General features: G+C 39.0%; 2 protein-coding genes across 8 annotated transcripts; both read left to right on the top strand.

The window, feature by feature from the left end:
* Positions 1–19054: 19054 nt before the first annotated feature.
* Positions 19055–45057, top strand: SPRR2G (small proline rich protein 2G). Of its 7 annotated transcripts, XM_063628091.1 has the most exons (5): positions 19055–19154; positions 20081–20226; positions 28300–28399; positions 31089–31128; positions 44513–45057. In XM_063628091.1, the coding sequence occupies exon 5, from the start codon at positions 44534–44536 to the stop codon at positions 44753–44755; it is 222 nt and encodes a 73-aa protein (XP_063484161.1). In that variant the 5' UTR covers positions 19055–19154; positions 20081–20226; positions 28300–28399; positions 31089–31128; positions 44513–44533; the 3' UTR covers positions 44756–45057. The 7 variants fall into 7 exon arrangements, with proteins under 7 accessions (XP_063484161.1, XP_063484166.1, XP_063484167.1 ...); XM_063628093.1 differs by lacking the exons at positions 19055–19154; positions 20081–20226 and adding an exon at positions 23371–23488; XM_063628096.1 differs by lacking the exons at positions 28300–28399; positions 31089–31128.
* A 9222-nt stretch (positions 45058–54279) lies between these two features.
* Positions 54280–54498, top strand: LOC134734720 (small proline-rich protein 2B-like). Its single transcript, XM_063628099.1, has one exon. The coding sequence runs from the start codon at positions 54280–54282 to the stop codon at positions 54496–54498; it is 219 nt and encodes a 72-aa protein (XP_063484169.1).
* Positions 54499–71735: the final 17237 nt, after the last annotated feature.

Below are 71735 nucleotides of genomic sequence, written 5' to 3'. Positions count from 1 at the left end.
ATTTCCAGCTGAGGTACCTGGTTCATCTCATTGGGACTGGTTGGACATTGGTTGCAGCCCATGGAGGGTAAGCAGAAGCAGGGTGGGGTGTCGCCTCACCCAGGCAGTGCAAAGGGGCGGGGAAATACCACCCCTAGCCAAAGGAAACCATGAGGGATTGTGCTACCTGGCCCAGATACTACACTTTCCCCACGGTTTTGGCAACCCACAGACCAGGGGATTTCCTCGTGTGCCTACACCATGAGGGTCCTGGGTTTCAAGCACAAAACTAGGTGGCTGTTCGGGCAGACCCCGAGCTAGCTGCAGGAGTTTTTTTCATACCCCAGTGGCGCCTGGAACCCCATTGAGACAGAGCTGTTCACTCTCCCGGAAAAGGGGTTGAAGCCAGGGAGCCAAGTGGTCTTGATCAGTGGGTCCCATGGAGCCCAGCAAGCTAAGAACCACTGGCTTGAAATTCTTGCTGCCAGCACAGCAGTCTGAAGTTGGCCTGGGATGATTGAGCTTGGTGCAGGGAGGGGTGTCTGGCATTACTGAGGCTTGAGTAGGCCGTTTTCCCCTCACAGTGTTAAGGAAACCAAACTCACCACAGCGTGGCAAAGTGGCTGTGGCCAGACTGCCTCTCTAAATTCCTCCTCACTGGGCGGGGCATCTCTGAAAGAAAGGCAGCAGCCCCAGTCAGGGGCTTATAGATACAACTCCCATCTCCCTGGGACAGAGCACCTGGGGGAAGGGGCAGCTGTGGGTGCAGCTTCAGTAGACTTAAATGTTCCTTCCTGCCAGCTCTGAAGACAGCAGCAGATCTCCCAGCACAGTGCTCAAGCTCTATTAAGGGACAGACTGCCTCCTCAAGTGGGTCCCTGACCCCTGTGACTCCTGATTGGGAGACACATCCCAGGAGGGGCCGACAGATACCTCACACAGGAGAGCTCTGGCCGGCATCAGGCAGGTACCCCTTTGGGATGAAACTTCCAGAGGAAGAAGTAGGCAGCAATCTTTGCTGTTCTGTAGCTTCCACTGGTAATACCCAGGCAAACAGGGTCTGGGGTGGACCTCCAGCAAACTCCAGCAGACCTGCAGAAAAGGGGCCTGACTGTTAGAAGGAAAACTAACAAACAGAGAGCAATAACATTAACATCAACAAAAAGGGCACCTGCTCAAAAACCCCATCCAAAGGGCATCAGCATTAAAGATCAAAGGTGGATAAATCCATGAAGATGAGGAAAAACAAGCCCAAAAATGCTGAAAGTTCCAAAACCAAGCATGCCTCTTCTCCTCCAAATGATCACAACTCCTCTCCAACAAGGGCATAAAACTGGATGGAGAATGAGTTTGACGAATTGACAGAAGTAGGCTTCAGAAGGTTGGTAATAACAAACTCCTCTGAGCTAAAGGAGCATGTTCTAACCCAATGCAAGGAAGCTAAGAACCTTGATAAAAGGTTACAGGAATTGCTAACTAGAATAACCAATTTGGAGAAGAAGATAAATGACCTGATGGGGCTGAAAAACACAGCACGAGAACTTCATGAAGTATACACAAGTATCAATAGCCGAATTGATCAAGCAGAAGAAAGGATATCAGAGATTGAAGATCAACTTAATGAAATAAAGCATGAAGACAAGATTAGAGAAAAAAGAATGAAAAGGAACAAACAAAGCCTCCAGGAAATATGGGACTATGTGAAGGGACCAAACATACGATTGATTGGTGTATGTGAAAGTGACAGGGAGAATGGAACCAAGTTGGAAAACACACTTCAGGATGTTATCCAGGAGAAATTTCCCAACCTAGCAAGGCAGGCCAACATTCAAATTCAGGAAATACAGAGAACACCTCTAAGATTCTCCTCGAGAAGAGCAACCCCAAGACACATAATTGTCAGATTCTCCAAGGTTGAAATGAAAAAAAAATGTTAAGGGCAGCCAGAGAGAAAGGTCAGGTTACCTACAAAGTGAAGCCCATCAGACTAATAGTGTATCTCTGCAGAAACCCTACATGCCAGAAGAGAGTGGGGGCCAATATTCAACATTTTTAAAGAAAAGAATTTTCAACCCAGAATTTCATATCCAGCCAAACTAGGTTTCATAAGTGAAGGAGAAATAAAATCCTTCACAGACAAGCAAATGCTGAGTCATTTTGTTACCCCCAGGCCAACCTTACAAGAGCTCCTGAAGGAAGCACTAAATATGGGAAGGAAAAAATGGTACCAGCCCCTGCAAAAACATACCAAAATATAAAGATCAATGACACTGTGAAGAATCTGCATTAACTAATGTGCAAAATAACCAGCTAGCATCATGATGACAGGATCAAATTCACACATAACAATACTAACCTTAAATGTAAATAGGCTAAATGCCCCAATTACAAGACACAGACTGGCAAATTGGATAAAGAGTCAAGACCCATTGGTGTGTTGTATTCTGGAGACCCATCTCACTTGCAAAGACACACATAGGCTCAAAATAAAGGGATGTAGCAAATGGAAAAAAAAAGAGCAGGGATTGCAATTCTAGTCTCTGATATTGATTCTTCCAACCCATGAGCATGGAATGTTCTTCCATTTGTTTGTATCCTCTTTTATTTCATTGAGCAGTGGTTTGTAGTTCTCCTTGAAGAGGTCCTTCATGTCCCTTGTAAGTTGGATTCCTAGGTATTTTATTCTCTTTGAAGCAATTGTAAATGGGAGTTCACTCATGATTTGGCTCTCTGTTTGTCTGTGATTGGTGTACAAGAATGCTTGTGATTTTTGTACATTGATTTTGTATCCTGAGACTTTGCTGAAGTTGCTTATCAGCTTGAGGAGATTTTGGGCTGAGACAATGGGGTTTTCTAGATATACAATCATGTCATCTGCAAACAGGGACAATTTGACTTCCTCTTTTCCTAATTGAATACCCTTTATTTCCTTCTCCTGCCTGATTGCCCTGGCCAGAACTTCCAACACTATGTTGAATAGGAGTGGTGAGAGAGGGCATCCCTGTCTTGTGCCAGTTTTCAAAGGGAATGCTTCCAGTTTTTGCCCATTCAGTATGATATTGGCTATGGGTTTGTCATAGATAGCTCTTATGATTTTGAGATACGTCCCATCAATACCTAATTTATTGAGAGTTTTTAGCATGAAGCGTTGTTGAATTTTGTCAAAGGCCTTTTCTGCATCTATTGAGATAATCATGTGGTTTTTGTCTTTGGTTCTGTCGATATGATGGATTACATTTACTGATTTGCATATGTTGAACCAGCCTTGCTTCCCAGGGATGAAGCCCACTTGATCATGGTGTATAAGCTTTTTGATGTGCTGCTGGATTCGGTTTCTGAGTATTTTATTGAGGATTTTTGCATCAATGTTCATCTAGGATATTGGTCTGAAATTCTCTTTTTTGGTTGTCTCTGCCGGGCTTTGGTATCAGGACGATGCTGGTCTCATAAAATGTGTTAGGGAGGATTCTCTCTTTTTCTATCAATTGGAATAGTTTCAGAAGGAATGGTACCATTTCCTCCTTGTACCTCTGGTAGAATTCGGCTGTGAATCCATCAGGTCCTGGACTCTTTTTGGTCGGTAAGCTATTGATTATTGCCACAATTTCAGAGCCTGTTATTGGTCTATTCAGAGATTCAACTTCTTCCTGGTTTAGTCTTGGGAGGGTGTATTTGTCGAGGAATTTATCCATTTCTTCTAGATTTTCTAGTTTATTTGCGTAGAGGTGTTTGTAGTATTCTCTGATGGTAGATTGTATTTCTGTGGGATCGGTGGTGATATCCCCTTTATCATTTTTTATTGCATCTATTTGATTCTTCTCTCTTTTCTTCTTTATTAGTCTTGCTCGTGGTCTATCAATTTTGTTGATCTTTTCAAAAAACCAGCTCCTGGATTCATTAATTTTTTGAAGGGTTTTTTGTGTCTCTATTTCCTTCAGTTCTGCTCTGATTTTAGTTATTTCTTGCCTTCTGCTAGCTTTTGAATGTGTTTGCTCTTGCTTTTCTAGTTCTTTTAATTGTGATGTTAGGGTGTCAATTTTGGATCTTTCCTGCTTTCTCTTGTGGTCATTTAGTGCTATAAATTTCCCTCTACAGACTGCTTTGAACGTGTCTCAGAGATTCTGGTATGTTGTGTCTTTGTTCTCGTTGGTTTCAAAGAACATCTTTATTTCTGCCTTCATTTTGTTATGTACCCAGTAGTCATTCAGGAGCAGGTTGTTCAGTTTCCACATAGTTGAGCGGTTTTGAGTGAGTTTCTTAATCCTGAGTTCTAGTTTGATTGCACTGTGGTCTGAGAGACAGTTTGTTATAATTTCTGTTCTTTTACATTTGCTGAGGAGAGCTTTACTTCCAACTATGTGGTCAATTTTGGAATAGGTGTGGTGTGGTGCTGAAAAAAATGTATATTCTGTTGATTTGGGGTGGAGAGTTCTGTACATGTCTATTAGGTCTGCTTGGTGCAGAGGTGAGTTCAATTCGTTGGTACCCTTGTTAACTTTCTGTCTCACTGATCTGTCTAATGTTGACAGTGTGGTGTTAAAATCTCCCATTATTATTGTGTGGGAGTTTAAGTCTCTTTGTAGGTCACTCAGGACTTGCTTTATGAATCTGGGTGCTCCTGTGTTGGGTGCATATATATTTAGGATAGTTAGCTCTTCTTGTTGAATTGATCCCTTTACCATTATATAATGGCCTTCTTTGTCTCTTTTGATCTTTGTTGGTTTAAAGTCTATTTTATCAGAGACTAGCATTGCAACCCCTGCCTTTTTTTGTTTTCCATTTGCTTGGTAGATCTTCCTCCATCCCTTTATTTTGAGTCTATGTGTGTCTCTGCATGTGAGATGGTTTCCTGAATACAGCACACTTATGGGTCTTGACTCCTTATCCAATTTGCCAGTCTGTGTCTTTTAATTGGAGGATTTAGCCCATTTACATTTAAAGTTAATATTGTTATGTGTGAATTTGATCCTGTCATTATGATGTTAGTTGGTTATTTTGCTCGTTAGTTGATGCAGTTTCTTCCTAGCTTCAATGGTCTTTACAATTTGGCATGTTTTTGCAGTGGCTGGTACCGGTTGTTCCTTTCCATGTTTAGTGCTTCCTTCAGGAGCTCTTTTAGGGCAGGCCTGGTGGTGACAAAATCACTCAGCATTTGCTTGTCTGTAAAGTATTTTATTTCTGCTTCACTTATGAAGCTTGGTTTGGCTGGATATGAGATTCTGGGTTGAAAATTCTTTTCTTTAAGAATGTTGAATATTGGCCCCCACTCTCTTCTGGCTTGTAGAGTTTCTGCCGAGAGATCAGCTGTTAGTCTGATAGGCTTCCCTTTGTGGGTAACCCGACCTTTCCCTCTGGCTGCCCTTAACATTTTTTCCTTCATTTCAACTTTGGTGAATCTGACAATTATGTGTCTTGGAGTTGCTCTTCTCGGGGAGTATCTTTGTCGCATTCTCTGTATTTCCTGAATCTGAATGTTGGCCTGCCTTGCTAGATTGGGGAAGTTCTCCTGGATAATATCTTGCAGAATGTTTTCCAACTTGGTTCCATTCTCCCCGTCATTTTCAGTTACACCAATCAGACGTAGGTTTGGTCTTTTCACATAGTCCCATATTTCTTGGAGGCTTTGTTCATTTCTTTTTATTCTTTTTTCTCTAAACTTCTCTTCTCACTTCATTTCATTCATTTCATCTTCCATCACCGATACCTTTTCTTCCAGTTGATCGCATCGGCTACCAAGGCTTCTGTAATCTTCATGTAGTTCTCGAAACTTGGCTTTCAGCTCCATCAGCTCCCTTAAGCCCTTCTCTGCATTGGTTAACTTAGTTATATATTCATCTATTTTTTTTCAAAGTTTTTGACTTCTTTGCCATTGGTTTTAATTTCCTCCTGTAGCTCGGAGTAGCTTGATCATCTGAAGCCTTCTTCTCTCATCTCGTCAAAGTCATTCTCCTTCCAGCTTTGTTCCGTTGCTGGTGAGGAACTGTGTTCCTTTCGAGGAGGAGAGGTGTTCTGCTTTTTAGAATTTCCAGTTTTTCTGCTCTGTTTTTTCCCCATCTTTGTGGTTTTATCTACCTTTGGTCTTTGATGATGGTGATGTACAGATGGGTTTTTGGTGTGGGTGTCCTTTCTGTTTGTTAGTTTTCCTTCTACCAGACAGGACCCTCAGCTGCAGGTCTGTTCGAGTTTGCTAGAGGTCCACTCCACACCCTGTTTTGCTGGGTGTCAGCAGCGGTGGCTGCAGAACAGCGGATTTTTGTGGACCGCAAGTTCAGCTGTCTGATGGTTCCTCTGGAAGTTTTGTCTCAGAGGAGTGCCTGGCTGAGTGAGGTGTCAGTCTGTCCCTACTGGGGGGTGCCTCCCAGTTAGGCTGCTCGGGGGTCAGGACCCACTTTAGGAAGCAGTCTGCCCATTCTCATATCTCCAGCTGCGTGCTGGGAGAACCACTACTCTCTTCAAAGGTGTCAGACAGGGACATTTAAGACTGCAGAGGTTCCTGCTGACTTTTTGTTTGTCTGTGCCCTGCCCCCAGAGGTGGAGCCTACAGAGGCAGGCAGGCCTCCTTGAGCTGTGGTGGGCTCTACCGAGTTCGAGCTTCGTGGCTGCTTTGTTTACCTAAGCAAGCCTGGGCAATGGCGGGCACCCGTCCCCCAGGCTCGCTGCTGCCTTGCAGTTTGATCTCAGACTGCTGTGCTAGCAATCAGCAAGACTCCGTGGGTGTAGGACCCTCCGAGCCAGGTGCGGGACACAATCTCCTGGTGTGCAGTTTTCCAAGCCCGTTGGAAAAGCACAGTATTAGGGTGGGAGTGACCCGATTTTCCAGGTGCTGTCTGTTACCCCTTTCTTTGACTAGGAAAGGGAACTCCCTGACCCCTTGCGCTTCCTGAGTGAGGCAATGCCTCGCCCTGCTTCAGCTCATGCATGGTGCGCTGCACTGACGGTCCTGCACCCACTGTTTGGCACTCCCTAGTGAGATGAACCCAGTACCTCAGATGGAAATGCAGGAATCACCCGTCTTCTGCATCACTCATGCTGGGAGCTGTAGACTGGAGCTGTTCCTATTTGGCCATCTTGGCTCCACCCCTCAATAAACTTTATTCTTAATGGTAAAATCTTGAATGCTTACCCCAGAGATTGGAATGAGACAAGGATATTCATTATATTCATTTCCATTTAGAATTCTGTAGGAGATTCTAGCTGGAGTCATAACCCATGAAAAAAATAAAATGTCTGAAGATTGAAAGAGAAGAATACAATTGTCTTTACTTGAAGATTACATAATTATGTAAGTCAAAAATGAGAAAAAAAACTGTAAACTATGAAACCTAAAAAGTCATTTATCATTGGAAATAAAATCAATATATAAAAGTTAACTGCATTTCTTTGTATCAACATTAAAGACAATTTAAAAAGTTATAAAGTTTATAATACCATAAACTATCCAAATATATGAATATATTCAGTAAAGATGTGCAAAATCTTTAAAGTCTGTAGAACATTATTGAGAGAAATTAAAGAAGATTTAAATGAAATAAAAATATCACATGTTCTCAGTTTGAAGACTCAATAGTAAAATATACCCAAATCGCCCTATAGATTCAATGTGTATGAATTATAGTACTGTTATTTTTGGTAGAATTTGTTGAGCTTATTTAAAAATTCAATTTTAAAATTAGGTTGTATTTTTTGTGTATTTATTCTGACATAATTTTGTTGTTAGCACTTGACAAGCTTATTTTAAAATTTATTTGGAGAGACAAATAACTAACCAAGAGGTTCTTAGAAAATAACAAAGTTACAGAATTTCAACTACTGGATGTAAATGCTACAGTAATTAAAACAGCATGTTGCTGGTCTAAGGATAGACCAATGAAATAGAATAGAGACTCCAGGAACAGACTCACACACATATAATTGCTTGATATATGAGGATGACTGTATGGCAGTAAAGCCTTTTTGATAAATGGTGCCTGGGCCAATTGAATATTCCTATATTCCTATGGAATAAAAAAATACAACTTCCCCCTACCTTACATCATAAACAAAAATTAGTTCCAGGTGGATTACAGATCTAAATTTGAACAGTAAAACAATGGAACTTTAAAAAATAATCCATGGGCCAATAATGAGTAACAAGATTGAATCCATAATAAAAAGTCTCTCAGCAAAGACAAGACAAGGACATTATGGCTTCACTGCTGAATTCTATCAAACTTATGAAGAACTAAAACCAATTCCCTTCAAATTATTTCAAAAACTAGAAGAGGAGGGAATTCTACCCAACTCATTCTATGAAGCCAGCATTATCTGGATACCAAAACCAGACAAGGACACAACAACAAAAAAGAAAACTATAGGTCAATATTCCTGATGTACATAGATGCAAAAATTTTCAACAAAATACTAAATACTAGGAAACAAATCCCAACAGCACTTCACAAAGATAACAGATCATAATCAAGTGAGATTTATCCCAGAATGCCAGGATGGGTCAACATTTGGAAGTCAATAAATGTGATATACCACATAAACAGAATGAGGGAAAAATAACGTCATCCTCTCAGTAGATGCAGAAAAGGCAGTTGACAAAATTCAACTTTTTTTGAGTTGAGAGTTTATGATAAAACTCGCAACAAATTACGTATAGAAGAAAGATACCTCAACAAAATAAAGGCCATACACGAGCCCATAGCTAACATAACATTGAATGGGGAAAAGTTTAAAGTCTTCCTCTAAGAATTAGAATTAGGCACGGAAGGCCACTTTCACTATGCATATTTAATGTAGTACTAGAAGTTCCAGCCAGAACAATCAGGCCAGAGAAAGAAACAAAAAGCATCTAAATTGGTAAAGAGTAAGTCAAATTGTCCCTCTTCACAGATGACCTGATCTTCTACCTAGCAAAACCCAAAGATTCCATCAAAAACCTCTTACATCTAATAAACAAGTTCAGTAAAGTGGCAGGACAAAAAATCCACATACAAAAATCAGTAGCAGTTCTAGACACCAATTACATACTATCTGGAAAAGAAATCAAGAAAGCAATCTCATTTACAATAGGTACAAAAATAGTTAGAAATAAATTTAACCAAAGAGGGGAAAGACCTTTACAAGGAAAACTATAAAACACTGATGAAAGAAATTGAAAAGAACACAAACAAATGGAAAGAGATTCAATGCTTATGCATTGGAAAAATTAATATTGTTAAAATGACCATACTACCCAAAGCAATCTATACATTCAATGTGATCTCTATCAAAATATCCATGTCATCTTTTTACAGAAATAGAAAAAACAACCCTGCAATTTGTATAGAACAAAAAATGAGCCTGAATAGACAAAGCAATGCTGAGCAAAAAAGACAAAGCTAGAGGCATCACTGTAGGCTGTTTGTGTTGCTATAAAGGAATACCTGAGACTGGGTAATTTCTAAAGAAAAGAGGTTTGTTTTGGCTCACAGTTCTGCAGGCTGTACACAAAACATAGTGTTGGCATTTGCTTCTGGCGAGGGCATCAGGAAGCTTACCATCAATCATGGTGAAAGGAGATGGGGAGCCAGTTAGTCACATGGTGAGAGAGGTAGCAAGAGAGAAAGAGGGGATGAGGTGTCACACTTTTTTACAACCAGATTTTGCATGAACTCACAGAATGAGAACTCACTTATTACCATGGAGAGAGCACCAAGCCATTCATGAGGGATCTGTCTCCATGATCAAAACACCTCCCATCAGGCCCACCTCCAACACTGGAGGGTCACATTTCAACATGAGATGTGGAGGGGACAAAACATTCAAACCATATTAATCACACTACCTGACTTCAAAACATATTACAAAGCTATAGTAACCAAAACAGCATGATATAGGATTAAAACAGACACATAAACCAATGGAATAAAATAAAGAACCCCCAAATAAACTCACATATTTAGGGCTAATTGACTTTTGATGAAGATGCCAAGAACATACACTGAGGAAAGAACACCCTCTTCAATAAATAATCCAGGGAAAACAGGATATTCATATGCAGAAGAATGAAACTAGGCCCCTATCTCTCAGCGTATACAAAAGTCAACTCAAAATGGATTAAAGACATTAAATGCAAGACCCAAAACTATATAACTGCTAGAAGAAAACAGGAAATACTCCAGAACATTGGTCTAGGTGAGGATTTTATGGTTAAGGACTCAAAAGCACAGGAAAATAGGCAAATAGCATTACATTAAACTGAAAAGCTTCTGCACAGCAAAGGAAGTTATCAACAAAGTTAGGAGATAATTTGTTGAATGGGAGAAAATATTTGCAAAACATTTATCCAGCAAGAGACTAATATCCAGGGTATACAGGAACTCAAACAACAGCAAAAAACCAAACAATCCTGTTAAAAAGTGGGCAAAGGATCTAAACAGACATTTCTAAAAAGAAGATATACAAATGGCCAACAAATATATGAAAAATTGCTCAATGTCACTAATCCTCAGGGCAATGCAAACTAAAACCACAGTTAGATATCATCTCACTCCAGCAAGAATGGCTATGATCAAAAAGATGAAAAATAACAGATGCTTGAGAGGATGCAGAGAATTTCATACACCATTGGTGGGTATTCAAGTTAATACAGCCATTATGGGTAACAGTATGGAGATTTCTCAAATAACTAAAAATAGAACTACCATGTGATCTGGCAATCCCATTACTAAGTATTTATTTGAAGGAAAGAAAATCAGTATATCAAAAGGATATACACATCCTAATGTTTACTGCAGCACTATCACAATAGCAAAGATATGGAATCAATCTAAGAGTCCATCAACAGATGAATGCACAAAGAAAATATTATATATATATAAATATATATATATATATATATATATATATATATATATATATATATAATGGAATACTACTCAGCCATAAAAATAAGGAAATCATATTATTTGCAGCAAAATGGATGAAACTGGATGGAGGTCATTATGTTAAATAGAATATGCCAGACACAGAAAGACAATGATCACATGTTCCATCATATGTGGGAGCTAAAAATGGTGATTTCATGAAGGTAGAGAATAGAATGATAGTTACCAGAGGCTGGGAAAGGCATGTATGTGCACGGGGTTGTGGGGGATAAAGAGAGGTTGGTTAATGGGTACAAAGATATAGTTAAATAGAATAAATAAGTTCTAATGATTGATAGTAGAGTGAGCTGACTATAGTTAATGAGAATGTGTTGTATCTTTCAAAATACCTGAAAGTGAGGAACTGAAATGTCTTCAGGACAGATAAACGATAAATGCTCACAGTGATGGATATTCTAAATACTGTGACTTGATCATTATACATTCTGTGTGTGTAACAAAATGTCACATGTACCCCACAAATATGTATATTATGTACCTATAGAAAATAAGAACATATTACACAACCAAAAACAAACAAACAAAATTTTAAACTCTGGGAGAATGTCTTCAGGAAGGCATTCTTGTCAGTAGGAAAGATTCCTTAATCAGGTAATAAAAAGCATACCAATAAGGTGGAAAAATGACAAATTGGTTTTCATTAAAATTAAAAATTTCTGATTGGCAAAAACACCACCAAGATTGCAAAATGTCAAGCCACAGAGATGGAGAAGCTGTATGTAATACCTATATTTAACAAAGGGCTTGTTCCCAGAACATATATACACATGTATTCCTACTCATAGATCAACATAAAAACAAGAAATGAGCAAATGGAAAAATGTCCAAACAACTTGAACAGGCAGTTCATGAAAGGGCATTTCCATATTTCCAAACATATGATAAAGAGTTTAATCTCATTATTCATAAGAGAAATGCAAATTCAAATCACAATGTGTTATCTCCACATAGCCACACGAAAAAAGATAGACAATACCAAGTTTGGTCAGAGTGTGGAGCAACTGAAACTTTCATACACTGCTGATAGGAATAACAGATGGTAGAAAGAATTTGGAAATGGTAGCAGTATTCACTAGAGCTGAGCATATCCCTATCCTCTGACCCAGTCATGATTTTCCTAGGTATGTACCTAACAGAAGTGTGTACATATAGTCACAAAAGGACAAGTACGTGAATATTCACATTAGCACTATTTTTAAAAATTCAAAATTGGAAACTACTAAAATGCCTTTTAGCAATAAAATGGATTCATAAATGGTGGTATATTCTCATAGAGAAATACTATACAGCAATGAGAATGAACAACCTATAACTACAAACCAGAAAATGAATCAATATCACAAACACAATTTTGAGGAAAAAAAATCCAGGCACCAAAGAGTTCATATTGTATGATTCCCTTTATGTACAGTTCAGAAGATGAAGAACAAATGTATGGTGTTAGATGCCAGGAAAAATGTAATGTTTGGGGGCTGGTAGTGACTGAGACTACTTCTGAGGACCTGCTTCCCAGGTGGACTGCTTCTGAGATGCTGGTAACATGTTATTTCTTCATCTGTGCGTTGGTTGCATGGTTGTTTAGCTTATGAAGCTTTATTGAGATGTATACCTGTAGTTGGTGAGCTTTTATGAATTTATACTTCAATTTTAGTCAGTTAAAAGGTTACTTTAAAGGCAAGGAAGCCACCAGAATGCCAATATTCCTTCAACTTAGTGAACAAGGAAAGGAAGGTATGATGAAGTCAGCATAAGAGTCAGTGCCACAGCATGAAGTGCTTTGTAGGACAGTAAGGACTTCAGATTTTTCTCTAGCTACAATGGCAAGATATTTGTTCATTTCAATTAGGGAGGACATAATCTTCTCTATATTTTATATGGTTGCTGTGGTTGTTCTGATACGGGAATGCTGTGGCACAAAATAGGAATAAGGAGACAAGATAGAAATCAGGACACAAGGTAGGAAACTTCTGCAGTGGTTCAGGTGAGGATGATGGTGGCTCTAATTAGAGTAAGAACATTGAAGATAATGAGAAGATGAGAAGTGATAACAAGCTTAAGGCAGAACTTGGGATCTAGGAAGTAGTATGTGGGAGGTGAGGAAAAGACGAATAAGAGATGAATCCTAGGTCTTAAAAATTATTATTATGACTACTATCATTACTTTAAAAATTATTATCCTTATTTAGTTTGTGGCTTGAGTACCTTCACACACACGATGATATTGTATATTTAAAAATTAATAGCAACCATTTCACAAATGATAGGTGTGACATTTTTATATTTAAAATGAGTGGATATTATAAACAACTTCATATTGAATTCTACAACTTAGATGAAAAGCATAAATTCCTTGAAAATAAAAAGAAATATATAAAAAGAAAATATAAAGAAATAAAAATTTGACAGCCCTGTGAGGGTCTTTTGATGTGTGAGCTTGGCTGCATGACAATCCCTAGTTACTCAATCAAATACTAATCTAGGTGTTGCTGTGAAGGTAGATGTGATTAAAGTCCATTATGAATTGACTTTAAGTAAGGGAGAAAATCCTAGTTTATATAAGCTGGTCTGATTCAATCAGTTGAAAGGCTTTAAAAGCTGAGCTAAAGCTTCCCTGAAGAAATTCTACGTGTGGATTACAGCTTCAGCCCATGACAGAGTTCCACCTTACCCTCTTGACGTCTTGACCTCTGGATTTTAGACTTGCCTAGCTGCCTTTGCAATCACATAAATTGAGTCCTTGTGGTAAATCTCTGAAGTACATTTCCAACTGGTTCTGTTCCTCTCATTGTACCCTGACTGAGACAATCTCTAAAATTATCACAGAAATAAAACCCATAGTTTAAAACCTTCCCATATAGAATGCCCCAGGTCCAAAAGGATTAACTGGTGAATTATACCACACACTTAAGAAATAAAAAATTCAATCATACATAATTTCTTTCAGAAAACAGACAAAGAGGGAATATTCACGAAGTCTTTTTGAGGTTAACGTAGCCCTCATATTGAAACTTAACAAGGACATTACATGAAAAGAAAGTTACAGATCAGTATTCCTCAGGAGAATAGAAGCAAAAATCCTTAAGAAAATATCACTAAATTGAGTCTAGCAATATATTAAGAGGATTTGTCACAGAATGCAAGGTTTACTTAATATTATCAATGTAGTTCATCAAATTAACTGAATAAAGGAAAAATTATATCGTCTCAATAGATGTAGAGAAAGCACTTGACAAAATTCAACATCCATTGAGGATAAAACTCTGCAAACTAGGAATAGAAAGGAATGTTCTCTATGTGAGGAAGGTCATCTATGAAAAGCCTATGGCTAACATTATATTAATTGTGAAATATTTTTCCCCTAGTATCAGAAACAAGGCAAGTATATCCCAACTTACTACTTCTATTCTAACATTTCCTGGAAGTTCCAGCCAGTGCAATAAGGTAAGAAAAATAAGTACAAGCATGGATTGGAAAGAAGCAGCACAAATGTCTTTACTCACAATTAGCATAATTGCCCATGTAGAAATTCCCAGGAAACTTATATATATATATCAGAACTAATATGTAATTTTATCAAGGCCACAGAATACAAGGGCAATATATAGAAATCAATTATATTTCTATATACCATCACCACACAATTGGAAATAAAATTTAGAAATAACTTTATGACAGCATAAAAAGATAAAATGTTAGCAATATATTTAACAAAAATTTGTAAGACTGATACACTGAAAATTATAAAACAATCTGGAGAAAAACTAGACAGGACCCAAATAAATGAAGAGGTATATGTTCACATATTGGATAACACACTATTTTAAAAGTATCAGTCCTCTTAAATTGATCTATTTATTCCTTGCAATCCTAACAAAAATCCCAGCTGGGTTTTTTTTTGGAGAAATTAATGGACCAAATTTAAAATTTATATGGAAATTCAAAGAATCTAGAAAAGCTTAAACAATATTGGAAAAGAACAAAAGTGTAGGTCTCACACTATCTGATTTCAATACTTACTATAAATGTTCATCAATCAAGAATGTGTGGTTTTGGTGTATGAATACACATATAGATAAATGCAAAGCATAAAGAACTCAGAAATAGACCCACATTTATGTTCAAGTGAAAATGTATAAATGACCAAAATGCATATGAAATCCTTAACCATATTATCAGTCAGGAAAATGCAGTTAAAAAGCCCCATGAGATATTATTTCCGACCCATGAAAATGGCTAATATTAAAATTAATGACAAAGCAAGTGTGGCAAGGAGGTGGAGCCGTTGGAACTCTCATACAGTGCTAGTATGAATGCAAGGTGGCACAATCAATGTAGAAAACAATTTGGCAGTTTCTTATAAAGTTAAACATACAACTATGCTATGACCAAGAAGCTCCACCCCTAAATATTCATTTAAGAGAAATAACATGTCCACAAAAGACTTGTACATAAATATTCATAACAACTTTGTTCAAATAGCCCCAAATTGTGATAATCTAAATGTCCATCTGCAGGTAAATCAATAAAGAAATTATGGAAAATTCATACAATGAAATACTACCTAGCATTAAAAAAACTAAATAAACTATTAAAGAAGCAGGAATTTGATGTGTATCAAGACACTATGTTTAGCAAATAAGCCAAACACAGCAGAGTATGTTCTGTATGATTCTATTTATATAAATCATATTAAAACGTGCTTAACAACATTATTAGTCAGGGAAATGCAGAATAAGGAAAACTAACCTATGGTGAGGAATCTGAACAGTGCCTTTGGGAGGGGATTAACTAACTGCAAGGGGCCATTGAAAATATTCTAGATTCCCCTTGCGCTCAGCGGTTCCAGGGGCTTTTATGATAGAATTACGGTTTCTATTCACTTTTCTCATTGTTCTAAGCTCTTTGTTGAGATAAAATTACACTGTCAGAAATCTACATACCTGAATTATCTTACCCACATTAGCCTTAATGAGACAATGCATTATTGCTGTGCTTTTTCACTTTTACTGACATGGACTGCAAGAACTGGCTATACGAAATCTGAATCTGCTTTCATCTCGCCCCTCGATAAATGCCTTCTCTGTGAGCCCCAGGAGTGCTAGAAAAAGTAGTCTTTGTCACACCCATACAGACATGGTGTGTTTTCTCCTCCAAGGCTGTTCTTCCAGGTAAGGGAAAACTGTTGTTAGTACCTGTACAGCTGCCAAGGTGGAATTTTCTTTGAAAGTCAGAAGTTAGTTTTCAGGAATTGAGGTGAATCAAAATTGTTGGGGAAAGACTTTTTATGTGTTCCAGACCAGTTTTATCTAGGATAAAATATTCCAAGTCAGTCTTCTTCATGCCACTGGGATCTTCTGAGGACAAGAGCACCTTGGACAGGTGGGGGTAGGAGGTAACTAAAACTGACAAGCAGACATGGACAATGGATAAATACATGTGTGAGTAACAAACACGAGCGCATAAAGGAAGTTCCAGGAAGAAGGAAATCCAAAGTCCGTGTGTTCCAACTGCTGAACTGAGAGTCTAGAAATGTAAAATAACTTGTCTAGGGTTACATAGCCAATACTAGGACCCAGTTAGCGAGTTGACAGTGCCCTATTCCTTCTCTGGCAGTATCAGATCTCACCTCCCCTTGCTTGCATGGCAAAGGCTTTATTTCTAGGAGGAAAGAGAAATGAACCAGACTGTAAAAACCATTCAACAATTTTTTTTTTTTTTTTTGAAATGGAGTCTTGCTCTGTCATCCAGGCTGGAGTGCAGTGGTGCGATCTCGGCTCACTGTGGCCTCTGCCTCCTGGATTCCAGCAATTCTCCAGCCTCAGCCTCCTGGGTAGCTGGGATTACAGGCATGCACCACAACATCTGGCTAATTTTTGTATTTTTGGTAGAGACAGGGTTTCACCGCCCTCTGGTGATCCACCCACCTTGGCCTCCCAAAGTGTTGGGATTATAGGTGTGAGCCACCACACCTGGCCAAGAAATATTTATTGAGGCCTCATATGTCTTAGGAACTGTGAGGTGCTGAGCATATAGCGGTGGTGAATGACACATGGAATTTAAATTCAGCAAGAATAACAGACATTAAACAAAACAAATGGTTACCTTGATAATTACTTAAATATAATGGTTACATGTGTCATGAAGTTGTTCAGATTTATAAAGGCATGAAACAGAGGGAACTAACCCCATCTGAAAGAATCCATGAGAGTTAGCCTGAACCTTGTACAGAACATGAAAGTCTGTCAGGGAGAGTTCCTGGCTGAGAGAGCAGCATGTGTGAAGGCTGGGAGGGAAGAAGGAACCTGACACCTATCCGGAATAGAGAGACCAGGGCCTGTTAAGCCAAGCCCAGGGAGAGGAGCATTGCATGGACTGGACTTATGGGAACAGCCAAATAATTAGAACCTTACTGGTCAATGTTAAGGAATTCAACTATTTTTTCCAAGTGTAACAGGAAGCCATTGAAGGAAGGACAGCAGGCAGGATAACACAATTACCTTTGTATTTTTGAAAGATCATTTTGGCAGTGTGGCGTTTAGCTTATAGGGGATTGGGAGTTGAAGACCAGTTAAGAGGTTCTTATGGTTAGTCCAAGTGAGAGATAATGGTACCTGGATGAAGGTAGCAAGAGTGAAATGGAGAAAGGCAAATGGAAGATACAGAGGAGATATCAGGTGGAATTGTTAAGCTCACAGTATTAGCTCTGATCATTCTAACAATTCCCTGGGTCTGGGACCCATAATAACATCTTAGCAGTCAACATTATAGCACAATTAATAAATACAGTTAGGTCTACCTTACTCCAGGGTACAGCCTGCTGCCTGAGGTATTAAGTGTTTCTTCTTTCTTTTCTTTTGTTTCTTTCTTTCTTTTTTTTTTTTTTAAAGTCCAGCATCCATCCAGGTCATTTTCAGCTAGCAAAACTGGATGCCCTGACAGATGCTTCAAATATGTGGCTGACACTGCACGTGTTGTCTTAACTTGCCTGGATCTAAAACCAGTGATAATTTGGGCTTGTAGTAAATATATGTAATCTTTTCCCTTGCTTTCCAGTACTCTTTGCACACTGTCACTATGTATGGACTATTTTACAGACTTGTATTCCTTCTCCCCAAGGTAGAACCCAGAAAAGTAAATCTCACAGTCTGTTTTGCAGTCAGGGTGCGCCCTGTGACGGAGGCTCTACCAGACAGAGCTATGCTCTGGAAAGGAACAACTGGAAGAGGGTCTCCTTGCAGAAGACATTTTGCTGGCAGGGGTGGTGGCTCCCTTTTGCTGCTGGCTGAGAATGCAAGGATGTGTTCCTGGCATGATGTAGCAATGGTGGAGCAGTCGCCGTGGCAGTAGAACTTCCTCACCAGGCTAGTTTTGTGGTGTGGTTTTTGGACATTTCTCCTATATGCTTTGCCTCAAGCCTGGTTCTGTGGCTTTTCCAAGAGTTCTATAATCTACCCAATAATATTTTAATAAACCCCTTTCCTGTTTAATCAGTCAGAGTGAGGTTTTGTTGTTTGTAATTAATATCCTGAGATGATACAAAACTAAATGCTATTAATTACACAGTATTAGCCTGCTCTTTAAATTCTACTAAAGCAACATAATGAAATTGGAGTTCTTGGAAGAGTGACCGAAGAGGAAGAAATAGGTCTGATCAAAGCTTTTGTTCATACTTGGCTTACATATGGGTTATGCCAAACATTTATCAACATATAAGAGAAATGTATGTCCCTATAACATTCCAAATAAACTCTTTCATAGGGCCTTCTCATAGATGAATTTCTAAGCCCATCTGCTAAAAATTAAACTATAACAAAGTAAAAAATGTGAATGCCTCTGAATTACTGAGTGAATCTTTCCTGCCCCATCTTTTATGGTGTGAACCAATCTGTGAAATTTCCCGAACAGTCCATGAGCAGGTGGAAGAGTGGCCTAGGTGGGGAAGAACCAAGGCATAAACAATTCTTGAAACCAATGAGAGACTTGAGTTTTGCCACCTCCAACCGCATGGAAGGAACTCCCTGGAGCATCACTGACTCAGGACTTGTAGCCTCTCTATGACATCTCCAGTGACAAGGAGGGAACTGCTGTATAGTTCAGAGCAAAATTCTCCTAAAGTAACAGAAGTCACTGGGAAGCACATTTCAGTCCAACCAAGAAAATAGTTTCTAAGTAATTTCATTAACAATAAATCTGGTTGCCTCCCTTGTACAGAGCACTCTATTGTGGACAGACTTCAAGCAGAGGCAGAAAGACCATCAGGAGGTATTTTAGAGCAGATTTCCATTCAATATGTGCTTCTTATCCCGTGATTCCTATTCTTATCTGAGATTTTTTTTCTGTTTGACTTCCCTTTAGAGCCTCCATCATTTCCCTCTATTTATTTCCCTCTCTCTGTAGGACAACCTCCATATTTATTTCTGTCTAGTTATTTCCCTCTCTCTGTGGGACAACCTCACTCTTTCTTATTGTCCAAACCACAGGCTCTAAAAGAGGAGCCAGGGAGTAATTGAATAACACAAGCCTTGGGGTTCCGGAAGTGTTAGTCATGTTGTGTCCCAAGGCCTTCGCTCAAATTCTCAGGTCTGTGTCCTCATTTGAAGACTGTTCTTTGTGGTTTCTGAATAGCTGGGATTTGACTTCAATTTATGTGAAATAAGGCCTCCTGGGATTGTAGAAAGAACATGAAATAGGATGTGAACATGTGGATGCTAGCTTTACTGACATTAACCAGCTGTGCAGTCTGAGCGAAGTTCCTTGGAATCTCCATGACTTTATTTCTTCATTTCTAATATTGAAGACTTGTAAGAGTTCCAAAGTTAATTCTACAATTATATTATGTTTGCCTGCTTGTCTGTCTATTTATGCACTTAACTATCCTAATTCTTTAAAACCCCACCTTGAGAAAAGTGGTCACTGTCAGTCCAACCACACAATCTTCTTCCGGCCCAGATGAGGGCTAGCCCAAGCTCTAAGGGAACTCTTCCCTCCTTTCAGGGATAATCCCAGTTGCTGTCTCTTCTTCAACTTCCTGCTTCATACGATTAAGGTGGCATAAAAAGTAATCTTGTACCTTTGATCCCATGCACAGTCAAACTTTTGGAAAACAAAAGGGTTTGCCGCAGTTTTCTGTTTTTTGGGTGCCTCATTCCAGTTACTAGTGTGATGTGTCTAACTCCTTTTTTGTACAGAAAACTCCAGTTTTGCAGGTATTGAGTGACCAGCAAGTTTTCCATCTCCTGAGGAAGGGCAGCCTGGGAGAAAGAGGACACAGAACCCCTTTCCCACAGTACCTCTGGGTTCTCTGTGTGGGCAGCCAAGGGAGAGGTGCAATGAGGTGTGTGGGGGACAGGACCCTTGAGTGGGGGAAGGATGTGTGCGAGGACTGGTAGGTGGTAGGCTAGTAGTAGAATACTTGAACTTATGTTGTAATGCTACAGCGAAAGTCAACCCCATGAGACCAGACCAAGTATTGTGATAGGTGCCACCAGGAAAGAACTTTGTGGAATTTATAGATAAAAAGTTCCATTAGAAAAAACTAAATGGGACAGTCCAGAGAAGTAGACCTGGTCTTCTGAGCATGAGAGTTATAATTTAAGAATAATTTTGTCAGTCAGGGAGCGTTGATAGACCCTGGAAGGTGAGAAGTGAAGTAGAGTGGAAGCCAATTCCTGGTCCTCTCATGGGACATGGCTTGACTGTCATTTGTCTCATGTATTCAGGAGGATGCTGGATACCTGAAGCTGTAGGTCACTCCAATTTCAACAGAGGATTAAAGTTGAGAGTAAAAGGAAATTGGTAAACCAAAGAAGAAGGTCTGAACAAGTCTTTATTACATGGCCAAAGGACAGACGTAGATACTGATAGCTGGAGTGCAGGGCCGGGGATTCAGGGGGCATAGGAGGGGCGGGCAGAAGCATTGGGCAGAGCTCAAGAGGGGAATTGTGTTCCTTGGGTAATGTTAGACATCCACTAATTTCACTGGTTGATGTGTTTGCTTTGTCGTATTATTTGGTAGGGAAAACTGTGCTTATGGAACCATACATGGGCAAAAAAAGAGACTTCACTCTCTGTGCCAGGGAGATGGGACCATCATCTGTTGGCAGCCATGAAGTTGAGTGTTGGCTGTTCACCAAAGATGAATACACAGGGTTTCCAGTCAACTTGCAGCATTTTGGTGCATGATACCCAGGCCCTAGCCAGTGGAAAAAGTAAGCAATTATCTGCTAAAGAAATGCCCATAGTGGTGAGTGGTGGTAGGCTGGGTGGAGGAAAAGTGGTGGCATGTGCAGTGGAGATTCAGGTACTGAAAGGCTATATGGTGTGATCACACAAGTCCGTATAACCCAAATTCTCAAATGTCAACCTGATGAATGAATACAGGGGAGAATTCCTGGGGAGGCGAGTGGGTGTAAAGACTCCTGTAGTCTGGGAATCTTGAATGTTTATATGCAATCCATTAGCTCAATAGTAGCTGTAATTGTTATTTACTCTCTTTTTGAGTTTTAGTGTTTGTGTGTGGTAAGACACACTTGTGTTTCAAGTACGCCCAGGATGGCCGGGAAAAGGGTGGAGGAAGGAAGGGTGTTTACCTGCTCATATTCAGAGAAACTAATTGCCTGGGGAAATTAAGGCTAAACCAATGAAGATGAGAGAGTTTCAACATTTCAGTCATACTGGCATTTAAGGCAGGTGTGAACAAATAAGCATTAGTGACAAGAACAGCCTTGCCAAGCAAAGTACTCTTCCATGAAGAGAGGGAGGATTGACCCTCCCATCTGATGTCACTGCCAAGCAAAGTACTCTTCCATGAAGAGAGGGAGGATTGACCCTCCCATCTGATGTCACTGCCAAGGCCAAATTGGGTGGAATGAGCTGACTGTGGATCCTGGATCTTCTAGGCCTTTGAGAATTTCTTTGTCAGTTGCCCATGATACCCTGTTCTTCCTCACTTGCTGACCACCTCTCTGAGTCACTGACCAGACAGTGCTGGTTTATTTAGGTGGATTTGTGGGGTCCTGGCCTGAATCACCATATGCAGAGGTGGCTCTCAGAGGGTGGTGGGCAGCCATGGGGAGGTGCAGGGAGGTTGGACCTTTGAGTGGGAGAAAAGCAAGTGAGGGGCCTGGTAGGTGGGTCTGTGGGATCATGAGCTGATTTACCATATGCTGGTTAATTTTTAAAATCAAAAGTATTTTCTTTTGAAGCCATGGCATACCTCTCTTATCTCTCTATCAAGCCCTTCTTCCACCTTTTCTTCTTCCCTCCTTTCGTCTCTCTTGTCCTGTTGCCCAATAGTCTTCTGGAGTTGATTCCTAAACCCAGGTCTACCTTTTCTACCTACTCTTTGCAACTCATAAAGCTTTTGTTTTCTGTTCATTTTTCATTGCCATATGCTATTTTTGTGTCCTTGAAGTTGGCTTTTGTGTATCACAAAGATGATTTAAGGCACACTTTGGTTTACAAAATTTATATTTACTTTATTAAAGTTACCAATTATACTGCTTTTTGTGGGCCATAAGTTAGATAACTAATGTTATTAATTTAATTAAAATTCTAGAAATTTGTGTAATTTTTTCAAGGGGCTTTGGAGTAATAATTGATCCAGTTAACAACTTTGGTTAAACTCTCTTAAACAACTTAAACTGAGGTTACAAAGTTGATATCCTCAATTTTAGAGTACTTTAAGTCTCCCACTGACTAATACAATTCCAAATACATACTTGAAGAAAATTTATACATATTTTGATTCTTTTGTTTTCTTAAGCATTTCAATACTGTTTAGAAACCTAACCAAATTCCATTACATTTTGTAACTTAAAATCATATCTAAATAAATTAATTAGTTACATTAGTTAATATAAAGTGTAAGACTGTCAACTGAAGAATGATGAGATTCATATATTTGGAAAGGAGAGCTTTCTTTCTCATAAAGGGGTTCAGTCTGCAAGGCAGCCATTCTGACATACTTGGAAGCACAGCCTCCAGCCAGAAGCCAGAAATACAGATATTTGGAGGGTGAGAAGAATAAGGCAGGAATTTATGCTGAACAGCGTGGCTGAATATACATGTTGAATAAGCTATAGGAGGAGTCATGAATATTTGTGAAAGGAGAAACGTGCACGTACACAATTGAGCTTCATGCCCCTGGATCCCATGTTCAAAAAATGGCAGTGTTAACATGATGGAAGGCTGAAGTTTTCAGCCTTCTGACATTAAAAGGTGAAGTGGAGGACATGAAAGTCATCACTGTGCATCCTCTGTTGACTGGCCAGAACCACTTTGTGGTTGGTGGCTTTTTTTTTTTTTTTTTTTGAGATGGAGTCTGGCTCCGTTGCCAGGCTGGAGTGCAGTGGTATGATCTCAGCACACTGCAACCTCTGCCTCCCGGGTTCAAGCGATTCTCTTGCCTCAGCCTCCCGAGTAGCTGGGACTACAGGGGTGTGCCACCATGCCCAACTAATTTTTTTGTATTTTTAGTAGAGATGGGGTTTCACCATGTTGGCCAAGATGATCTCGATCTCCTGACCTCGTGATCCACCCGCCTCAGCCTCTCAAAGTGCTGGGATTACTGGCATGAGCCATTGCACCCCCCGCTGGTAGGTGGCCTTTTATCAGGAAGGAACGTCCGTCCACTGTTGTGTTCAAAGGCAAAAGGGAGGAGTAGTCACAAGGTTGGTTGAAATCATTGGAGAGCAAGTCTTTCAAAAGGGCTGGTTTCTGTTTAACCCTGAGGGAAGAAAGCCTAAAGGTGCTTAGTGAGGGAGGGAGTATAACAAGGCACTTCCAACCTCTCGTTCTGTAATGCTGGGAACTCAGTTTTAAGGTTTCTCTGGGGCCCCCTTGGCCAAGAGCAGGTCCACTTAGTTGGGAGGCTTAGGATTTTAGTTTTGTTTCTCAAGGCTGATTTATTTGATGATTTAACATGCCAAATTTTATATCTTAAACACACACACACACACACACACACACGAGTACACAGTCAAGATGACAGTTGGGATTGGCATCCAGATAGGGTGCTCTCATAGCCTATGCTCTTCTGATTCAAATTGCACATTGACAAAGAATTCCCTGTTGTCCAAATCTGCATCTTCCTTCCCAGGTTTTATCTGATTTCGTTTGGTACTTATTTGGATTTTTCATTGCTGGGGATATTTTAGCATACTTTTATCTTCTCTTCAATAGCTCTAAGAATGTATCAGTGCCTTTCCATAGGATCATTCATATGCTTATGTAATTCCTTCAAAATTTCTTTGAAATTTAAGAATTTTAGATGATATAAAATGGTATCTGGTAATGTCCCAAGCAGATAATAAGCACTTGATAATCGGCAACTATTATGATTCTGCTATTATGATAAAAATAATTACAGTCAAAACCAGATTGTTATAAATACCAAAATATAGGTATGGAATTAGTGAGATTGTGAGGGAAATCAATTTCTGTGGCATTCACATCCATGTCTTTCTTGCTGTAAAACTGAAGCTCTGTGCTGTGTTGAGCTCCTGATGTACTTCTATGTGATGTAAGATACAGTGAAAGTTCTATCAAGACACAACTGAAGTGGAGATTTGAGAGACCAATTCCCAGACTGCTTGTTGAAAATAGATAAAGCTATGGGCATTGCATTAAGCCTTTGGTCTAGGAGGCCCTTCTATGGAACTGAATGTTTACAGAACTAATGGTGCTTCAACAGTTGGTGGAAGAGTCTATTCTTTTTAGTAGATGTTGATAACTATGTTATATAAAGCATTCTTCTCTCCTAGTAATATTATTTTTGAGATGTTAAAGTAAAACAGATTCTTCTTTGACTGAGACACTACTCAGAGCACCAAGAAGGTGATTTAGAATATGGCATTTCTCCTGCTCATGGGATCATGGAACCATTTATACTCAGGTTCTAATATTTTATAAGACATGGTGTAGCAAATATTAGGCTAATGTATTAAGATAATTGCCATATTATTAGCAAGTATTACATGATTAAATAAAATGTATTTTTTGTTGAATCTTCTTAAAAACATTACTATATTATTGTGGTGGAGGGCAAACATGACTTTTGGTCCAAATGACAATGAAACAGATAAGATCTAAAAACCTTTATTACCATTTAAAATTATTTACTTCTAAGTTTACATATTTTGGCTTATATCTTCCATAAGAAGATAAGGTCAGAGGACATAAATATTTTCTGAGTTATCCTCCATTGCACATCCAGCATCTAGCAGAGTAATAGTTAAGTTCCACCTTCCTAATCTCTAATCATTAAACAGATGTAAAACAAATTTATATGGTACCAATACAGTAAACATAACAAAATAACTTACTGTAATTGCCAAATTTACTCTACCTAGTTTAGATATTTCTTTTTCTTTTCTTTTTTGTTTTTTTGAGACAGAGTTTCTATCTTGTTGCCCAGACTGGAGTGCAATGGAGTGATCTTAGCTTACCGCAGCCTCTGCCTCCCAGGTTCAAGAGATTCTCCTGCTTCAGCCTCCCGAGTAGCTGGGATTAGAGGCATGCGCCACCACGCCTGGCTAATTTTGTATTTTTAGTAGAGACGGGATTTCTCCATGTTGGTCAGGCTGGTTGCAAACTCCTGACCTCAGGTGATCAACCCACCTTGGCCTCCCAAAATGCTGGGATTACAGGCATGAGCCACCACACCTGGCCAGAGATTTTTTTTTTTTCTTTCCAAAACAAAGGGTCTCTTGTTTATCTCTTCACATCATTAACTGCAGTATGGCATGCCAAGGTTATTAGGATCCAAATATCTCATATATATTTTGAGACCTCTGTGATGGTGATGGTGGAATCAAAGTAGATTGCATCTGGGTCCGTTCTGATTATGCCATGGTTCTGGATCTCGGTCCCTCTTCTCCATTCCAACTTATGTTCCCTTTATAGACCTTTGTAAATTTTCAAGTGGATTTTTTTTTCCTAAACACTTTTCTGAAGAGATCAAGTGGATTTTTACAGTTCTTTAACTGCCTCACATTCTGTGATACTCAACTTCCTAAAGTGCCAAGCACATCAAGGTATTTTCTGTCTTTGTGTGGATGGTATCAGTTGTCCCAAGAGAGTTTTGAGTAGGACTGTTCTTTTCTTAGATTCAAAATCCATCTTTGGTCTTCCAGATCTTAATAATGTGGGCTAATATGGGAATGAGTGATGAATGAAATGATTATCTATTCTTGGAGATCTTCATCCCTATGGTCTGGAGACTGTGAAATGTGTTGCTTCTACCTGGTTGGGTGGTCCTCTGCTGTCCAGAAGCCCAATTCTGCTTATTTGAGGGTGCAGCGTCAGAGCTTAGGTATCAAGGAAGAGAGAAGAATGGGTAGTAATTTTTTTGTTGCTGCTGATATTGTTCCTTGGGACCAAGAGAACAATAACAACAACAACAAAAAGGCTTGTAGAAACCAGATTTTCACATGGGGTTCTTTCTCAAACAACAAAAGCCCAAGTGATTAAGTTAAATACCCATGTAGGAGAGAGGCTCATAAACACTCAAATCTTCTTCATCCTCAATGATTAAAAACCTTTCATTCCCCTCTACTATAACCAGAACTAAAACTACAAGTGCAGAAGCCTCCCTGGTACAAGGCAGGGCAGAAAGCCAGTTCTCCCTGAGACTGTCCATGGAAAATCTCTGCCCAGACACAGATTAGGAATGATTCTCTGGACCTGCCCTATCAACCCACCCAGTATATAGGTACAAGGAAAGAGACCGGGCAGAGAAGGAGCTAGGAATTGTGTCATGTGAGGCACTAGGGATGGCTTGTGGGAAAGAGAAGGGTTGGGTGAGTAAGAGCATTAGCTGCACCATCCAAACTGCTGAGCCTTGAATAGAAAGCAGAATTGGCGCCTGTGGAGTTTACGGTCAGAGGTTCAGCCTGATTCCAATACAGTACAAGAAAGACACTTCTGAGTTGACCCCAAGGCTGTCACTGCTATTGGTGGGGCCATGAATCCTGTGCCTCCCAGTCACAGAGGCCCCCAAAGTAAGAGTTTAGTTTTTCATCTTCAAAGAAGGTTTTATACACTATCACTGACACACCAGAAGGACTGAAATAAGGCGTTGCTTATCACCTGTGGAACTCTGATTTCCCTCCAAAGCCACACTTCCAGGATTCTATTATATATTATTTTGTCTTAGACTTTTCATTATTTCTGCCACTTCCCCACCAGAATATATGCTGTGTTCTCAAGCCATTTTATATATGCTCTCTTAAATTCTGGGCCAAAGGAGTTCTGGGAGAGGAGATAACGTAACAGTAGATTTGTATCCCAGCCTCGTCGTCTTGCAGTTTTGTGTTAGAACAATTGTCCCTGAGTCTCTATTTGATGCCTCTGAGGAACCAGACTTACATTATAAATTAGGAAAATGAAGTCAGAGAGGGCAGAAAAAGGATTCAAGTTCTGGAAACTGGGAAGTTCTGTCTGTCATAATCTAGCTGAGGGAAAGTTGTTGTGAAGTCAGTTACCTACTCCGGGTTCAGTTTTATGCTCTGTAGTAGGCTTCCTCTGTGCTTGAATCAATGAATTCTCTTTGACTTTTTTTAACTTAGAATATCCTATTTAATTTATTAAATATCTATCAATATTTAGAATAACCTATATTTTGATCAATCAACTGATCCATCCATCCATCCATCCGTCCCTCCATCCATCCATCCATGTTTGCTTTCTAAATCCTACCTTGAAAGCTACCTGGGCACAAATGTTCTGGATCTGATTTTCAGACTCAATGGGAGTCTATCTCCTGCCAGGTAGAACCATCTCATTCATTATCCTCTTCTAGTTGCTCCTTTTCTCAGAGGACCTAAGTTACTTTTATCTTTGATCAACGTGATGGATGGAAACAAAAATAATTTCCCAAAAGTTTGCACCAGGGAGAGGTGAGAAGTGTGTAGGGAGAAGAGAGAAGTGTGTAGAAGTTATCCTGTTATCCTGCTACTTTCCATCTTTAGCCTGAGGGGAGTTTATAGGCTCCTTAAACATACAGCCAGTACTCCATGTCTGTGGGTTCCACATTTGTGGATTCAACCAACTGTGGGTCAGATGTATTCAGAAAAAAATCCCACAAATTTGCAAAAAGCAAAACTTGAATTTGCAGTGCGCAGAGTTCTATGTTGAACCCACCACACACAATGAAGTGATGTTTAGGAATTGTATTAGGTATTATAAGTAATCTAAAGATGATTTAAATTATACCAGAGGATGTATACAGGTTATATACAAACACTATCTGATTTTATATAAGGGACTTGAGCATCTGTGGATTTTGGTATCTATGGGAGGGTCCTGGAACCAATCTCCCATGGATATTGAGGGATGACTGTATTTGGTACTCAAATTATTTTAAAATAACAGAGCCACTTACTTCCTTCTCCCCTCCCCTCTTCAGACTACTCTTTTGAGCTTCTGCCCACCCATCAGCATTGGATTAGAGATTCTGGACTAAATGACTTTCTCCAGGGATAGTTGCTGGTGGACAAAACTTCCGGGTACACCCACTTTTCACCTTTCTTGTACCTCTCTTCCTTGCCTCATGGTCCTGCCATTCATTGCTGAGCCAGCCTGTCAGTCAGTTAGAGACCTGTGCCTCTCCATGCCCAAGGGCACTTAAATAATCTCCATCATTGTTCTTTGGGTTGTGAATGATTTTGTCCATTAAGTTTTGTTTACCAAATAACATTTTCTGTTATTTTAAAATCTGGTAAAACCTGTTACTTGAAAAACGCAGTCGAGAATGAAAATATTACATAACTCCGTATAAGATAAATTATATAAAAGATTGAACTAACTCTGTTAGTGAGATTAGAAAGTTCTCTTTCTAATTGTATTGCTATTATTGATATTACTATATATTAGTATGAAATGGTATTGATACCATTTGGTGAGGATTGCGAAATATGAGGATATTTTAGATGACTCAAAATCTTAGACTTTGGAAGACAGAATAGGTGATGTTGATATAGAGTTTTGGTCCTCCAGAAGAGCAGCAAGGTTATGAAGAATGGGATGGGTTTTGTTTTGGATACACTGTGCTCAAGAGCTGTGATAATCTAGGTTGAAATGTTAACTGGCTGTTTAGGAATATCATTCCTATGGCGTCCCAACAGGGCTGAGACACAGATGCAGTGCACAGAAGGTACATGGATGGGGTGAAGACTTGGGAAGGGAGGAGAACAGTCAGAGGGACAAAGTGAGTAGGAAAGACTGAGCTGAGAACAGAATGCCAAGGTTAAGAGGATTGAGGGCTGCATTTTAGTCTCCAAAAAGAGGATGGGACACCTCTCCTGCTTTGAAACTTGCTTTGGAATTGGTATACACTGCTCCCCAGCTAACATTTTGAAGACCTCTTACCTTTTTATGTGTCCCCAAATGTAGGAGCCCCAAATATAAATAGTCAAGTCTCTATCACCTATAATTCCAATTGCTATAGGTAGGCGTGTGATGTTTGGCAGGGCTAATATAGTGGAAAGATGAGATGTTTGGAAAATCATGTGCCTTTGGCAAGATGGCCTTCTTTTTGGAATGTGTAGACAACCATATTTTATTTTATGAAACATAACCTCACCCATGAGATAATTTGTCTGCTGACCCCTCAGCTCCATTTTTGTCAATCACATGTGCACACAAAATCACACTCAATCCACGCACAGTTCTAAAAATAATGCTTCCTTTCCAGTGCCACTTTTTCCGTGTTGTGATCATCTGGAAGCAAGTCTTGTCTGTCACAATACACTGTATATTCTTCAAGATTAGGGTCATGAACAGCTCAAATCTTCATCTTGTGCATTTTTAATGGTGTCTGCTATGTAGTAAAACTATTGATTGAATGGATGGTTAAAAGCCAGTTTTGTTTCTACCATTATTATCACTGGACCTGCTAATCATGAGAGAAGATTCTTTATTGTCATTTTAGGCATTAGAACTAATGTTTATTTACTTGTTCAATAATATTTGTTTGACCCCAATTATGTACCATGCCCTGTCATAGGCACTGGGGACCCAAGATTGAGCAAGGCACTATCTCTGCCCTAAGGGGCTCATACTATCTTGTATAAAATATAAAGACACATAGAAAATTAAAATATGTTGGCAAGTGCAATGATAAAGATGCACAGATTGGCTGTAGTTGGGAGAGGATTCCTGGAAGACATAACATCTGATATGAGCTGGAAGTCTGAGGTGGTCAGGCCATGGAGTTTGAGGTTCCCAGTCCATGATGTGTCCTGCTTTAGGATCCTGTGGCCCCTCACTTTCTCTCTGGTTACCAAGCAATTCTAAGGCCAGGGTCTTGGGCCTGCACCATTTCAGTGGGCTAATTTAACTGTGATTCTGTCTGTTTCCCCAGCCCTGACACGCTAACTTGCTGTTTAATGGTGGGACCCATAGCAGTAATGGAGCCTCCAGGATGTCCTGGCTCAGGCACAGCAGAAGGGCAGAGTGTTTGGGTTACTCTAGGTGGCTCCCTGCTCCATTCAACAGAGGACATGCATTCCTGAAAACAACTGGTATTCACCATGGAATATTATGCAGCCATAAAACAGAATGAGGTCATGTGCTTTGCCGGAACATGGATGGAGCTGTGGGCCATTATCCTTAGCAGAGTAATGCAGGAACAGAAAACCAAATACCGCATGTTCTCACTTATAAGTGAGAGCTAAATGATGAGAACACATGGACACATAGAGGTGGACAACACACACTGGGGCCTATCAGACGGAGGAGGTGGGGAGGAGAGAGAGGATCAGAAAAAATAACTAATGGGTACTAGGCTTAATATCTGGGTGATGAAATAATCTGTACAACAAATCCCCATGACACAAGTTTACCTATATAACAAACCTGCACATGTACCCTTGAACTTAAAATAAAAGTTAAACAACCACCACCACCACCACCACCACCACCACCACCAAAAACCCCCTATTGGTATCATGGAGACTGTTGAAATGCAGTTTTCTGTCTTCTAATTTTATGAAGGAGATTTTAGACATTGTCAATTTAGAAAGGTCAATTACCATTATTTGAAACCTATTTTCTTTTTGATGTGAAGATTCTCAAAGTCTGCATATTACCTGAGGTTATATTTCTAATTCTAGAGTAGTCTTTGTAATTTTTGTCCATCTGATTTCTAAGATTATTCACAGTTTATATATGGTCATTCTCATTTCTTTGCTCCAGAGTTCCAACAGACCAGCTAATGGCAGACTGGGTCTCCTAGGTGAGTCCTAGGGTAATGATTTAATGCAAATTATAGATGAAACTTACATGAAAATCACAGGCAATGAAATAAAAAAGTAGACAAGTGGGGCTGCATCAAACTAAAAACCTCTTGACGCAAATGAAAGAATCAACAGAGTGAAAAGTCATCGTACAGAATGAGAGAAAATATTTGCAAACCATACATGTGATAGGGGATTGATATCCAAAATATACAAGGAACTCAAACAACTCAAAGGCAAGAAAACAAATAACCTAATTAAAAATTGGGCAAAGCGGCCGCCCCGTCTGGGAAGTGAGGAGCACCTCTGCCCGGCCGCCCCATCTGGGAAGTGAGGAGCGCCTCTGCCCGGCCGCCCCATCTGGGAAGAAGTGAGGAGCGCCTCTGCCTGGCCACCCATCATCTGGGAAGTGAGGAGTGCCTCTGCCCTGCCGCCCCGTCTGGGAAGAAGTGAGGAGCGCCTCTGCCCAGCCACCCATCGTCTGGGAAGTGAGGAGCGCCTCTGCCCGGCCACCCATCATCCGGGAAGGGAGGAGCGCCTCTGCCCGGCCACCCATCGTCTGGGAAGTGAGGAGCGCCTCTGCCCGGCCACCCATCGTCTGGGAAGTGAGGAGCGCCTCTGCCCGGCCGCCCCGTCTGGGAAGAAGTGAGGAGCGTCTCTGCCCGGCCGCCCCGTCTGGGAAGAAATGAGCAACGCGTCTACCCGGTCGCCCCATCTGGGAAGTGAGGAGCGCCTCTGCCCGGCTGCCCTGTCTGGGAAGAAATGAGGAGCACCTCTGCCTGGCCGCCCCGTCTGGGAAGTGAGGAGCACCTCTGCCCGGCCGCCCCGTCTGGGATGTGGGGAGCGCCTCTGCCCGACCGCCCCGTCTGGGAGGTCTACCACGGAGGCCAGAAGCAATGTGGGGGCTGGGCGTGGTGGCTCAGGCCTGTGGTCCCGGCACTCTGGGGGGCCGAGGCGGGTTGATCACTTCGGGCTAGGAGTTCGAGACCAGTCTGGCCAACATGACGAAACATATGAAAAATACAACAGACAAACCAACCAACCAACTCAGTGACAACAAAACAGGTCTACCCTGGAGTCATACTCTAATTTTTTCTATTTTCCTCCCTTTCTGATCCTTTATCCCACTTTCTTTTTCTTCCTCTTCCTTCTCCTTCTTCTTTGTCAAATAGAGGATTGAGTTATTATCACTGATCCATATAAAGTCCCTCTCTCATTTATTTTAATTCCCACCCCCCATTTCTATTCCCCGACTTCCCATGTGCAACCTTCCTAATATGTTTGATATGCATCTTTTTGTTTGTATGTATTTTTAGAAAATGTTTATTGTTTTTGTGTGCAAAAAAAAATTAATAAAAAAAAAAAACTGGGCAAAGTACCTGAATAGACATTTCTCCAATGAAGAAATACAAATGGCCAACATGTATATGAAAAAATGCTCAATATCACTAATCACCAGGAAAATGAAGAGCAAAAACCACAATGAGATGTGACTTCATGTGTGTTAGGATGACTGTTATTATTATTATTTATTATACTTTAAGTTTTAGGGTACGTGTGCACAACGTGCAGGTTTGTTACATATGTATACATGTGCCATGTTGGTGTGCTGCACCCATTAACTCTTCATTTAACATTAGGTATATTTCCTAAGGCTATCCCTCCCCCCTCCCCTGACCCCACAACAGGCCTGGGTGTGTGATGTTCCCCTTCCTGTGTCCATGTGTTCTCATTGTTCAATTCCCACCTATCAGTGAGAACATGCAGTGTTTGGTTTTTTGTCCTTGCGATAGTTTGCTGAGAATGATGGTTTCCAGCTTCATCCGTGTCCCTGGACTCATCATTTTTTATGGCTGCATAGTATTCCATGGTGTATATGTGCCACATTTTCTTAATCGAGTCTATCATTGTTGGACATTTGGGTTGGTTCCAAGTCTTTGCTATTGTGAATAGTGTCGCAATAAACACATGTGTGCATGTGCCTTTATAGCAGCATGTTTTATAATCCTTTGGGTATATACCCAGTAACGGGATGGCTGGGTCAAATGGTATTTCTATTTCTAGATCCCTGAGGAGTTGCCACGCTGACTTCCACAATGGTTGAACTAGTTTACAGTCCCACCAACAGTGTAAAACTGTTCCTATTTCTCCACATCCTCTCCAGCACCTGTTGTTTCCTGACTTCCCAAAAAACAAGGGATAACAAGTGTTGATGAGGATGTGGAGAAATTGGAACACTTACACACTGTTGGCGTGAATGAAGAATGGTGCAGCTACTGTGGAAAACAGTATGCAGTTTCCTCAAAAAATTAAAAATAATTCAGTAATTCCATTTATGGGGATATATCTAAAATAATGGAAATCAAGATCTCTAAGAGATAGCTGCATTCTCATGTTCATTGCAGCTTTATTCACAATAGCCAAGATACAGAAACAATCTAAATGTCTATGAGCAGATGAATGAATTGAAAAATTGTGGCTTATATATACAATGCAATATTATTGAACCTTAGAAAGAAGGAAACCCTGTCATTTGCAAAAACATGTTTGATCCTTGATGATATTATGCTAAGTGAAATAAGCCAGTCATGTAGAAGGAAAAATACTGCATGATTCTACTATGTGAAGTTTCTAAAATATCCAGACCTATGGAAGCAGAGAAAAGAATGGTGGTTGCCAGGGTCTGGGGTAGAAGGAAATAGAAAATTTGTTTTTCAGTGGGTATAAAGTTTCAGTTATATAAGATAAATTCTAGAGACCTGCTGTGCAATATAATACCTATGGTTAACAATATGGTTGATATGGTTTGGCTCTGTGTACCCACCCAAATCTCATTTCAAACTGTAATCGCCACATTTCAAGGGAAGGACCTGCTGGGAGGTGATTGGATCATGGAGGCAATTTCCCCCATGCTGTTCTTGTGATAGTGTGTGAGTTCTTATGAGATCTAATGGCCTAAAAGTGTTTGGCAGTTGCCCCCAACCTCTCTGTCTCTCCTGCCACTATGTAAGACACGCCTTGCTTCCCCTTTGCCTTCTGCCATGATTGTAAGTTTCCTGAGGTTTCCCCAGCCATGAAAAACTGTGAGTCAATTAAACCTGCTTTCTTTTTACTCAGTTTCAGGTAGTATCTTTATAGCAGTGTGAGAACAAACTAATACAGAGAATTGGTACCAACAGAATGGGTACTGCTATAAAGATAACTAAAAATGTGAAAGTGACCTTGGACGTGGGTAATGGGCAGATATTGTAACAGTTTGGAGGGCTCAGAAGAAGACAGGAAGATGTGGGAAAATTTGGAACTTCCTAGAGACTTGCTGAATGGTTTTAACCAAAATGCTGATAGTGATATGGACAATGAAGTTCAGGCTGAGTTGTTCTCAGATAGAGGTGAGGAATTTATTGGGAACTGGAGTAAAGGTCACTGCTGCTATGCTTTAGCAAAGAGAATGGTGACATTTTGCCTCTGCCCTGGAGATGTGTGGTGCTCTGAACTTGAAAGAGATAATTTAGGGTATTTGGCAGAAGAGATTTCTGAGCAGCAAAGAATTCGAGAGGTGACCTGGTTGTTTCTGAAAGCATACCATCACATACATTCACAAAGATATGATTTGAAATTCAAACTTAGGTCCAAAGGAGAAGCAGAACATAACAGTTTGGAAAATTTGCAGCCTGACCATGAGGTAGAAAAGGAAAATCCTGTTTCTGGGAAGAAATTCAAGACAGCTGCAGAAATTTGCATAAGTAACCAGGAAAGGAATGTTAATCACCAAGACAATGGGTAAATGTCTCCAGAGTATTTCAGAGATCTTCATGGCAGCCCCTCCCATCATAGGCCCAGAGGCCTAGAAGGGAAAAATTGTTTTGTGGGCCAGGCCCAGGGCCCCACTGCTCAGTGCAGCCTTGGGACTTGGCACGCTGTGTCCCAGCCATCCAGATTGAGCCATGGCTAAAACAGGCCAAAGTACAGCCCTGACCATGGCTTCCTGCAAAGGGTGAAAGTCTGAAGCCTTGGCAGCTTCCATATGGTGTTGGGTCTGCGGGCATGCAGAAAACAAGAGTCAAGCTTTGGGAACCTCTGCCTAGATTTCAGAGTATGTATGGAAATGCCTGAGTGTCCAGGCAGAAGTCTGCTGCAGGGATGGAGCCCTCATGGAGAACCTCTTCTAGGGCAATGCAGAATGGAAAAGTGGGGTTGGAGCCCCCACAGAGTGTCCCAACTGGGGCACTGCCTAGTGGAGCTGTAAGAAGAGGGCCACTGTCCTTCAGACCTCAGAAAGGTAGATCCACTGACAGCTTGCACCGTGCACCTAGAAAAGCTGCAGGCACTCAATGCCAGCTCAAGAAAGCAGCTGCAGGGGCTGTACTGTGCAGAGCCACAGAGGCGGAGCCGCCAAAGACCGTGGAAGCTCACCCCTTGCATCAGCATGCCTTGGGTGTGAGACATGAAGTCAAAAGGGGATTTTGAAGCTTTAAGATTTAATGACTGTCCAGCTAGGTTTCAGACTTGCATGGGGCCTGTGGCTGCTTTGTTTTGGCCAATTTCTCCCATTTGGAATGGGAACACTTACCAAATGCCTGTACCCCCATTGTGTCTTGGAAGTGACTAACGTTTTTGATTTTACAGGCTCATAGGTGAAAGAAATTTGCCTTGTCTCAGATGAGACTTTGGACTTGGACTTTTGAGTTAATGCTGAAATGAGTTAAGACTTTGGGGGACTGTTGGGAAGGTGTGATTGTTTTTGAAATATGAAAAGGATATGAGATGGCCGGGCGCGGTGGCTCACGCTTGTAATCCCAGCACTTTGGGAGGCCGAGGTGGGCGGATCACGAGGTCAGGAGATCGAGACCACGGTGAAACCCTGTCTCTACTAAAAATACAAAAAATTAGCCGGGCATGGTGGCGGGCGCCTGTAGTCCCAGCTACTTGGAGAGGCTGAGGCAGGAGAATGGCGTGAACCCGGGAGGCGGAGCTTGCAGTGAGCCGGGATTGCGCCACTGCACTCCAGCCTGGGCGACAGAGCGAGACTCCGTCTCAAAAAAAAAAAAAAAAAAAAAAAAAAAAAAAGAAAAGGATATGAGATTTGGGAGGGTCCAGGGGCAGAATAATGTGGTTTATCTCTGTGTACCCACCCAAGTCTCATCTCAAATTACAATCCCACATGTTGAGGGAGGGACCTGTTGGGAGGTAATTGGATCATGGGGGCGGCTTCCCCCATGCTGTTCTTGTGATAATGAGTGAGTTCTCATGAGATCTGATTGTTTAAAAGTGTTTGGCAGCCCCCCCCAGCCCCCTCTCTGTCTCCTGCCACCATGTAAGACATGCCTTGCTTCCTCTTCACCCTCTGCCATGATTGTAAGTGTGGCCCCCCTCCAGCCATGGGGAACTGTGAGTCAATTAAACCTGTTTTCTTTATTAATTACCCAGTCCCAGGTAGTATCCTTGTAAGCAGTGTGAGAACGGACTAATGGTATCATGCACTTTAAAATATAAGAGGATAGATTTCAATTAATGTTCTTACCTAAACCCAAACCAAACCAAACAAAAACAAACTAACCCATAATAACACAACAAAAAACCCATAGGGAAATTTTTAGAGGTGATGGATATGCTTAGTATCTTGATTGTGGTGATGATATCATGGGTATATGCTTATGTCTACATTCATCCAGATGTGCATATTAAATGTGCATGAGTTTTTGTATATCAATTATACCTCAACAAAAGCAATAAAAAAGAGTATTATAATCTCCCTTGGACCTATCACCTAGCTTCAAAAATTATCAACAATTTGTTATTCTTGACTTCATCTACTCTCCCACACTGTTTGTTCTTTTTATCACTGAACTATTTTACAGTTCCAAATACCATATCATTTCACCTATACATTTATCAGTATGTGTTTTTAACAGTTATCTTAAAATAGCCACAAGATGATCATCACACTTAACAAAATTAATGATTATTCTACATGTAATCTAAAAAAGATATATATGAAACTTGTACCTTAAGTTCTAAAAGCTGAGCAATAATTCACAAAATACAGATAATCCCCAACTTATGCTAGTTTTCCTTACAATATTTTTGATTTTATGATGGTGCCAAAGTACTATGCATTCAGTAGAAAGTGGTGTGATATTCTTGGGTGATGCTTGGCAGTGGCAGTAAGCCCCAGCTCCTCAATTTACCATGTGGTTTACCCTGTAAATTGAGGAGATCTCTACATTTTGAATAAAGCCAAACAATCTTGTTCTCACCTTATGCACAGGGTGACATTCAGAGGAAATATTAGTCTGAGTTCTAAAAAGGAAACACAATTGAAAATCAATTTAAATACTGATGTTTACTTAACAAATGGCAAACTAGAATTATATTGCCACAAAATAACTTAAAATCCTCTTTACCTCTCTCCCCAAATTTGTACTCATTTTTGCATGGTAGCTGCCCTTACCTTCTCTTTTGCCTTTTCTGTCCTTTTTAGTATGACTTTGTCTAGGCTTTCTGGTATTATTTTAATCTTCTTCTTTATCCATTATCTGGTTCAATACAACAAAACAAACTTCTCTACCAATCAGCAGTGGGCAGTGAATGGTGAGGGTGAGGGAGGATAGAGAAAACAGCGTGTATTTAAATGTACTGCTCTTACCAAATGTTATAAAAATAATATTTAATATTCTACTACCTCTGTCACAGATGACATGAACTAAAGAAACTCTGCAATGTCAGCATCTTACAATTCTTTAGACAATTCCTTTTGTAATCCATTGGCAAGATACATGGTGTTTACAAAGTTATTCAGCAATCACATGCATTGGGACAAATTGTCATGGAGTATCCAAATATAGGAGCCCCAAATCTAAATAGTCAAGGCTCTATTATCTGTAATTCCAATTGCTATCGGTAGGTGTGTGGATTTTGGCAGGGCTAATGTAGTGGAAAGGTGATGTCTGGAAAATCATGAAATCACATAGTAATTCAGTAGAATATTAAGTTATTTTTTTCTAGTCACAGTAATAGCATATTCTTTCCCCCAGAACTCACAAGATTGTTGTGACACTCATGTAAGACAACAAAATTTAGAAACTAAAATCATTATTTTTTTTAACAACTATTTATTTAGCATGTACTGTGTTTCAGTTATTGGATCATGTCCTGAGTGTAGAAGGTGAAGTTGCAGTCTGACTACTCAAAGTGCTTGCAAGCTCAAGGGAAAAGGATATGGGTGGGAAATCCGCTTAATGCAGATGGGTTGCACTAAACACTTAATGCAAAGCTCAGAGTGTTTTATGGGACTCTTAGGTAGGGGCACCTGCTCTAATAGGAGGGATCCAGGAAGGCTTTTCATTGAAGTGATGGCTTTTAGAGAATTGTGTAGACATTAACCCGGTAAAACAATAACAATATGGCATATTATAGGTTAGTAAATAAATTCACTGAGGATAGAAAAAACTGGTATGTGAGCAAAATTACAGAGTTTGATACATGACAGCATACAGTTCAAAAAGTGGAGTAATAAGGAATGAGGCTAGAGGTTAAGGAAGGGCTATGTAATGGACCTAGAACTTACTCTTGTAAGTTAAAGTATTTTCAGCATGCAAGTGATGTAGTCAGATTTTACTTTTTAATGTATCACTCTTATGGCAATGGAAAGATGGATTTAAATCAAACAAGATTGAGAAAGAGCTATATTAGGAAGCTATGGTAATAATCGAGCAAGAGATGAGGAGGCCCTGAACTAGGGCATGGCAGTCAGCATAGAAGGAGAGAGATGGATTCCAGAGATACTTAGGCTGTTGAACTGTCAGGATGAGGAGTTTAGATAAGTAGCATGTAGTAGAGGGGAAAATATCAAGGTAACTGAAGTAGTTGGGTGATTATTGGTGTACAGGATAGAGAATACTGGAGTTTCAAGTGGTTTGTGGGAAAGATGATCAGTTTGTTGGTACTTGAGGACATTTGGACAGAGATATCTAGAGGGCAAGGGGATATTTAAGTTTGAAGTGAGTTCTGGAGTGCAAATGTAGATGAGTGAGTTAGTAGATTCGTGATGACTGAAACCATAGGAATCATTGACAATGTAACTAGAGAATGCATAGGATGGTAAGATCCATGGAATGAGCACCAGAGGACTCCATTTGGCATTTAGAAGAAGAGGTTCAGATCAAGGAGGAGAAAGATTAAGCACAGGAGTAGGAGAATATTAAGTGGATATTATGAAAACCAGTAAGTAGAGACTTTAGAGAAAGATGGAATGATTGGCACTGTGACATGTAGCAGAGAAGTCTAGGAAGATAAAAACGGAGAATGACTCAGTTTATCTGACAAAAAGCTTGGAATAATTTCAGTAGATGGTGGGCTAAATCCAGACTGCCATGGGTTGAGGCGTTAGTGAGATGTGGGACAGAAGAGACAGCAGTTGTAGATGACTCATTTGACAAACCTCTAGCTAGACTAATAAAGAAAAAAGGAGAGAAGATTCAAATTAATAAAATCAAATATGAAAGAGGAGATATGAAAACTGATGCCATGGATATAAAAAAGATCCTAAGAGACTGCTTATGAACAACTATATAGCGATAAATTGGATAACCTAGAAGAAATTGATAAATTACTAGAAACATGCAACCTACTGAGACTGAATCATGAAGAAATAGAAAATCTGGACAGACCAATAATGAGTAAGGAGATTAAATCAGCAATATAAATACTACGATCAAAGAAAAATCCAGGACCACATGGCTACAGTAGTAAACTCTACCAAACATTTAAAGAACTAACGTATTAATAAATTATTATTAAACTTTTCCAAAAATTGAGGAGAAACCACTTCCAAATTCATTGTACGAGGATGGCATTACCCTGATACCAAAGCCAGATAAGAACATTATAAAAAAATTACAGGCCAACATCCCTGATGAATATAGAAGCAAAAATATTCAACAAAATACTAGCATACCTAGTAGTCCATTAAAAGAATAATGCAGCATGACCAAGTGGGATTTATCCCTGAGATGCAAGGATGGATGGTTCAATAAATTTCCTTCTTTCCTAAAAAAAAAAAAAAAGATGGTTCAATGTAGTCAAATCAATAAATGTGATACACTACATAAACAGAATAGAGGATACAAATTGTATGATAATCTAAATAGAGGCAGATAACGCTTTCCACAAAATACAACACCTTTTCATGATTAAAACACTCAACAAATTAGGTATAGAAGAAATGTATCTCAACATAATAAAGGCCATGTATGAGAAACCCACAGCTAATATATTCCAGGGTGAAAAATTAAAAGCTTTTCCTCTAAGATCAGGAGCAAAGCAAGGATGCTCACTCTTGCCATCTCTGTTCATTTCTAATTCTATTATTTTTAAATTCTATATTCTCAGAAACTTAAAGGCATATTATGTAGTAGCAGCATATCTTTATTTATTAAAATAGAAATAATTTTATCGGGAGCTTAAAGAACTAGGCTATAAATGTTAAATGGGAAAGTAAAATCAAATGGCCCTTGGGAAATGTCATCATCTCTCTCTTTCCCCTTTCCTCTTCTTTCCACTCCCTTGTCTTCTACCCTCTTTACCTTCCTTCATTTCTTCATTTCTGGGACTCCCATAAAATAGCTTTGTCCTTCTTTTCAAAATCTTTAGGCAAATCAGGAACTTTGGGACCAGGTAATTCAGCCTCATAATTCCCAGCTTTCCACGGTTGTTTTACTAGGCTTACTATTTAATTTATTTTATTTGCGCCTTACAAAAATGTCCACCAGAGAAGTATTATTATTACCATTTCTCAATGAAGAAACTGAAAATTGCAGAAATGTTAAGAAAATTGCTCAAAGTTACACACCTAATTAGGACTTAAGTCAATCATTGTGTTTATACCATGCCGATTTGCTAACATAGTATTTACTCACAGATTTATTTCAATTTTAAAATATCTTTGAACATTTGAATATTTAAACATTTTGAATAAGCAAAAAATATACATGATACCAAAATTCAAAAGAGAAGAAAATAGTCATGCAGTGAAAAGTTAGTCTCTCCCCCACTCCTATCCCCTAGATACTTAACTTTTCTCCTGAGATAACCACGGTTACTAGTTTATAAGTAAACTCTAGCAAATCCTCATGTAGATACTATGTGAGTTGCAGATGTTTAATTTGCACAGAGTGCTTCAAGTGCCCATTATTTGTGAAAAATGAGGATCATCGGTCCTTTAGTTATTTTCTCTCTCTATAAAAAAATTATCCTTCTTTGTGAAGCTGTCAAACCTCATTAAGCATTCTTTTATTTAAAAGACCAATCCTCCTTCAGTTTATCAAGCATAAATGATAAACCAAATAATTTATTGGTAAAAATAACTTTGGAATCTATTAGTAATACATGAGGGAAAGAAAAGTAGGTCTAAAATTGTGTTGATAGAACTGTTTTAAGTCACGTAATCCTTAGCTAATTCTTCAGCATGCATCAGCTATGGTTCCTAGGATTTCAACATGAGAAAGAACGCTGTGAAAGTGCCTCACCCATCCCGGGAGCATCCCTGTTCCTTCTGGCATCCCTGAAGTGTGTCAGTTTCCTGATAGTAACTTAGATGACTAAATTGTTTGGTTTCAGAGTACTCAGGAGGGATAACTAGCCTCATGTTGTTCCTCTGAGATGCTGAGAAAGAATTTAATAGTAGGGCTAAACTCAAAGATGTTCCTACCTCTTCAAATTCCCATGTTAGGTCCTCAGTATTTTTTGTTTCTCTACTGTACCAACCCAATCAAGTTTGAAACATTGCAGGTACAACACAGTATTCTTCTGCGTAAAGAGCACAAGGCATGAAATCTTCCCTCAGATAGTGAGACGGGCTTTCTCAGGAAAACAAGGTGCCGACCCTGCAAGTGCTATGGTACCCATGCCGTCTAATTAGTAGTGACTACAGCTAGAAGAACGGGGGATGCAGGGAAAGGATCTTCACTAGATAGGCCTTACTCTAAACAATGCCATTCTTTATTATCTTTTTTTGACATGTTTGAAATTATTGGTTAGTTATGATTAGTTCTTATTTCTTCTACATTTTAGAGTTTATATTTCTTAAAAGACCCACTATGTAACGTGCACAATTTTAGGCCACTCTTTGAGTTTTTGTAGGAGACTTTTGTGGTAGGTATATGTTTTATTTCTGTTTTACAGCTGTGTAAACTGTGTTTCAAGGAGGTTAGGAAATATTTAATGCCACACAGTAGTGGTGGCTGTAGATGTATGCATAACCAAGGTACTCAAGTTTTCTCCAAGTTGGGACAGTGAGTAATACTAGCTGAAGTGTTAATATGGTTAAATAAGCTATACTAAGAAATTATCCGTGGGATCTGTGCCAGCTGTATTTTACTTATTTAGGTAAAAATATCCGTGAAGTAAATGGCAGGATAAATAGCTTTACAGAACTTCATTCCTTGAATGTGCAAAGAAAGCCTGAAATCCTACTACATGTCACTTCAAAAGAGAGAAATTGTGAAGGAGTAAATTGAATTAACATGTAGGAGAAAGTAACACACAATATTTAAAGAGTATGAGTGGAAAAGCTTCAAAATGGATGCAGCACATACATTAAGTCAGTTCAGAAGAAAATGGGAGAAGACTCACCTCCACCATGCCAGGATAAATGCCCTTTTGTGCAACCGTACCCACTCTGCCAGCAGAAGTATCCACCTAACAGCAAGTAACATCACTAGAATTCATCAGGACCATGAAACTATAAGATCCAGTGGCTCTTCTTAGTCCCAGCACTCCATCATCTTCCCTTCAGCTGTAGTGGGAGGCTGCATCTTCCCTAACCTCTGCCTGGCTTGAGAGTTGACAGAGAAAAGGCTTAGTTCTGAAAACCGATATGTTGTTGGAAGATTTGGGTTTCTAGTAGACCACAAGTCACTTATAGTTACAAGGGCCATAGAGATGAGGTTAGTGGGTAAATCTGCAAATGTGAAGCTTTAAGGAGGGGCCCCAACATGACTCTAATGGCCTAGAAAACTGAGAGATGATGTTGCCTTGTTTAAGCTCATTAATACCATGTCAGAACACACCCAGGTTGGGGCTATCAGCATCTAGGAAGCTGATATATGTTTTTGTCGCCCTGTTCAAGTCAATTAATTGTCACGAAAAGCCTAAGGATTAATAGGCCATGATAAAAGGGGAAGTTAGTTGTAAAGAAAAACTGCAGTTGAGGGTTAGGATATAGCCAGGCTGCAGGATCAGCACATACTGGTCTCTACTAAAGAGAACACAGCTGGATACTGGGCATGTGAAATTGAATGGGAGTAGTTTTACATACAGGATACTTTGGAAGCTGGGAAGTAGGAGATGCACCATCTCTAATTATAGGAAAGCACCACAGTTGTCAGACAATTTGTCACATTCTACAATTGCCACTGGCATGAGGAAACTGAGATAATGTCCCAAGTGAATCACTGTGCACTTATCCTGCTGGGGAGGATCATGGACTAGGAATTTTGTGATACCAGCATGGATTACATGCAGGTGGTATTTTGGTTGGGAAATAAGCACAGCATGCTAGTCCTGGGCTGTTCCCTGTGTAGGGCTGCCTGCCCCTTATAAAAGGACTCTCCACCACACTGATGCTATCTTCTTGCCATTCAGTTGTAGATCTTGGAGACTCTGGTGAGTACAAATCTTAGAAGCCTTTCTTGCACTTGGATGGTGTTAGGGTTTAACCTGGGGACAGAAATGCCTATTTGTTTTAACCAATTTATCCTCATGGATAGGAAAAAGAAGATAATGAGGTCTTGAAGGTAAATTTTAGCTGGTATTTGGTAGATAAACATGAAGGTGATGAGGAACCTGGAGTCAAATATACAAAATCTTAAACTGAAGGAGAGTGAGAGACACACGATGCTGTTCTGTCCCCTGCTTCACATCTGTTCCAAATACATCTCTCTTGGAGTGCAATCTCCTTGGGTGATGGGCGCAAGTTTTTGCAATTCTCTTCAAAAACTCATGGCTCAGCACCACAGCCAGCTCATTAAAACTGGTAACTAGGGCCTCATGGAAGATAAGAGTACAGATTTGTTTGGTATTGGCTAGAATTTCAATATCTGAGTTTTTCTTCTTCAGATAGTGTTTGTATTCAGACAACACTTGTTGCTGTCTCATAGGCAATTTTATTTTCAGAAAATGGTAGAATGAGAGAACAGCCAGAAAGACTGAAGAACTGAGGGTAAGAGGTCCTAAAAGTGAAGTGTGAAGAAGCTACCCAAAGTCATAAAGACTGTATTAAGGATCAAAGTTGATCCTTAGATACTGGAGATTTGATGTCCTAGCTAATTGCTCCACCAACATGACTGTCTCTCTTATGAGCACTGTTGCTTGTGTATCTTTCAGATTCCCTGAGACTGAGGAGAGATGTCTTACCAGCAGCAGCAGTGCAAGCAGCCCTGCCAGCCACCTCCTGTGTGCCCCACGCCAAAGTGCCCAGAGCCATGTCCACCCCCGAAGTGCCCTGAGCCTTACCTGCCTCCTCCTTGTCCACCTGAGCATTGCCCACCTCCACCATGCCAGGATAAATGCCCTCCTGTGCAACCGTACCCACCCTGCCAGCAGAAGTATCCACCTAAGAGCAAGTAACATCACTAGAATTCATCGGGACCATGAAACAACAAGATCCAGTGGCTCTTCTTAGTCCCAGCACTCCATCGTCTTCCCTTCAGCTGTAGTGGGAGGCTGCATCTTCCCTAATCTTTGCCTGGCTTGAGAGTTGACAGAGAAAAGGCTTAGTTCTGAAAACCGATATGTTGTTGGAAGATGAGCAGCCGGATCATCGCCTAATCTCGCTTTGCTGTCTGTGATGTAGATGGTGGTTCCTATCCCGAGAGCAAGTGTGTTTATTCTTTTGCTTCTTCCCAATAAAGCACACGTTTCATGGTTAAGCCCACATTGCTTTTGTTTGCATTTCATGTCTTTAACCTCATCTGTTAACTACATCAAGTGAGTGTTCCTTTTCATTCCTATTGAATTATTAGAATTATTAGGCTTTTCCATCACTGAATTCAGTGTTGCTTGAAATGTGTGTTTTGGATTCGGTACAACAAATAATTCTCTTTTATTGGTTTTAAACTCATTTTTACCCCTTCTAGCTTGTATGACTGAAAAAATTACCTAAACTCTCTTAGCTTCAGTTTCATCATCTGTAAAAAGTAAGAGAGCATGTATTCAGCTGAGTGTACTCATAGCAATTAATTTATTCACAAATGTTTCCTAATTGTCTATCACGTGCCAGCCAGTCTTCTATGCACTGCAGATAGGGATAATGATGACCAAACAAAGTCCTTGCTCTTATAGAGTCTATAGTCTTAAGGGAATTACATATCACCCCCACCCCCCGACCCCCACACACCTCCCACACACATAGGACAAATGATAGTAATGCGTGGGCTACATTTAAAGAAAATTATTTAGAAAGACTCTTTGAAGTGACTTTTGGCTCAAAGACATGAATGAATAGAAGAGGGAGCCATGAGTATATCAGGGGTAGATTGTTCCAGTTGGAAGAAATGGCCAGTGCTAAAGAAATACAAAATAACAGAAAGGAAAATGGTGGTTAAGGGGAAATGTCGGCAAATGAGGTCAGAGAGATTGGATCTCTAGGATACAGTCGTGATTTTGATATATATTTGAAGTTTGACAGCCATCTTATGAGGAAGGTCAAAGTCCTGAAATTTTATTGTATATAACTCAACAATTGTATATAATTATTTTTGCATAGCATTTCAACCAAAAGTACATAGGGTGTTTCAAACATATATTTTTTTAAAGTTGAAAAGAACTGAGGAATAAATTAAAACTCTTTTGCTAAGAGGGACTGCCCAGATGAAAAGTAGGTCTACCTGTTTTCACATCTTAAAGGGAAATATATTTGATTAGTTTCATCAAATTGCAGCTAGCAGAATACTTAGGGAATTTTGTTCTCTGCTCCAAGCCCCAACAGGAATGTTAGATGGTAGAGTTTACACAAGGCAATACAGAATAACTCCAAGTCATTGTCTTACAGTAGGCAGTTGAATAAAGCTCTGGCTTAATACTGTTGACAGTTCCTCCTAACCCCCAAGCCACATTTTGTCTTTAAGAAGAACAAAAATAAAAAATCCTCCATTTTAGGTGAAATATAATCAGCCCATTCAGAAAGGTCATAAACTTTAGCTGTACAGGGCAAATAATTACAAGCTGAGCACTCATACAACCAATGCCAAATTCAAGAAAAATGACATTACCAAACCTTCTAAAGACCCCACATTGCCTTATTTAATAACACTCTACACTTTCATCACTGGAAGTAAACACGCTGCTGACATTTAACATAATTACTTTCTTGCTTTTTATTTTATTTTTTAACCATTAATATAGAGGCATCTATATTAACAGATATAGTTAAGTTTTCCAGTTTTTGAATTGCATATAAATGGAAACATACAGTATGTCATTTTTTTGCCTGTCTCCTTTCAACCATCATTGTGTAATTTTTGCTTATTCATGATTGCCTTTAGCATATCATTGTATAAATATACAACACTTTTGTTTTCTTATTTATTCTACTCTTGGTTGACATTGGGTTGTTCCCTATTTGGTATTGTTATGAATAGTGCCATCATGATGTGTTATTCCTGCCTGTGGGTGCACATGCTCACACATTTCTCTAGGGTATGTGCCCAGAAATATGTGCATCTTCAACTTTGGTAGGTGATGCCAAACTGTTTTCTAAAATGCTGTCCCAATTTAAACGCCTAGAGCTGTATAGTAGATTTTATGCTTCCTTTCCCTCTTTCAGTTAATCAATCATTGTCACCCTTCTAAGTTTTATCTATCTGGTATGGGCATAATTATCTTTTATTATACTTTGAATATGCATTTTATTAAATATTAATGTCTTTTAGAAGTTTTTAAAAATATGTTTATTAACCATTTTGACATACACTCTTGTGAAGTGCCTGCTAAAGCTTTTACCCATTTCTATTGAGCTGTTTATTCTGTCTAATTTTTATGAGTTCTTAATATATTTTGGATACTTAGCTTTAATGGTAATTTGCCTAACCCACTATAACTAAGATCTTCTCCTGTTTTCCTCCAGAATTGTAGAATGTTTTATTTTTATCTTAGTGATACATTTTGAATTAATTTTTGTGTATGTGAAGTAAGAATCAAGATTCACTATTTCCCATATCAATATCCAATTGCTTGAGTACCATTTGCTGACAAGTTTCTTTTTTTTGCCCATTAAATTACCTTGACACCTTCATTGAAAACCAACTAACTATATAGATATAGATACATATCCATGTGCGTCTATTTTTGGACTTTATTCTATTCTATTGATCTCTATGTCTATTTTTATGCTAATACATCTGATCAGTTTGGTTCTAGAATAAATATTCATTTGTGCTGCTCCAAGTACTATATATTTCCACATACATTTTATAACTAGCTTGTTAATTTCTTTAAAAAACACTGAGGGGGTTTGACTGAAATTATATTAAATCTATGGCTCAATTTGGGAAGAACTGACAGTACTGACAAAAGTTAGCAGTACCGACTTTTTGATCCATGAACAAGGAATACCTCTCCATTTATTCTATATACTTCTCTTTTAGCAGAGAAGTATACAGTGTTCAGTGAAAGGTATTGCACATCTTTTCTTAAAGTTTTTTGGTATTTATTTCAAATGTTATTATAAGTGGATTTTAACATTTTATTTTTGAATTGTCTGTTGCTACAGATATTGCTCTGACCCTGCTTCAAGCCACCTGAATATCTGCATTATTTCTATAGCCTCCTTACTCTCTTCCCACTTTCATCCTTGCTCTATATAACAAATGCTCAACACAGTAGTCAGAATTAACCTCTTAAAGATAATGTAACTTCTCTAGCCAGATCATTCCCTTCTAAATCAGAATATGAGACACAGTCTCTACAGTGATCTACAAAGCCCAACATGAACTGAAACTCACCTCTGAAATCTACCTCATCTGTATTTATTCTTCCTTCCTTCTCTCAGAAAAGCTTAAGTAGGATAGGAAATTGCGTGGTCAAACGATGAGGTGAGAGGTAGCATTTTTTTTCTCTGTAAAATTTTGTGTACCATTTTATTATTATATAATACATATGTCATACCTACCGCTAAAAAATATAATTAAAATGTTCAAGCTAGTCCACTGAAATAGTAAGGTACTGAATGAAATGATTTTTTTTTTTTTTTTTTTTTTTGAGGCAGAGTCTCGCTCTGTCACCCAGGCTGGAGTGCAGTGGCGCAATCTCGGCTCACTGCAAGCTCCGCCTCCCGGGTTCACGCCATTCTCCTGCCTCAGCCTCTCTGAGTAGCTGGGACTACAGGCGCCCGCCACCATGCCCGGCTAATTTTTTGTATTTTTAGTAGAGACGGGGTTTCACCGTGGTCTCGATCTCCTGACCTCGTGATCCGCCCGCCTCGGCCTCCCAAAGTGCTGGGATTACAAGCGTGAGCCACCGCGCCCGGCCTGAAATGATTTATTTTGTCAAGTGTTTTCTTTGATATGTGTTTACCATATGTTTATCCTGTATTTCTTTATCTTCTGTTAGTATTTATGTGGTTGAGGCAGAAAAACTTGGGGAAGTTACTAAGACCAATACTTAAAACACACATGCAAGCATCTTCTTTTTTTCAAAAAGGGGAAAAGTCTGTAATTGTTTGATTTGAGACAGATTATTTTAGCTCTTCTTTTGTTTTCATCTTACTCTCTTTCATTTCTTTCTTCTTCCCTCTGACATGCCCACCCTATTTATCTGATTTTTCCTTCCTTCTTGCCTTCATAAGTTTTGAGTATATATTTGCCAGGCACTAAGCTCAAGGGATAAATGATAAGCCATTTTGCTTGCCCTCAAAAACCTTAGAACATATGTAAAATAAAATAATTGCAATTCTGGTATACATACGATGTTAAAATTATGTGTGATAAGCAACAGTTGGGGTCATTTGATTCTACTTGAGAAGACAGGGGTGGAGCTAGGAAAACCTCCAGATGACCGAGCAGATTGTAGAAGCATATGCAGGTGATCATCAGGGAGAACTGAAAGGTAAAATATTCCAGACGCAGGGGGCAGCATCACAGAACCCACACAGACACTTGCAGTATTCCAGAGACTGCTTTGTCGTTCAGTAGGTCTGGAGTAAATGGTGCAATGGTAGGTGTTGTGTAAAGTTGTGTTAGAGTACACACAGCCCAGTTGTGAACCTTCTTGTGGTTATCTACTAAAATAGCTACCATTTCTGTCTTATTTACAATGATACTGCTATAAAATTTAAAAACTTCGACAGCAAAGAAAAGCTATGATTCTCTCTATCTGAGTCTATGCTCTTTCTTTTTGCCCAAAGATAATCACAGTTTATTTCCAAAGTAACCATCATTAACAATGAACAGCCATCATTATAGATACCTTTCCATGCATAGTAAGTAGAAAAAGAGATACAAAGAATAGAGAAGTGCTGTAGCTGGAATTTTTAATGCATTAATTTAATTTAACAGAAGAAAAGGAAATCAAGATGATAATTAAGAATTGTCAAAAGTCAGGCAAAGTTTTCTCCAGTGCTCAGATTTCTGCAACAGTGTGAATAAGCATGTCTTAAAATGCAAAGCATTTGGAGTCATTATTTCCTTATCTCCACATTTCAATATCAAATATTATTATAGAATTACCAATATAAATGTTGAGTAAATTTGTATCTTCCCAACCCATTTTCACTTCAACATTTTTGCTAGTTATATAGAAATTTTCACATTGTTAGGGTTTATAAATATTGATGCTCTGTTTTATGACCTCAGTTCCTACAGATGACTATGCTTATTTCATTATTTAAAATGATACATTGCTAACTACTGTTTCTCTTAACATAGCTCTCCATCTATGAGATGTTTAGTAGATTATATCTCTTGGATGGTTGTATTTGACAAAGCAGTTTTATAAGAATTTACTGCAGGAGCTGCATTTATTAGCTTCTTCCACATCTATATTTTAAAGCTTCAATAGCCTTTATTTTCTTGTTGGATTGTTTGAAAATTTAAAGGATGATATAGTCTATTCTCCTTCTTCTTTTTCAGATTGTCATTTCTGGAGGCAGGTATTTGTTTTTTTTCCAGTCTGTGCTGACAGCTCTCCAGGTCTCCTGTACACTCCTTGTCCTCTCTCTTCCCTTCTTGAGTAATTTCCTGGATTAAACCCATCATTTCTCGCTGAAACTGGATCCCTTCCTTACACCTTATACAAAAATTAATTCAAGATGGATTAAAGACTTAAATGTTAGACCTAAAACCATAAAAATCCTGGAAGAAAACCTAGGCAATACCATTCAGGACATAGGCGTGGGCAAGGACTTCATGTCTAAAACACCAAAAGCAGTGGCAACAAAAGCCAAAATCGACAAATGGGATCTCATTAAACTAAAGAGCTTCTGCACAGCAAAAGAAACTACCATCAGAGTGAACAGGCAACCTACAGAATGGGAGAAAATTTTTGCAACCTACTCATCTGACAAAGGGATAATATCCAGAATCTACAATGAACTCAAACAAATTTACAAGAAAAAAACAACCCCATCAAAAAGTGGGCAGAGGACATGAACAGACACTTCTCAAAAGAAGACATTTATGCAGCCAAAAAACACATGAAGAAATGCTCATCATCATTGGCCATCAGAGAAATGCAAATCAAAACCACAGTGAGATACCATCTCACACCAGTTAGAATGGCCATCATTAAAAAATCAGGAAACAACAGGTGCTGGAGAGGATGTGGAGAAATAGGAACACTTTTACACTGTTGGTGGGACTGTAAACTAGTTCAACCATTGTGGAAGTCAGTGTGGCGATTCCTCAGGGATCTCGAACTAGAAATACCATTTGACCCAGCCATCCCATTACTGGGTATATACCCAAAGGACTATAAATCATGCTGCTATAAAGACACATGCACACGTATGTTTATTGCGGCACTATTCACAATAGCAAAGAGTTGGAACCAACCCAAATGTCCAACAACGATAGACTGGATTAAGAAAATGTGGCACATATACACCATGGAATACTATGCAGCCATAAAAAATGATGAGTTCGTGTCCTTTGTAGGGACATGGATGAAACTGGAAAACATCATTCTCAGTAAACTATCACAAGGACAAAAAACCAAACACCGCATGTTCTCACTCATAGATGGGAATTGAACAATGAGAACTCATGGACACAGGAAGGGGAACATCACACTCCGGGGACTGTTGTGCGGTGGGGGGAGCAGGGAGGGACAGCATTAGGAGATACACCTAATGCTAAATGACGAGTTGATGGGTGCAGGAAATCAACATGGCACATAGATACATATGTAACAAACCTGCACATTGTGCACATGTACCCTAAAACCCTAAAGTATAATAAAAAAAAATAAAAAAAAAACCCATCATTTCTCTACCTTTCTGTTTCTTAAGCTTATGCCACTACTTACTGAAGAATATCCTTATGTAATTCCCTAATAAAGAATGTGTGGGAGAAATAAGTGTCTCAAAGCAGATACAGGATTCAGCTACCTTCCACAATTTGTGCAGCTAAGAGAAAAAAAACACATTGGGGTTTCCCTCAACATTCTACTCTGTTTCTCTTTCTTTCCTCATCAACTCTCATACCCAATCAGGAGGACTTTTGGCTCCTTTGTCCCCTGAAGTTAAAAGATTCTCTTTAGTTGGATCTTCAAGTCCACCTCCAGATTTATAAAGAAATTCCTTTTCCAAGTAATCCTTAGAATCAAACACTTTATCAGCAATACAGGCTGCTAGGAGTCAATGGATGAAGGCCTTAAAATTCTGAGTGAAGTTTGTTTTTATTTTTCCAAGATGGTGGATTGGAGACATTGTTAGCATGCCTCTCTCACTTGGAAAGACAAAATAGTGTGTAGAGATCCACACTGTGAACTTTTTCCCAAGAAGCAATGCAGGAACTTAACAGGAAAACTGAATAATAAAAAAAAAAACCCACAAAAAACAAAAAACCCCCACACATCCTTTGAAAGAAGCTGCAGGCTGCAACCTACACTGTGAGCCAGGCAAAAACCAGAGTTTTTCAGATTGTGAGGGGGGATGGACTGCCTCCAGCATATACACCACCAGGTAACCTGGCAATCCAGGCCATGGGGGAAGGCCTTAACTCTCCCCAGCGCTGGAACTGATTTACGGAGCAGTGGGGAATACAAAAGTAGAAGCAGCAGTGGGAAGAGCCTTGTGTGTATTCCCAGTCTCCAGAATGTACATGTGATGGTGTGAATCTATGCATCTTGTTCTCTGCTGTGGGGAACCACATAGGAACGGTTCAATAAATAGGTTTTAGTCCTTGTGGTTTTTGTTCACTTCTCTCCATTTCTTTAATGTGGTGATTAAGAGTACATTTTTAAATTTTTTAAAAGGTCTGTAGTACACATCTTTGAGGGCAGCAAGGAGGAAAAGCACTGAGGGGACTGGATTCCACTGTGGAATCTGTCCTAGCAGAGAAATGCCTCTATGAATTGGGTGGAAAAGACAGCTCTAAAAATGCAAAGAATATAGGTCAAACAAAGGATTATACAGGAAAAAAAAAAGAGATGGAGGAAAAAATTTCAGGCTTGAAGAAAAGTCTACAAATAGCACAATGTGGACAGTCTCCAACCCAGAGCCAAGTATTATTTTCTCCTGTGAATAGAGAAAGGCTCCAACCCAGGGAGGAGAAGTGACCTACCTGTGATCACAGGACTTGCCAATGATAGAACTATGTTCAGTTTCTCATTGCTTCTAGCAAATTGGCAAATTATACTAAGGGAGTAGAGATAGAGTTGAGTTCATTTACAACAATATAGAAATCAGCTAAAGTGGATCAGAGCAGGAAGTTTTACAATTCAGGGAAAGGGTAAGATAGAAAGGGATCCTTTCCCCCAATCAAGAAAGACAGCCTTGGAGCACCAGTTAGAGAATCTCCCAATTTTCTCTCTGCCGTAAGTCACTGAAACTGAGAGCTAAGGCAGGGCCTTTGTCAGTCATGAGCACTTAACCCAGTGGGAGATCTCAGAACAGGACATTTCCTTTTTTGAGATTCCCTGTCATACCAGTTATGAATAAATGTGCATTTTGGATGGGACATTACTGGACCAGCCCATTTTAGGCAGTTCCGTTTCCCCCTGGGTGGGGCAGCAGGCCCTGTGAAGGGGTTCTCTGCAGCACGACTCCTAAGCTACTGGTACTTGAGAACCGATCTGCTTTGGAGAACTTGGTGAATCTGCTTACTTGAATTTCTCTGTTCTTTGTGCCCTCAAATGTTGAATTTAATCTGAAGACAGAAAGTATGGTTGATCCAAACCTTTGATGACAGTTTTGACACTACTTAGTGGATGGAACCTTAGGATTAGATCATAGTGATACATTGTTTTAGCTTTTTTTTGTAAGCAATTTGGTGTTCATATGAACAGCAAAGTTAATAGGAAGGCTTTGATTTGGGGAAGAGGTAAAAGCAAAGTGTTTTTCCTTTTTTCTGTATCTTTCTAGTGTCCTTTTCAAACATTTGTGTTTTAGCAGGTGTGACAGCCTGCAATTCTTCCCAAATGGCCCTTTGCTCTGTGCTCATCAGCCCACTGGGACTTTACAATAGATAATGATGATAGGAATAGCTTCTGAGATTGCCCAGGGTATCTGAACTTGTGACTGTCTTTCTTGAAGTGGTTATTTTCATGCTTGATTCTTTATAACAGAGATATTTTCTTTGGAAAAATTGCATGAGAAAACACAGGATTTCCCAGGGTCGATAAAGCAATTTGCTAAAGTGGAAAGGAGAAACCAGAGAGTCATGAAATAGGCATTAGGAGTTTTTTTTTTTTTTTAGAGACGGTGTCTCGCTCTTTGGCCCAGGCCAGACTGCAGTGGTGCTATCTCGGCTCTCTGCAAGCTCCGCCTCCTGGGTTCATGCCATTCCCCTGCCTCAGCCTCCCGAGTTTTAATAATTTTTCGGAGATTGGAGAAATAATATCCCATGGTATTACATAAGCGTTGGCTTTTCTTTGTAGTAGTGCCTTCCCGTGAACACTGTCGTATCATTTCTTTCAGATCCTGAGACTCCAGCAGGATGTCTTATCAACAGCAGCAGTGCAAGCAGCCCTGCCAGCCACCTCCTGTGTGCCCCACGCCAAAGTGCCCAGAGCCATGTCCACCCCCGAAATGCCCTGAGCCCTGCCCACCACCAAAGTGTCCACAGCTCTGCCCACCTCAGCAGTGCCAGCAGAAATATCCTCCTGTGACACCTTCCCCACCCTGCCAGCCAAAGTATCCACCCAAGAGCAAGTAACAGCTTCAGGATTCATCAGGACCATGAAAGGGTAAGGATAATTGGCTCACCTCATTCCACAGCTCCACCTGCATCTTCTCATCAAAGCCACCCAGGGATACACAGGGATCTTCTTTTCCCTTAGCCTGTGATCTGCCCGTGATGATTCCTGACAGCAAAAGGTTTCCTTTCTGAGGCTGCCATACTGCCACTGTCCAGGTGGAGACTGAGAAAAGGAAGTCCTCAGCTGTACCAGCCTTTCAGAGCGTCTTTGGGTGCCATCGAAGAATTCTATTGATGTCTTCTGTGTCTGTCTGTCACCTGGCATGAGCTTCTACTATCTGTGCAATTGTCATTTTTCTTTCACTCCCTGAATAAAGTAGCTATGCCTATATTTTTGTGAATGGATATTTCATTTCTTTTTAAACCTACTTTATTAACAATATCATATGATCATTTGGATTTATTTCTATCTTTCGTCTGTCCCCGGGACCAGGCTCTCATGATTATTGTAGGAATTTTGGGTCATACTAAAGATTATTTGTGTGATTTTAAACCTGTTTTATTTTCCTTAATTAGTGTTTGACTGATTCGAGGAACATATTATTCAACTTCTCCAAATGTCAGTCTCTTTACTGCAAAGTGAGCAAAATAACATTTACATAACAAACTAGTCTAAGGCATAAAATTGAGTTACTATCTGAAATTTGGTTGGCACAATGCTTGACACATAATTAGCTGTCATTTAATTGAAGTTTATTAGCAGGAATATATCATCATTGTCTTCATCATCATCATCATCATCACCACCAGCATCACTACACCACTACAACCACCACCATAGTTGCTCCAGCAAGAGAGTAGCTTGGATATAACTAATACAGGAAATAAGAAGAGTCTCTATTGCTATTTTTTATGAATTCGTAATACTTGTACACAATTACAGGGTACATATGATACCTTGTTACATGAATAGAATGTGTAATGATCAAGTCAGGATATCAGGAAATTTAGATTATCCATCACCTGGGGTATTTATCATTTTTCTTTGTTAGGAACATTTTAATTTTTCTCTCCTAGCTATTGTGAAATACAGAATACATTGTTATAAACTAGTCACCTTACTCTGCTGTCGAATATTAAAACTTATTCCTTCTATCTTTTTGTTTGTACCCATTAACCAACATCCCCACCATCCCCCATAAACACCTTTCCCTGCCTCAGGTATCTATCATTCTATTCTCCATGATATCTATCTCCATGATACTGACTTTTCTAGCTTTATATGAGTGAGAACATGCAATGTTTGCCTTTCTGTGCTTGACTTATTTCACTTAAGATAATGACCTCCAGTTTCATCTATGTTGTTGCAAATGACATGATTTCATTCTTTTTTGCAACCAAGTAGTATTTCATTGTATGTATATACTGTATTTTCTTTTTCCATTCACTCGTTGATGGACACTTAGGTTGATTACATATCTTTGCTATTGTGAATAGTGCTGAAATAACCATGGAAGTTCAGGCATCCCTTTGATATACTGATTTATTTTCCTTTGTATAGACACACAGTAGTTAGATTGCTGAATTGAATGGTAGCTCTATTTTTAGTATTTTTTTGAAATTGCTATCATTACCTGTGCTTTTGAAGTCTTACCCCAAAACTCCTTGCATACTCTAACATCATAGAGTATGTTTCTTGTGTGTTCTTCTAGTAGTTTTATAGTTTCAGGTCTTAGATTTAAGTCTTTAATCCATATTAAGTTGGCTCTTGTATATGCTGAGAGATATAAGCCCATGTTTCATTCTTCTGCATATGAATTCCATTTTTTTGAACAATTTATTTAGAAATTTGTCCTTTCCCCAATGTATATTCTTGGTATCTTTGTCAAATTCAGTTGGTTGTAAATATGGGGGTTTATTTTGGGTTCTTTATTATTTTCCATTGGTTTATGTATCAGCTTTTATATAATAGCATGTTATTTTGTTGACTATAGCCTTGTAACATATTTTGAAGTCAGGTAGTGTGATGCCTCCAGCTTTGCTCTTTTTGCTCAGGATTGCTCTGGCTATTCAGGGTGTTTTTTCATTCCAAATGAATTTTAGAATTTTTTTTTCTATTTCTGTGAAGAATGACACTGGTATTTTGATACGGATTCATTGAATCTGTAGATTGCTTTGGGCAGTATGGTGATTTTAACAATAGTAATTCTTCTGATTCATGAGTATGGAATATCTTTCAATTTGTTTTAGTGTTCTTTATTTTTTTCATCAGTGTTTTGTAGTTTTCCTTCTAAAAGTTTTCATCTCCTGAGTTAAATTTATTCCTAGGTATTCTATTGTTTTTGTAGGTGTTGTAAATGGGATTGCCTTTATAATTTCTTCCTTAGCTAATGCATTATTGGTGTATAGAAATGCTATTGATGTTTATTTTGATGCTGTATCTTGTAACTACTGAATTTATTCATAAAATCTAAGAGTTTTTTGGTGGTGTCTTTTTGCTTTTCTAGATATAAGATCATGTCATCTGCAAAGAGTAACAATCTGACCTCTTCTTTTCCAATTTGGATGGTTTTCTCTTGTCTGATTGCTCTGACTAGAACTTCTAGTACCTTATTGAACAGGAGTGATGAACGTGGGCATCCTCGTCTTGTTTCAGTTCTTAGAGGAAAGGTTTTCAGATTTTCCTCATTTAGAATGATGTTGACTGTGTGTTTCCCATACGCGGACTTTATCACATTGAAGTATGTTTCTTCTGTGCTTAGTTTGTTGAGTGTTTGTATCATGAAGAGATATTGAATTTTATCAAATGCGTTTTCTTCATCTATCAAAATAATTATATGTTTTTTCCTTTATACTATTGATGTTGTGATTTATGTTTATAGGTTTCTGTGTATTAAACCATACTTGTGTCTCCAGGATAAATCCCCCTTAATCATGGTATATTATCTTTTGATGTTTTGTTGATTTCAGTTTAATAGTAATTTTCTGAGGATTTTTGTAAGTATGTTCATCAGGGAAATTGGTCTATAGTTTTCTTTTTGTGTGTGTGTGTCCTTGTCTGATGTTGGTGTCAGAGTAATGCTTACCTCATTGAATGATTTAGGAAGAATTTCCTCCTCTTCAATTTTTTTGAGTACTTTGAGGGGGAATTGATGTTAGTTTTTCTTTGAAAGTTTGACAGAATTCAGCAATGAAGCCATCTGTTCCTGGATTTTTCTTTGTTGGGAGACTTTTCATTACTGGCCAATCTCATTACACTGTACACGTGTTCTATTTCCTCCTGATTCAATTGTGGTAGGTTTTACGTATTCAGGAATTTATCTATTTCCTCTACATTTTCCAGTTTTTTAGTATATCCTTGTTTATTATAGTAAGATCTTTTGTATTTCTGTGGTTTCAATTGTGATTTTTTTTCTTTTTTCTTTGTTTTTGTTCATTTGTGTCTTTTCTTCCCTCCGCCTCGGTTATTTTAGCTAGCAGTTTTATTTATCTCTTAACAAAACCAACTTTTTGTTCATTATTTCTTTGTTTTTTTTTTTTGTATCTAATTTGTTTAGTTTTGCTCTGGTCTTCATTATTTCTTTTCTTCTCTAATTTTGGGTTTGGTTTGCTCTTGCTTTCCTAGTTTCTTGGGTGACATTGTTTGTTTAAAATCTTTCTGCTTTTTTGATGTAAGCATTTAATGCTGTAAAATTCTCACTTAACACTGTTTTTATGTAATCCGTAGCTTCAATAGTCATTTGTTTTAAGAAATTTTTTTATTTCCTTCTTTTATTTTTTTCATGAGCCAAAGTTCATTCGTGAGTATGTTATTCTATTTCCATGTATTTGTACAGTTTCCAAAATTCCTCATTATTGATTTATAGTTTTATCCCATTGTGATCCATTTCTGGTTTTATTCCAAGGAGATACTTGATATGATTTCAATATTTAAAACTGTTTTTAGACTTGTTTGGCATCCTAACATATGTTCTGTCCTGGAGAAGTTTCCATGTGCTGATGAGAAGAATGTATATTCTGTGGTTGTTGGATGAAATATTCTGCAAATATCTGTTAGGTCCATTTTGTTAAATGTGCAGTTTAACGTTTCTTTCTTAATTTTCTGTCTAGATGATCTCTCCAATACTGAGAGTGGATCATTCAAGTTTCTAATTATTATTGTATTGGAGTCTTTCTCTCCCTTAGATCTAATAATAATTGTCTTGAATATCTAGGTGCTGTAGTATTGGGTGTGCGTAGATTTAGAATTGTTATATCTTTTTCTATGCTTTTATAATTTCAGTCTACATGTGTCTTTACAGATTAGATAAGTTTCTTTTTGGATGCATATAGTTGTGTCATGCTTTTTATCCATTCAGCCAGTCTATGTATTTAAAGTGGAAAGTTTAATCCATTTACATTCAAGGTCATTATTGAGATGTGAGGGCTCATTAGTGTCATTTTGTTAATTGGTTTTTGGTTATTTTGTGTATTTTTGGTCCTATCTTTGTCTCTTATTGTTTATCATCGTAATTTGGTGATTTTCTGTAGTGGTAACATTTCAGTTCTTTCTCTTCTGTGTTTGCTCTACCAGTGGGTTTCATACTCCCATGTGTTGTTGTCTTCGTAGATGCCATTTTTTTTTCTTCCAGGTATAAGACTCCCTTTAATATTTCTTGTAGGACTGGGCTAGTGATGATGAAGTCCCTCAGCTTTTGATTGTCCCGGGAAAGATTTTATTTCTCCTTCATTTATAAAGGATTACTTTGGGGAGTATAGTATCCTTGTTTCTTTTCCCCAGCACTTTGAATATATCATCCTGTCTCTTCTTGCCTGTAAGGTTTCTGCTGAGCAATCCACTGTTACTTTCATGGGGATTGCCTTTTAAGTGACTAGATGCTTTTCTCTTGCTGTTTTTAGAATTCTCTCTTTATCTTTGACCTTTGATAATTTAACTATAATTCGCTGTGAAGAAGACCTTTTGAAATTGTACTTATTTAACTATTTCTGAGTTTCCTGTATCTGGATGTCTGCATCTTTTGCTACATTTGGGACATTTTTGGTTATTATTCTGTTAAATAGGTTTTCTACCACTTTTGTTTCCTCTTCACCTTCTGAGACATTGAAAACTTGAATATTTGGTTGCTTTATGTTTCCTATATGCCACATAGGTTTTGTTCTCTTTTTTAAAAAACATTATTTAAAAAATGTTTATCTGACTGGGTTATTTCAAAAGACCTACATTAAATTCCTGAAATTCTTTATTCTACTTGACCTAGTCTATTGTCGAAACTTTCAACAATATTTATTTTCTTTCATTCAACGAATTCTTTAGTCATAGAATTTCTTTTTTGTTCTATATTATTATACCAATTTCTTTGGTAAATTTCACATTTATATTCTGAATTTCTTTTTTGATTTCTTTGTGTTGTTTATCTGTGTTCTCTTGTATCTCACTGAACTTATTATTATTATTATTTTAGATACCGTGTCTCACTATGTTGCCCAAGGTAGACTTGACCTCTTGGGCTCAAGTAATCCCTGCTTCTCAACCTCTGGCATAGCTGGGACTACAGGAATGTACAACCACACTGGCTTCACTGAGCTTCTTTAATGTCATTATTTTGTTTTATTTTATGATATTTCATACTTTTTCCGCAATGGAATCTGCTGCTGGAGAATTATCATTTTTTTGGAGGTATAATATGTCATTGTTCTTTCTTATTTCTTATGTCCTTAGATTGATATCTGTTCATCTGATCTAACAGTTGCTTCTCCTAAATTTTTGAATTTGTTTTTGTAGGAAACAACTTTTTTCTGAAGATGTATGTATGATATTGGTTGGGTAGAGACTTTCGCTTTGATTCTGGGTACATGCAGAAATGTAGTCTCCTTGTGATTTCTTAAGCTGTAAACAGTATCATTGGTGTCTGTGGTTTCCTCAGTGGCTAAGGGTGTTAGTGTAATCTGTGGAGAAGTTTTGCAGGTAAAGGGATGCCAGGTGAGCCAGTTCTTGGTTTCTAGTGGTGGCAGTAGGAGGCTGAGCATACCTGTCCTTGGGCCCCAGGGTAGCATATGATGGCACCCATGGTAGTAGGTATAGGTGGGCCAATTTTTGGGCCTCCAGGCAACTGCTCCAGTGCTAATAGTGGCAGCAGTAGGCCAGGAGGGTGGGTAGATCATTGGGGCCCTAGGTAACCAGTGTGGCATGGGCAATGGCAGTAGCAGTGGCAGAACAACCCTCTGTACCCAACTGGTCTGCTCTTGGTGGTGGCTGTGATGGCCCTGGTGGCCCAGTTCCAATGCCTGTAGTTGGTGTGTGCAGGTAGGTGTCAGCTGCGGTGGTAATGGCAGGTTTGGCTGCCCCATCCTCAGGCCCCTGGGAGGAGTGTTCAGGAGGCAACAGTGGTACATAGGGCTGGGTGACCTCCAGGTTCCTGGAAGGCATGCTTGGGCACATGGGGGACAGGGTGGAGCTGGGTGAGAAGGACATGTCCTCAGGCTCCCTTGTACGTGCTAGCTGTAGTGCACAGGGGCGAGGTGATTCTCAGGTCCCTGGTGGAATGTGCTATGGCCCTGCTACTGGGGACGGCTGGGCTGCTTTCCGTGGCAACAACTTTAGGTAGGTGGCTCAAAAGTGTGCTCTTTTGCCCCAGATGGTAGTTGTGGGTGAGAGATTCTTTCCTCAAGACACTTTTGAATGCATGGCAATTCCAATACTGGAGGCAGTGGAGTCACGGCCAGTGGCCCATGCTTCAGTGGAGGCAGCCAGCAGTGGTGGTGACTGCAGGCAGGAGAGTCTGACTTTGGGGCATGTAAAAATGAATGGTAGTGCTGCTGCTGGTGAAGTGCGTCATTGTCAATGGCTTGTGTTTCAGCTATGGTGGCTGCAGGCGACTGCAGTGATGGCTGTAGATGAAGCATGTCAATGGGGCTCCAGGGAGGTGGAGAGGCAGGGGCCGTTGGGCCTGAGGGTAGGAGGTAGTCTAGGGGGGACTAGACTCTCACTATGATGCCTTGCTTAGCTGCTTATGACTTGGGAGTGTGTGGGATACAGTGTGAGCTTCATCTCTGGAGTGGTGCTGTTGCATTGTCTCCAGGCAGCTCCCTACATTAGTCTCAGGGCCTAAGGGCATTGAGGGGCTCTCCCATGGCTAGGATTGCAGGAGTCTGCAGAAGGGATGTGAATCCCTGGGGATCTCTCCATTACCCCTTTATATTTATTTATTTATTTATTTATTTACTTATTTATTATTTATTTTTTATTATTATACTTTAACTTTTAGGGTACATGTGCCCAATGTGCAGGTTTGTTACATATGTATCCATGTGCCATGTTGGTGTGCTGCACCAATTAACTCGTCATTTAGCATTAGGTATATCTCCTAATGCTGTCCCTCCCCCCTCCCCCCACCCCACAACAGTCCCTGGAGTGTGATGTTCCCCTTCCTGTGTCCATGTGTTCTCATTGTTCAATTCCCACCTATGAGTGAGAACATGCGGTGTTTGGTTTCTTGTCCTTGTGATAGTTTACTGAGAATGATGGTTTCCAATTACATCCATGTCCCTACAAAGGACATGAACTCATCATTTTTTATGGCTGCATAGTATTCCATGGTATATATGTGCCACATTTCCTTAATACAGTCTATTGTTGTTGGACATTTCGGTTGGTTACAAGTCTTTGCTATTGTGAATAGTGCCGCAATAAACATACATGTGCATGTGTCTTTATAACAGCATGATTTATAGTCCTTTGGGTATATACCCAGTAATGGGATGGCTGGGTCAAATGGTATTTCTAGTTCTAGATCCCTGAGGAATTGCCACACTGACTTCCACAATGGTTGAACTAGTTTATAGCCCCACCAACAGTGTAAAAGTGTTCCTATTTCTCCACATCCTCTCCAGCACCTGTTGTTTCCTGACTTTTTAATGATGGCCATTCTAACTGGTGTGAGATGGTATCTCATTGTGGTTTTGATTTGCATTTCTCTGATGGCCAGTGACAACGAGCATTTTTTCATGTGTTTTTTGACTGCATAAATGTCTTCTTTTGAGAAGTGTCTGTTCATGTCCTTCGCCCACTTTTTGATGGGGTTGTTTGTTTTTTTCTTGTAAATTTGTTTGAGTTCATTGTAGATTCTGGATATTAGCCCTTTGTCAGATGAGTAGGTTGCGAAAATTTTCTCCCATTTTGTAGGTTGCCTGTTCACTCTGATGGTAGTTTCTTTTGGTGTGCAGAAGCTCTTTAGTTTAATTAGATCCCATTTGTCAATTTTGGCTTTTGTTGCCATTGCTTTTGGTGTTTTAGACGTGAAGTCCTTGCCCATGCCTATGTCCTGAATGGTATTGCCTAGGTTTTCTTCTAGGATTTTTATGGTTTTAGGTCTAACGTTTAAGTCTTTAATCCATCTTGAATTAATTTTTGTATAAGGTGTAAGGAAGGGATCCAGTTTCAGCTTTCTACATATGGCTAGCCAGTTTTCCCAGCACCATTTATGAAATATGGAATCCTTTCCCCATTTCTCGTTTTTGTCAGGTTTGTCAAAGATCAGATAGTTGTAGATATGCGGCATTATTTCTGAGGGCTCTGTTCTGTTCCATTGGTCTATATCTCTGCTTTGGTACCAGTACCATGCTGTTTTGGTTACTGTAGCCTTGTAGTATAGTTTGAAGTCAGGTAGCGTGATGCCTCCAGCTTTGTTCTTTTGGCTTAGGATTGACTTGGTGATGTGGGCTCTTTTTTGGTTCCATATGAACTTTAAAGTAGTTTTTTCTAATTCTGTGAAGAAAGTCATTGGTAGCTTGATAGGGATGGCATTGAATCTATAAATTACCTTGGGCAGTATGGCCATTTTCACGATATTGATTCTTCCAACCCATGAGCATGGAATGTTCTTCCATTTGTTTGTATCCTCTTTTATTTCATTGAGCAGTTGTTTGTAGTTCTCCTCGAAGAGGTCCTTCATGTCCCTTGTAAGTTGGATTCCTAGGTATTTTATTCTCTTTGAAGCAATTGTGAATGGGAGTTCACTCATGATTTGGCTCTCTGTTTGTCTGTGATTTGTGTACAAGAATGCTTGTGATTTTTGTACATTGATTTTGTATCCTGAGACTTTGCTGAGGTTGTTTATCAGCTTAAGGAGATTTTGGGCTGAGACAATGGGGTTTTCTAGATATACTATCATATCATCTGCAAACAGGGACAATTTGACTTCCTCTTTTCCTCATTGAATACCCTTTATTTCCTTCTCCTGCCTGATTGCCCTGGCCAGAACTTCCAGCACTATGTTGAATAGGACTGGTGAGAAAGGGCATCCCTGTCTTTTGCCAGTTTTCAAAGGGAATGCTTCCAGTTTTTGCCCATTCAGTATGATATTGGCTGTGGGTTTGTCATAGATAGCTCTTATTATTTTGAGATACGTCCCATCAATACCTAGTTTAATAAGAGTATTTTGATTATTAGTTCCATACAGCTAAATAACATATCTATTTCTGGTTTTGATTATTAATTTTAGAATATCTTTAATTCTTGCTATCACAAGTATCAGATATCTATCACCATATTAATACCGCATTACAGATAACCAACAAACCACAGTAGCATTTATCAATAAGCATTTATTTTTGCTCACAGGTCTTAGTGTTAGCTGGAGGTTCTGCTGTACCAGTCTGGCCTCAGTAGCTGATCTCAGCCCAACCCCCTCATGCACTTGCGATCAGCTGGTCCTGGATGGCCTCCAGGTGTTCAAGCTCTTCTCTATGTGGCTTCTTCTAATTCCACACTTTAGTCTCCACATGTTTCCATGGTGGTGAGATTCGGAGAGAGGGCAGAAGTTTGCAATGGCTTGGGCTTCCTACTAGCACACATCACATCCACCACCTTCTCTTGGCCACAGAAAGTCACAGGCCAGCTCTGATTCAAGGGGTTGGGAAATTGCTCTCTGTCTCCTCTGCCATGAGAATAGCATGTGTCAGATAGACCCAGCCCCTTTGATTAGATTCTGAATAGAGACAATCTGTAAAAGAATTGCAATGAATTCACAAAAGACATACGTGAATGAGAAATCAGTCTTTGTTACCGTAAGCCACTGAGAAGTTTTTTCTTTTTGGTATTTCAGTATTGTTCACCTAGAGTAGTCTAGCTTAAAATACAAATATTTTATTCTATTATAATACTTAGTCTATAGGTTCATTCTAAAGATGAGGATCAATACAGTTTTTTAATTATTATGGCTTTTAAATATTATTAATTGACAGGCCAGTCAGTGACTATGATTTTATTTCCTTTTCTATATCAGTTTCTGTTTCTCCTTTTCTCTTGCCTTGTCTTATATTTCTTCCTTAAATTGCTCCGAATTGTTAAAAATGTATTTAAAATGATATTAAATATTTTGATTGACTTATTTTTCCTGGACTTTTCCTTACTGAAGGACACCTTCCCCCTAGATAAATCCAGACTAGTTGCTCCTTGACCTTGTACACAACTGTCAACCTGGAATATTTGTTTTTTCTTTAATATGGGTTGAAGCCACTTTTTGTTGGTTCTTGTATTTTCTTCCTTCTTGGTTTATTTCCTGATTTTCCTGTATTACTTAAGAAAGGACAGCTGAAACATGTTTTTAAGTCCTTTCATATCGGAGAGCGGCTCTATTCCACTGTAACATTTGAATTTTGGATTGAAATCCTTTTTGTGTCTAATCTTTGAAGATTTCTGTTCCATTATACTTAGGTATTGAACACTGCTAGTTTTTATTTTTAAAGAAGCTATCTCAGAAGATTTGGAATTGTTTCTTTACATGTTGCTTCAAAATTTCACATTCAATGAGTCATTTTTAAAACATTCGCTGGCAGTCAGTTGGGTTTCTCATCTAGAATCCTTGTGTCTTTTAGATCCATGTAATTACCTAGGATTTTTTTTAATTGATTTCATAGCATCTACGTTTTTTCTTTCTCTATTTCTGAAATTTCTATTGACTGGAAGTTAGATCTTCTGCATTGAGTCTCTATTATCTTGATGTTTTCTCTTATGTTTTCCTTTTCTTTCTTTTGCTGCACCTTTTGGAAGTTTCTTTGAACTTCACTACGTGATTCCTGTTTGGGGGTCTTGGCCACAGAACCTGGAATGATGACACAGTCTGTGCTACCATGGCCAGAAGTTTGCTTCTAGGTGGCTGTCCACAAGGATTATATTCTCCTAGATTAGACCACAACTGGCTTGATTATTTCCACAATACTGACTGAATAGCTGTCACTCAAATTTTAGACTACAAAACTAAATTTTAAAAAAATAGCCTAAAAAAAACAAAGGGAGTACGCTTTAGGTATCATATAAAACTGTTGCTTTTGTTCTCTGAAGCCACTTGGATTATATAGCAGTCAATGGCATGGCATTTGAGGACCAGGTAGTAAAAAAATTATTTATAGATACCTATTTTCAAGCTGTTGAGTGTGGTGACTTTGTCTCTCAGTAACCATGGTCAATAATTTCATATAAAATCTCCCCTAAGACAACACTATGAGCCCTGGAGAATCCTGGGACCTGCTATCCTGATGGAGGAGGTAGCCCTGCCTGAAACTGTGCCTGGAGCTCAGGTGGAATCCAAGAGTCACATTCCCAGCAATACCTCCTCCAAGTCCCTTTATCTTCCTATTCTTCCTTCTCCTTAGAAAACTGCATTCCAGGAGTGAGCCCTGATAATCTGGGTGGGCCAAGGATGCTCTAGCAGGATCTATTGGATTTTTTTTTTAACAACTGAAGGCACCACTGAATAAGAGGAGAGTTGATCAGAATTAGGGAAAATAGATTATATAAATGCTTAATTAATTTGTATTAATTGGGTGTTGTATTAGCCCATTCTCATGCTTCCATGAAGAAAGAGCTGAGACTGGGTAATTTATAAGGGAAAGAGAAATTATAAAAGACTGAACTGACTCACAGTTCTGCAGGACTGGGGAGGACTCAGAAAACTTACAATCATGGTGGAAGGAAAAAGCAAACATGTCCTTCTTCATATGGCAGCAGGAAGGAGAAGAATGAGAAGCAAGTTAAGTGGGAAGTCCCTTATATTCAGAGTTCACAAGCTCATTTAAGACAAAACCCACATTCCTTTACAGAATTTAGATCTACAGTGTTCAAGTCTTGATTCAGCTCTCTAAACTCTCTGTTAGTCATTAGTTTGTTTTGAAAATTTCTCACTTTATTATTGTGTGTGGAGAAATAGGCTTTCTCTTCTTGGGAATGGAATTTTAAAACAGGCTAGAAATCATAAGAGTTGTGATGACAGACAGGTACCGAAAGTACTGGGGTATTTTAATGAAAATGACATCTTAAGTTATTTATCAAACTTGTGGAAAGTAGCTGAAGTTATTTCTAGAAAAATTGAATACCATTAAATACATATGTCAGAAAAGTAAAAGGTACAATATTAAGTAAAGTTCTCATCTTATAATTTTAGAGAAAGCAAAGGAAAGTAAATGCTAAGGTAAAAAATAATAAAGACGAAAATAGGAAAGAAGTACAAAGCACACTTTGGAGAAAATAAATAAATCAAAGTGACATATATCTGATTAGATTGAGCGTCATCATCAGGAATGAAAAAGGGACATATAAAGGGAGCAGAAATTATAAAGATAACAGGAAGATATCAAGAACAATTTTATGATAACAGATTGGAAAATTTATCTAAAATAGACAATTTACTTAAACAGCTAACTTAAAAAAATGAACTCAGAAAGAAACAAAATACTGAACTACCCAGTAACTAAATATAATTGAAGTAGTACTAAAACATACTTTTGTATGGAAAATTCTGGACCAGAAGGTTTTACCAGTGATCTACCACATATATTAAAAGAAGAAATAATTTCAAACTTTCAATTAATTATAAATTGTTAAGTAAAAGTAAAAAAAGCATAATCAACAATTCCTGATATGGGGCTAACAAAACTGCGATTCCATACCTGACCAGGATGTTTTTCAGTACATAAAAGATGAAAGAAAAAAAATCAGATGATCCATTCATGCAGTAGAATAAAACGATTGGCTAGGTGCAGTGACTCATGCCTGTAATCTCAGCGCTTTGGGAGGCTGAGGCGGGCAGATAACTTGAGGCCAGGAGTTCTAGACCAGCCTGGCCAACATGGTGAAACCCTGTCTCTACTAAAAATGCAAAAAATACAAAAATCAGCTGGGCCTGGTGGCGGGTGCCTGTAGTCCCAGCTACTCAGGAGGCTGAGGCAGGAGAATTGCTTGAACCCAGGAGGCGGAGGTTGCAGTGAGCTGAGATTGCACCACAACAGAGTGAGACTCCGTCTCAAAAAAAAAAAAAAAAAAAAAAGAATGAAATGATGGATAAAAATCAACCTCTATTCATGGTTTAGCCAAAAAAAAAAAAAAAAAAGGAAAAAAAAGAAGAAAGTGCTTAGTAAACTAGCACTGGAAAAGATTTTATTTAATTTAAACAAGAGACACTTACTAAAAGCCTATTGCAAATATTATTCTTATTGGTCAACTAGTGAAAGATTTATCCACATGGGTGCTCTCCCTGTGTCTACTCAAAATTGTGCTGAAGGTGCTCAACAATGCAGTTAAGGTAAAACAAAAGAAATGCAAAGAATAGGGATTAGAAAGGCAAACAATAATATCAACCAAAACCAACAAAATAAAAATAATTATTACTATTTGTAAAAGATAATTTGTAGATTAAAATGTAAAAGAATTACAAATAAACTATTATAATTAACATGAGGGTTTAAAAAAGTGCTGGATTCAAAATCAGGAACCAAAACAACTCTGTTCCTGCATGTTAGAAGCAAACACTTAGAAAATAAAATTGTATAATATCAATCAACGTGTAAAAATATGTGAAGGACATAGAAATAAATCTAACAAAATTTGTGCAACATTTTCATGTGTAGAAATAGAGTGACAACAATGTGTGTGAATTCATGACTCAAAATTGTAGAAGCATCAACTTTCTCCCACGTTGATGTCTGGATTTAAACCAAATCCTAATTAAAAACCCAACTAAATAAATTGATTTAAAAATATGTGTGAAAATGGAAAAAGATCAAGATTGAGTCAAAATGTTTCCTTATAGTTAATATATTTTATTCTGTGCTCTATTTCTAGCTGACACAGGTCTACCCTTAGATCAGCTTCCCCTGGATGGTCAGGTGATTTGCCCATTCCAAAAGCATTTTCATACTATTCTAAATCAACTCCATTAAGTGTCTCGTTAAGTGTTGGAAACCATAAGAAAATAAAAGAGCTGAGAAATACAAGTTATAATAGGTGCCTGAGGGGAAATTAGTTGGAACCTATTGTTTTGGAATAGTTGCAACCACAGTGTTAGGTGTTGGGAGAAAGCCCATGACAAAAGAAGGATTGATCAGGAGTTATTAGCTGAAAGCAGGAGGATCACATTCTTCAGAACGGAAGCAGAGAGCAGAGGTCCCCAGCAGCCATCTCAGGAAATACTTGTTATAAGCTATGCTGTTGTGGTCTGTCTCTCTCACTAGCCTGCAAGTATGTGAAAAGGCAGGGATATAGTCATGATCTTTGTTGTAGAGCACATGTGGCTTATCAATTTGTCAATGAAGGAATGCTTGGGATTTTGTTTTACATTTTATTTTTCTATACAAGAATGAAAAGTAGTTAAATCTTGAAAAAAAAAAAAAGAACTCTAGTCTTCATTCTGAGGGCAGCAAAGTAGAAGAGTGCTGAAAAGCCAGAATCCCATTCTGTAATGAATCCTAATGAGAGATGCTCTCAAGGTTTAGGCAAGAAATGAGCATTTAAAGAAAAGGGATCATAGACTGTAGAGAAGGCTCTGTGAGAGGAAGAAAATGTGTAGAGTCATTGAGACTGGAGGAGGGTCAGTGAAAACTCCTGTGTTATCCTCACCTACACCTCATCTCCATTGCTCAGAAAAAGATCTTGGGCAAGACTGGCCAAGGAGACTCTGCTTCTCAATGATTGACCTGGGGCCAGAACTAAGGTCTCTTGAGGACCTGCCTGATATTTTCTCTGTTCTATCTGCTGCTGTATTTTATGGAGAAAATAAAAATTACACAGATGACACTTAATCCCTTCAAATTGTGTGCTAACTGGGAACAATGTTAACAAATATGAACACCAATAACATTTTGAAGCAATGATAATTCATAGTGAAGTTCTTAAATGAATGGTAGTTAGTAATAATGCAAAGTTAATCATAACCTAATGAAGAAAATCTCACCATTATTAATGGCTTCTGTGCCAACCAAAATATATTTAAAAAAATAGTTAATAAAAATACATAAATATAATTGCTCATTGGCATACTAAATGGTGAGGTTAATGGATAGAACTTTTTGAGGATAGCATGAGAAAAGATGAGAAGTAATAAGCCAAACTCTATTTGCCCTTTAATGTTTGGAGCAATCAAGACAAGTCAGCTTGTGGAAGACCTGTAAGGGTTAATACTGCGCCATACTTCAGCAGATACGAACAGAAAACCTCCTACATCTTACCAGCCAAAGACCGAGCCCCTTGCAGACCTTGTTAGATGGAGAATTTCTTGAGTTTCTGGTAGATTCTTGGTGGTATAAGACAGTGCAGTTTTTATCAAAGCTCCAAGGGTCCTGGTTATGACTGTAAGGCAGAGTGCTCTTATGTTTACTAATGTGAAGAAGGCTAAGGGAAGGCATTTCATCCCCAGCTAAACCCGTTTGTGACCTTTAAAGAAGCCAAATCTATGTAGGTTACAAATGGGAGCAGTTTTATCAGCAGCCTGTCTACTTGACTACTGATAAAACTGCTCCCGTTTGTAACCTACATAGATTTGGTCTAAAATCTGCCATTCTGTATCTTTTAAGTGGAGCATTTAGGCCATTTACATTCTATGTTAGTATCGAGATGTGAGATACTATTCTATTCATCATGGTATTTGTTGCCCGAATACCTTTTTTTTTTCATTGTGTTGTTGTTTTATATGTCCTCTGAGATTTGTGCTTTAAGGAGATTAGATTCTATTTTGGTATATTTTGAGGATTTGTTTCAAGATTGAGAGCTCCTTTTAGCAGTTCTTGTAGTGCTGGCTTGGTAGTGGTGAATTTTCTCAGCATTTGTTTGTCTGCAAAAGACTGTATCTTTCCTTCACTTGTGAAGATTAGTTTCACTGGATACAAAATTCTTAGCTAATAATTATTTTGTTTAAGGAGGCTAAAGATAGAACCCCAATCCCTTCTAGCTTGTAGTGTTTCTACTGAGAAATCTGCTGTTAACCTGATAGGTTTTCCTTTGTAGGTTACCTGATGCTCTTGCCTCACAGCTCTTAAGATTCTTTCTTGTTTTGACTTTAGATAACCTGATGACTATGTGTCTAGGTGATGATCTTTTGGCAATCAACTTCTCAAGTGTTCTTTGAGCTTCTTGTGTTTGCACGTCTAGATCTCTAGCAAGGCCAGGGTTTTTTTTTCTGGATTATTCCCTCAAATATGTTTTCCAAATTTTTAGATTCCTCTTCTTCCTTGGGAGCACCAATTATTCTTAGGTTTGGTCATTTAACATAATCCCAAACTTCTTGAAGCCTTTGTTCATTTTTTTAAAATTCTTTTTTCTTTGTGTTTGTTGGATTGGGTTAATTCAAAAGCCCTGTCTTTGAGCTCTGAAGTTCTTGCTTCTACTTGTTCAATTCTATTGCTGGGACTTTCCATTGTATTTTACATTTCTCTTAATGTGTCCTTCATTTCCAGAAGTTGTGATTGTTTTTTAATTATGCTATATGTTTCTCTGGAGATTTTTTATCCATATCCTGTAATGCTTTACAAATTTCTTTAAGTTAGTATTCACCTATCTCTGGTGCCTCCTTGAGTAGCTTAATAATCAAGCTTCTGAATTCTTTTTCTGGCAATTCAGAGATATTTTTCTTGGTTAGGATCCATTGTTGGTGAGCTAGTGTGATCTTTTGGGGGTGTTAAAGAAACTTGTTTTGTTATGTTACCAGAATTGTTTTGATTACTTCTCACTTGGGTAGATCATGTCAGAGGGAAGATCTGGAGCTCAAGGGCTGCTGTTCAGATTCTTTTGTCCCACGGGGTGCTGCCTTGATTTAGTGCTCTCCTACTTCCACTAGAGATTTGGCTTCCTGAGAGCCAAACTGCAGTGATTGTTATTTCTCTTCTAGATCTAGCCACCAAGCAGAACTACCAGGCTCCAGCCTGGTACTGGGGAGTGTCTGCAGAGTCCCATAACGTGATCCGCCTTCAGGTCTCTCAGCCATGGATAC

The sequence above is a fragment of the Symphalangus syndactylus genome, chromosome 12 (assembly GCF_028878055.3).
Source record: "Symphalangus syndactylus isolate Jambi chromosome 12, NHGRI_mSymSyn1-v2.1_pri, whole genome shotgun sequence".
Taxonomy (NCBI): Eukaryota; Metazoa; Chordata; class Mammalia; order Primates; family Hylobatidae; genus Symphalangus; species Symphalangus syndactylus.
This window is presented reverse-complemented; position numbering and strand designations above follow the sequence as displayed.

Excerpts from the sequence above, each read along its gene's own strand:
- SPRR2G (XM_063628096.1), top strand. The coding sequence starts at position 44,534 with ATGTCTTACCAGCAGCAGCAGTGCAAGCAGCCCTGCCAGCCACCTCCT.
- LOC134734720 (XM_063628099.1), top strand. The coding sequence starts at position 54,280 with ATGTCTTATCAACAGCAGCAGTGCAAGCAGCCCTGCCAGCCACCTCCT.